This window comes from Apodemus sylvaticus, chromosome 2 (assembly GCF_947179515.1).
Source record: "Apodemus sylvaticus chromosome 2, mApoSyl1.1, whole genome shotgun sequence".
In the NCBI taxonomy this organism is placed as follows: Eukaryota; Metazoa; Chordata; class Mammalia; order Rodentia; family Muridae; genus Apodemus; species Apodemus sylvaticus.
Window position 1 is genome coordinate 22,320,363 of NC_067473.1, and position 72,089 is coordinate 22,392,451.

Below are 72,089 nucleotides of genomic sequence, written 5' to 3' on the forward strand. Positions count from 1 at the left end.
CGTTCTGGTTTTGCTGAATACTGCTTCACTGAGTCTTTCCAGAACAAGGGGCCACTCTTCCTTTCTTCTTGTACCTTATTTGATGTGTAGATTATGTTTTGGGTATTCCAGTTTTCTAGGTTAATATCCACTTATTAGTGAGTGCATACCATGCTAGAGAACATCATACTAAGTGAGGTAACCCAGACTCAAAAGGCATTATCTTAACTGAGGTTCCTTCTGTTCTGTTGTCTTTAGCTGGGTTAAAGTTGATGTAAAACCAGCCAGTACACAAACCAAACCTTCAGTACACCGGGATCAGTTGTGCAGTTCCCACAGGAGAAAAGGGAAGGAGGCAGTACAGAGCCCAGCATTCCATAGGACTGAGACCACGTACCTCAAGCCAGGTCATGAGATTGCGCCTGAATACCCACGTTCATTATTTTGTGGCAGTTAATGTGGCCACCGCCAGACTAAATTAGCAAATTGTGAACCATTGCACCCAGGAGATGCCTGGGAACCTCCGGTTACATTTTAATCAATTGGTCAGTCATAGCTATTTTGTGTGTGCTTCTGCTTAAGGATAAATTATTTATGAGGATATGTTGTCTTACTAACGACTCATGCCTGGCAGTATTATGATTCAATAAGAAAGAAATATTAGCTAATGCATTCATTTTCCTGCAGGCACAGCGTGCTCTTCTGCTTGTGAACACAGCATAGCAACCCCAAATTATCCTTAGAGGAGGGGACTTTCAGCAAAATCTCTCTCTCCTCTCTCTGTCCCCCCCTGTCTCTCTCTGTTTCTCTTTGTCTCTGTCTCCTCTCCTCTCCTCTCTCTCCTCTTTCTCCTCTCTCTCTCTCTCTCTCTCTCTCTCTCTCTCTCTCTCTCTCTCTCACACACACACACACACACACACACAGAGTGAAAGAACATGGAAATACAGCCATAAGCAGATGTCAGAAAGGATGCTTGTTCTCAGTATGAGAGCTGAAACAATAAGTCAGAGTTTCCTTCTTACTCCCCGACTCCACCTGTGGAAATGTTTCTGAGCTCTGCAGATATCTTAGCATGGCCACGAAAGCAAAGTGAGTGCTAACTCGAGTCACAAATGGATTTTTGTAAGAAGGTTAATTCATAGATACTGCATGGATGATCAAGTGTGAACAGAAGTCAAGAGGCAGCATTTTTTAAGGCCTTTGGTGGACTCAAACAGAAAATGAACCCAGTGACCTTTAAGATGCACACAAATTGGATGTGGTAACACATTATTTCTGTAAGCCCAACATTTGAGATCCTGAGGCAGGAGGATTGCTAGTTGGAATATATAAGAACATCTTATCTTTTTTATGGGAAGCAAGGCCCTCTAAATCAACAGGATCAATGCACATGGGATAATATAGGAACATCTTATCACAAAAATAAACACATATCTATACAGACTGGACCATATCTCTTGTATTTTGAAGAAGACACAGCAGGGAGCATGTGAAGTGGAACCCTCTTGTGTCAGCCGTCATCCTGTGGGCAGGGTGGCTTTGGGTTGGCATCCGGAACGCCCTGTTGGTGCGTCTTGGCTTTCTCTTCTGTAAGTTGAGACTGGTAATGGTCATCTTTCTTCTCCTAGTGCAGTTCCCAGGGGGCAGTGGATATTTAGAAGTTTTCTTTGTTATTTCATGTTGGGGTTGAGATTGAAAGGATAAACACATTCAAATTTTCCTTTGTACCTGGTTCGCTCCTCCCAGAGAGAACACACCAAATCTGTGCTAACATGTATGGAGCCACATATAATTGAAAAATTTTCTAGCCAAACTTGCTAAAGAATGTAAAGTAACTCAGTCAGTGGGTTTTAGGGTCTAACTCCATTCATACTAGGGATTTTTAAAAAAAGATTTATTTATTTTAAATACGTGAGTACATTGTGGTTCTCCTCAGACACACCAGAGGAGGGCATCAGATCCCATTACAGATGGCTATGAGCCACCACGTGGTTGCTGGGAATTGAACTCAGGACCTCTGGAAGAAGAGCCAGTGCTCTTCACCACTAAACCATCTCTCCAGCCCCATACCAATATTTTTATAATGTTTTTGAGGCAGAGTCTTGCTATGTAGGCCAAGATAGACTCTACTTTCAATCCTCTGGTGTCAGCCACTATATCGCTGGGTGTTACAGGTATGCACCACCACACCCAGGGTCAGCTAGACTTCTAAAAGGAAAAAGGAGACATGAGATCTAACACCCAGTGTGCAGAAGCCACGGTTTAGAGGCAGGGGCAGTGAAGAGTAAGTTCCTGTAATGGAGGGGTTCTGATAGGTAGCAGCAGAGACTCCTGAGAAAGACCTCCGGGCAGCCTACAGCCATTGCAGTGTTCTTCCACCCAGTCTATTCATGATGCAGCCCTAACTCTCTAGTTCTCCGGCAGGAAGTATATCCACCGTGTGCATGCTAGCCATGTTCCTGGAGGAAGCATTCATATTCCAGCAGTTGCTGGTCGTGCACACACTAACGATAGACTCACAGAACAAAATGTTCTACTCTGGAGCCAGAAGGGGTCGGGGGAAGACAGGGTGCTGACTGGGCCAGCTGCGGTCTCTCCAGGTAGACTGTGATGCTTTTAATAGGCTTGGCCCAGGGAGTGGCACTATTAGGTGTTGTGGCCCTGTTGGAGTAGGTGTGTCACTGTGGGCGTAGGCTTAACACCCTCATCCTTGTTGCCTGGAAGCTAGTATTCTGCTAGAAGCTTTCAGATGAAGATGTAGAACTCTCAGCTCCTCCTGCACCTGCCTGGATGCTGCCATGTTCCTGCCTTGATGATAATGGACTGAACCTGTAAGCCAGCCCCAATTAAATGTTGTTCTTATAGGAGTTGCCTTGGTCATGGTGTCTGTTCACAGCAGTAAAACCCTAAGTGAGACACAGACATTTGTCGTGTTTCTCCAGTTGTCTCCATTATGTCTCTACCATTAAAGAATATTTAACTCAGTGAACCCGTGTATAGAGAGATTCGGTAACAAGCTGTCGGTATATTTTGTATCAAGGCAGAAAAGTAATTCACTGGGATAAAATAAAATAATGTATGGCAACTTGACTTGAAAGTTGTATAACCGTCTATTGACAGAACACATTGGACCAATGAGATGACTCAGTGGTAAAGGTGCTTGCAGCCAAGTGATCCCCAGAATTCACTGTGGAAAGAGAAAACTGATCCCTGAGAGTCAACCTTTGACCTCCACACATCACACATGGAGAAAAAAATCTGAATAATAGTAGTAGTAGTAATAATAATAATGACGACGACGACGACGACGATGATGATGATAGCCCTGGCCCTAGAGGCACTGCAGGTATAGCGGCTGTGTTTTCACACATAGGTGGCAGAGAGGAGGGAGGCTATGTCTGCACGCAGTGTTCTGATCTATGAACATCTGAATGACTAGTGGCCTACCATTCCCTGAGTCTGCGATGATCAGTTCAGTTCTGGGCAGGCCTGGATGGGCTCGCAGGACACGGACCAGGCCTGAGGCTAGACCACCACCACCTAGGACTACGGGCTCCTGGTCGGCGTGAGCCCGAGTCAGACAACGCTCACATGGGGCAACTCAGGCAGGCCCAGGAGCAGAGCAAGCCAGAGCCCACCACCAGACTGGGAGCTAGCCTGTGACAGCGACCACCCTGCACCAAGGAGGCCTGGGAGGGAGCAGAACATGCCTGAGATAGCCCTTGCCCGGATGACGTAATGCATGGGCAGGGCATAGCTCCTGAGATGACCCCACACACCCAGAGATGATGGGTGCTTCTAAGAGAAGCAAGTGTGTGGTGGAGAAATGCGAGAGAAAGGGAAACAGAGAGATGTGGGCACAACGAAGAGAAGCAGAACTGGAGACTGCAGGGTCGTGAGGAGCAGACTGATAAGAGTACCCGGTGATGCCATCTGGGACCATGGTGGGGTCCTGTCCTGTGCTGCCTCCAGGAGCCACGTCTGGGTCCGTGGATCTAATCACTAAGGCCACACCTTCCACCAGTGCCACTTCCCATGGGCCAAACATATTCCACAACCATGTATCTGTGTTTTGGAGTTGCACAGGATAAGCACCACTGACATAATCCTGTTTAACCTCCTGTTCGTGCCCTTAAAGAAGTTTTATTTTACACTGACTGCCTCATGTGTACAAGAAACTCTTCGATTTGGAACTCCTTAATCAGAAGCCAAATGTGGGTTGGGTTTCAGTATTTGCTTTAGTGATCAGTTTATTAGCACAGAAACAAGTGTCACTTAGCCGCTAGCACATTTGTGCTTAACCATTTTAGATCAGCATGAAGTGTGCATGTCTACTCAGAAGGGAGCATTGGATATGCCTGACAGCATGGATCTTGGTAAGGTCAGTACCACCCAGGGCCCGGGGTTTCCTTGGATACCGGTGAGAGCACAGTGAATGAGTGCGGGTATAATGCATTCGACTTAGATGGCAGCGGCACGGACACGGTAAGCCCAGGCGAAGAGCCCAGTCCTCCTGTGCCCTCACCTCAGCTGTCCTGCGTTTCGGACTTTTCTTGTTTCAACTCCAATGAATCATACAAACTCGCCAAATTAATACATCCCTTTACATGGAGATACTCGTAAAGAATAATTTGAAGATCAGCTTATGAAATGTAGCTTTTCATAGCAGTGTGTGACATAGCCACACACCCCCAGTTTTCACTTGCCTTCACTGGCTTGGAAGAGAGCCACGTGCCTGCTGCTCTCTTTGTGTGGAACAACCCTGACATCTAGTGGAGACTTCAAGTAATTACAAGGAATTTTTCACGTGAGGTTTTGCACCTTACTTCCAGAAGATCCTGCTATACCACTCCTGGGCATATACCCAGAAGACTCCCCACCATGTAATAAGGATACATGTTCTACTATGTTCATAGCAGCCCTATTTGTAATTGCCAGATGCTGGAAAGAACCCAGGTATCCCTCAACAGAAGAGTGGATGCAAAAAATGTGGTATATCTACACAATGGAGTACTATTCAGCCATTAGAAACAACGAATTCATGAAATTCTTAGGCAAATGGATGGAGCTAGAGAATATCATACTAAGTGAGGTAACCCAGACTCAAAAGGTGAATCATGGTATGCACTCACTAATAAGTGGATATTAACCTAGAAAACTGGAATACCCAAAACATAATCCACACATCAAATGAGGTACAAGAAGAAAGGAGGAGTGGCCCCTGGTTCTGGAAAGACTCAGTGAAACAGTATTCAGCAAAACCAGAACGGGGAAGTGGGAAGGGGTGGGTGGGAGGACAGGGGAAGAGAAGGGGGTTTGCGGGACTTTCGGGGAGTGGGGGGGCTAGAAAAGGGGAAATCATTTGAAATGTAAATAAATTATATCGAATAAAAAAATAAAGAATATAACTAATAAAAAAAGAAAAAAAAGAAAAAAAATTCATTTAAAGGGACATTTATGCAGCTTAAAGGGAAATCAGAGTATGCTAAACTTAGGACGTTGCTCCTGACGTTTCGCCTTATTGTGCACACCAATTTATTCCATACTCTTAGAATAGTTCATCCAACAATAGGTTCATCTTAGTATTAATCTCCATTTCGTATCTTAAAGAGATTTACCTAGCCTTTAATCCCAGCACTCAAGAGTCAGAAGCAGGTGGGTCTTTGTGTTTGAGGCCATCCTGGTCTCAGAGCAAGCTCCCTGACAGCCAGGGCTACACACAAAAAACCTGTCTGGAAAAACCAATAGAAGAGGAGGAGGAGGAGAAGGCAGAAGAGGGATTGAGGGGAGGAGGAGAAGGAGGAGGAGGAGAAGGAGGAGGAAGAGGAGGAGGAGGAGAAGAAGAGAAGAAGAAGAAGAAGAAGAAGAAGAAGAAGAAGAAGAAGAAGAAGAAGAAGAAGAAGAAGAAGAAGAAGAATTTTATTTAAATTCTGTGTATATGTCTGTGTATGGGAATTTGCACGTGCACCACCACTGCCCAGCTCAGGATGTTCTTTCTTTTGACGGGGGAGAGTGGGATTTTTGTTTGAGACAAGACCTCTAGCCCAGGCCAATCTCAGATAACTTTGGCCTCATAGTCTTTCTTCCTTCACCTGAGCTCCAGAACTATAAAGGTGCATTATGCCTAGTTTATGCTGCGCTTAAGGCTGAATCTGGAGCTTTATGCATACATTTTGCTTTAAAAGTATGCTTAGTTGTAATTCTTCATGTAATGAGGTAACGCAACATTTTCCTTTATAATTGCACTTTAATCTCATGCACTATATAGTTGCCTCTTCTCTCAGAGGATAAGAATAAAATACCATATACATTTACATAGATTACTATATATATATATATATATATATATATATATATATATATATATATAATGCACACACACCACACACTCAGGTAATTTTATTTCATTTAAACCTTTCATCACCTGAAATTTTAATAATAATAGAGATAGAACATTAGTTTTCCTTATCAATGTAAAGATGATTGACAAATCTAAATATAGCTATGAAGAAGGATGGTGGTGTGGACCCATATATTCTGATGGGAAAAGATGACTGTATATATGAGAGCAATATTAACAATATAATTCCATTCATGCAGAAAAATTAGGTACCAGCAAAGACACAAAATGTCTGAAGGTTAGTCAATGGTACATGCACATAAGACTATCATTCCTGTGGGGCCGCAAGGCAGAGCACAGGGGGCGTGGCTTAGCGGATAAACATACCAGCTGCTCTTCCAACATCTGTACAGCACCTCACTACCATTTCCAGCTCTGGTTCCAGGGTATCTGCCACCCTCTTCTGGCCTCTGTGGGCACTGCACACAGGCGGTGCACAGACCTTCCTGCAGGCAATATGCGCTCCTTCTAAGGAGCGCACACTGGACACCGGCAAGATGAGCAGAGATTTTGCCTTTGTATCTGTGTAGTTCTCTACTATTGAACATATTGTCGTGAGCATGAATTGCTTATGTTACTAAAAGTGTTGTTTAAAGGTCATCTTGAAGCATGGGAAGATGTGGTGGTTTGTGTTTTTGTGTCCCCCAAAGGTCCAGATATTAAAGGAAGGCACAGTCCCCTATGGCGCACTATGAGGAGGAGGTGGAATATTTAAGAAGTGGGGTACAGTAGGTGGTCTTGGGGCACTGTAGGCATGCCTTATATAGCTAGAGTGGTCCCCTAACTCCATTCTGTGTCTTCTCTTCATTTCCTTCTGGCTGTGAGGAAGACTCCCCCCAGCATGTGCTCTGCCTTGCAGCCGACCGTAGAGCTGTTGCCACTTCCCCAGAACGGCAGCCCGGCCCAAGGCTGTGAGTCAAGCCTTGCATCACTGAACCTTTCTTATCTCAGATATTTTGTTACCCTAACAAAAACTTAACATGGGAAATAGTGAGGATCTTAACTGCACGACAAGCCACAAAGCTATGAATAAACCACCCTGCCCTAGAAAACGAAAGAACGTCTATGTAAGTAAAAAATGCTGAGTGGGTCTGCACCAGAAATGTCCTCAGGGACTTTGGAGAGGAAGGCTCTGAATGATTTCTGTTTCCTATTGTATTGCTCTCTATTTCCTAAGCACTTTACAGTGAATATGTCTGACGCATGAGACCAGAAAAGGGGGAAGAATCACTATTTACTAATCTGTATGTATAGATATCTATAGAATGCTTTAATTACAAATATTCTGTTCCCAAATATGGCACACTGCTATTTTCTCTCTTTCCTACTTAACTATTTTATCCATAAAAAGAGGGCTTCCATGAGTGTGGTGGCCACACCTGTAGTTCTAACACTCTGGAGTTGAAAGGGAAGGCACAAGTTTTAGGTCCATTTGAACTTTGAAGATGGCAAGGCCTTAAAAAAAAGACAGAAGCAATGAAACTGAAAATTGTTAATTCAAAGATATTTTTTAATTGATTAGATTTGGAGGTTTAGTTAGCACAGTCCTCCCCAGCAAGCCCAAAGCCCTGGGTTCTGACCTCAGCACAACACAAATATGAGCTTGGTGGTACATGCCCACAATTATAGCACTTAAGAGAGAAGATGCAGCTGATCCTGTGCCAAAGCACTCTATACCAAAATACCTACAGGAGAGAGCTGGTCTCCCAGGAGTGCAGACACACCTGTGAACACGGGTAAGACTACCACTTCTACTCACATTCCTGGCCCAAGAGAGACCTTCCCAGAGCCATCAAGACACAGGAAACAAGAAACAGTCCGGGACAGTATCCTTCTGATTTCTGTCTGCACCCTGGAGCTGACTCTGTGACATAGCTCCTCACACTCAAATTCCTCCCAGAGAGAACTGGTCTCCCAGAAGTGCTGATACAGAGGCTTGCAGGAGGGCCAGTCCACAGTCAGGGACAGCAAAACCAGCTAACAGCAGAGATAACCAGATGGCAAGAGGCAAGGGCAAGAACATAAGCAACAGAAACCAAGGCTGCTTGGCATCATCAGAACCCAGTTCTCCCACCACAGTTAGGCCTGGATAACTCAACAAACCAGAAAAGCAAGACTTTGTTTTAAAATCACATCTCTTGATGATGATAGAGGATTTATGAAGAACATAAATAACTCCCTTAAAGACGTACAGGAGAACACAGGTAAACAGGTAGAAGCCCTTAAGAAGGAAACACAAAAATCCCTTAAAGAATTACAGGAAAACACAACCAAACAGGTGAAGGAATTGAACAAAACCATCCAGGATCTAAAAATGGAAATAGAAACAATAAAGAAATCACAAAGGGAGACAATCCTGGAGATAGAAAACCTAGGAAAGAATTCAGGAGTCATAGATGCAAGTATCAACAACAGAATAAAAGAGATGGAAGAGAAAATCTCAGGTGCAGAAGATATTATAGAAAACATTGACACAACAGTCAAAGAAAATGCAGAATGCAAAATGCTCCTAACTCAAAAGATCCAGGAATTGCAGGACACAATAAGAAGACCAAACCTAGGGATAATAGGTATAGAAGAAAGTGAAAATTCCAAATTTAAAGGGCCAGTAAATATTTTCCACAAAATTATAGAAGTAAGCTTCCCTACTGTAAAGAAATAGATGCACATAAACATACACGAAGTCTACAGAACTCCAAATAGATTGGGCCAGGAAAGAAATTCCCCCTGACACATAATAATCAAAACACGAAGTGCACAAAACAAAGAAAGAATACTACCTCAGAATAAAGGGATGGAAAATAATTTTCCAAGCAAATGGTCCCAAGAAACAAGCTGGAGTAGCCATTCTAATATCAGATAAAATCGACTGTCATCCAAAAGTTATCAGAAAAGATAAGGAAGGACACTTCATACCTAACAAAGATAAAATCTTCCAAGAAAAACTCTCAATTCAGAACATATATTTCTCAAATTCAAGGGCACCCACATTCGTAAAAGAAACTTTACTAAAGATTGAAGCCCACATTGCTCACAGAATAATAGCACCCCACTCTCACCAATGGACAGATCATGGAAACACAAGATAAACAGAGACACAGTGAAACCAACAGAAGTTCTGGACCAAATGGATTTAACAAATAGCTATGGAACATTTCATCCTAAATAAAAAGAATATACATTCTTCTCAGCACCTCATGATATCTTCTCCAATATTGACTACATAATGGGTCACAAAACAGGCCTCAACAGATACAAAAAGATTGAAATAATCTCATGCATCCTATCAGATCACCATAGACTAAGGCTGGTCTTCAATAGCAACAAAACCAACAGAAAGCCCACATACACATGGAAGCTGAACAACATCCTACTCAATGATAACTTGGTCAAAAAAGAAATAAACAAAGAAATTAAATATTATTTAAAATTAAATGAGAATGAAGTTATAACATACCCAAATTTATGGAACACAATGAAAGTAGTGCTAAGAGGAAAATTCATAGCTCTGAGTGCCTCCAAAAAGAAATTGGAGAGAGCTTACACTAGCAGCTTAACAGCACACCTGAAAGCTCTAGAACAAAAAGAAGCAAATATTCCCAAGAGGAGTAGACGGCAGGAAATCATGAAACTCAGGGCTGAAATCAACCACTTTGAAACAAAGTGAACTATACAAATAATCAACAAAACCAGGGGCTGGTTCTTTGAGAAAATCAACAAGATAGACAAACCCTTATCCAGATTAACCAGAGGGCACAGAGACATTATCCAAATTAACAAAATCAGAAAAAGGGGAGATATAACAATAGAAACTGAGGAAATTTTAAAAAATCATCAGATCCTACTATAAAAGCCTATACCCAACACAACTGGAAAATCTGGATGAAATGGACAATTTTCTAGACAGATACCAAATATCAAAGTTAAACCAGGATCAGATAAATCATCTAAACAGACTCATAATCCCTAAAGAAAGAGAATCGGTCATTGAAAGTCTCCCAACCAAAAAAAAGCCCAGGACCAGATGAGTTTAGTGCAGAATTCTGTTAGAGATTCAAAGAAGAGCTAATATCAAAACTCTTCAAACAATTTCACAAACTAGAAATATAAGGAACACTACCCAATTTGTTCTATGAAGCCACAGTTATGCTGATACTAAAATCTCACAAAGATCCAACAAAGAAAGAGAACTTCAGACCAATTTCCCTTATGAATATCAATGCAAAAATATTCCCTAAAATTCTTCCAAACAGAATCCAAGAACACATCAAAATGATCATTCACCACGATTAAGTAGGATTCATTCCAGGGATTCAGGGATGGTTCAATATATGGAAATCAATCAATGTAATCCACTATATGAACAAACGCAAAGAAAAAACCCACATGGTCATTTCATTAGATGCTGAGAAGCATTTGACAAAATTCAACATCCCTTCATGTTAAAAGTCTTAGAAAGAGCAGGAATTGAAGGCCCATAGTAAAAGAAATATATAGCAAACCAGTAGCCAACATCAAACTAAATGGAGAGAAACTTGAAGTAATCCTACTAAATTCAGGAACTAGACAAGGCTGCCTTCTCTTTTCCTGTCTATTCAGTATAGTACTTGAAGTTCTAGCTAGAGCAATTAGTTAAGAAAAGGAGGAAATTGGAAAGGAAGAAGTCAAAATATCACTATTTGCAGATGATATGCTAGTATACTTAAATGACCCCAAAAATCCCAGCAGAGAACTCCTACAGCTGATAAACAACTTCAGCAAAGTGTCTGGATATAAATTTAACTCAGACAAATTAGTGTCCTTCCTGTACTCAAAGGATAAACAGGCTGGGAAAGAAATTAGGGAAACAACACAATTCACAATAGTCACAAACAATATAAAGTATCTTGGTGTGACTAACCAAGTGAAAGGTCTGTATGACAAGAACTTCAAGTCTCTGAAGAAAGAAATTGAAGATCTCAGAAGATGGAAAGATGCCCTATCCTTTGGCAGGAATAAATAAAGCAAAAATGGCTATCTTGCCAAAAGCAATCTACAGATTCAGTGCAATCCCCATCAAAATTCCAACTCAATTCCTCATAGACTTAGAAAGAGCCATTCTTAAATTCATTTGGAACATTAAAATACCCAGGATAGAGAAAACTATTCTCAACAATAAAAGGACATCTAGAGGAATCACCATCCCTGACCCCAAACTGTACTACAGAGTAATAGTGATAAATACTGCATGGGATTGGTACAGTGACAGGTAGGTAGATCAATAGAATGGAACCCAAGACCCATAAATGAATCCACTCATCTCTGGGTTCTTGGTACACATATGGTACCCACACATGATCTTTGACAAAGGCGCTAAAATCATCCAGTGGAAAAAAGACAACATTTTCAACAAATGGTGCTGGTTCAACTGGCAGTCAACGTGTAGAAGAATGAAAATTGATCCAATCTTATTTCCTTGTACAAATCTCAAGTCCAACTGGATCAAGGACCCCACATAAAGCCAGATACCCTGAATTTAATAGAAGAGACAGTGGCAAAACTCTTGAACACATGGGCACAGGGGAAAAATTCCTGAACAGAACACCAATGGCTTATGCTCTAAGATCAAGAATAGAAAATTGGGACCTCATAAAATTGCAAAGCTTCTGTAATGAAAGGAAACCATTAATAGGACAAAATGGCAGCCAACAAATTTGGAAAAGATTTTTACTAACCCTTCATCTGACAGAGGGCTAATATCCAATATATACAAAGAACTCAAGAAGTTAGACTCCAGAGAACCAAATAACCCTATTAAAAATGGGGTACAGAGCTAAGCAAGGAATTCTTTTTTTTTTTTAAATATTTTTATTTTCTATATTCTTTGTTTACATTCCAAATGATTTCCCCTTTCCCGGGTCCCCCCTCCCCTTATGTCCCATAAACCTTCTTCACTCCATCCCTTCTCCAATTACCTCCCTCCTTTTTCTCTGTCCTTATATTCCCTTCCCATGCTAGATCAATCCTTTCCAGGATCAGGACCCTCTCCATACTTCTTCATGGGAGTCATTTGTTATGCAATTTGTGCCTTGGGTATTCAGGAAAGCAAGGAATTCTTATCTAAAGAATACTGAATGACTGAGAAACACCTAAAGAAATGTTCAACATCCTTAGTCATCAGGGAAATGAAAATCAAAACAACCCCGATATTCCACCTCACATCAGTCAGAATGGCTAAGATCTAAAACTCAGGTGACAGCAGATGCTGGTTAGGATGTAGAGAAATAGGAACACTCCCCCATTTCTGGTGGGTTTGCAAGCTGGTACAACCCCTAAGGAAATCAGTCTGGTGGTTCCTCAGAAAATTGGACATAGTACTAACTGAGGACCCAGCTATACCACTCCTGGGCATATACCCAGAAGATTCTCCAACATGTAATAAGGACACATGCTCCACTATGTTCATAGCAGCCATATTTATAATAGCCATAAGCTGGAAAGAACCCAGATGTCCCTCAAGGGGACATGAATACAGAGGAATGGATACAGAAAATGTTTTACATTTACAATGGAATACTACTCAGCTATTAAAAATAATGACTTCATGAAATTCACAGGCAAATGGATGGAACTAGAAAATATCATCCTGAGTGAGTTATCTCAGTCACAAAAGAATACACATGGTATGTACTCACTGATAAGTGGATATTATCCCCAAAGTTCAGGATAGCCAACATTCAATTCACAAACCATATGAAGCCCAAGAAGAAGGAAGACCAAAGTGTGGATGCTTCATTGCTTTTTAGAAGGTGAACAAAATACTCACAGGAGGAAATATGGAGACAAAGTGTGGATTAGAGACTGAAGGAAAGGCCATTCAGAGACTGTCCCACCTGGGTATCCATCCCATATTCAGTCACCAAACTCGGACATTATGATGGATGCCAGGAAGTGCTTGTTGACAGGAGCCTGATATGACTGTCTCCTGAGAGGTTCTTCTAGAGCCTGACAAATACAGAAGCGGAAGCTCACAGCCAACCATTGGACTGAGCGCAGGGTCCTTGATGGAAGAGTTGGAGAAGGGACTGAAGGAGCTGAGGGGGTTTGCAGACCAGTAGGCAACCAACAATGTCAACCGGCCAGACCACCCTGAGCTCCCAGGACTGGACCACCAACCAAAGAGTACACATGGAAGAACTGATGGCGTTGGCTGCATTTGTGGCAGAGGACGACCTTTTTGGACATCAATGGGAGAAGAGGCCCTTGGGCCTTAGGGTGTTCAATGACCCAGTGTAGGGGAATGCCAGGGCAGGAAGACAGGAGTGGGTTGGTTGGTGGAGGAGCACCCTCATAGAGTCAGGGGGAGGAGGGTGGGATAAAGGGTTTTTGAAGGGGAAACCTGGAAAGGGGAGACATTTGAAATGTAAATAAAGAAAATACCCAATAAAACAAAAACAAAAACAACAAAAAGATGCATGAATGCTAGCGTCTATTTTGTCTACACCTACAAATCTTCGTGTCTGCTAAGGGGGAAAAGAATGAAAACAAGATCAGAAATTTAAGCTTATCCTACATAGCAAGATTTGCTATAGTTGTTTGGTTTGGTTTGGTTTGGTTTGGTTTGTTTGTTTGTTTGTTTGTTTTGAGACTGGGTCTTTTCATATTGCTCTAGCTGTCCTAGAACTCAGTATGTAGACCGGGCTGGTCTGGAACTCAGAACTCACAGACTTCCTCCTTCTTCTGCCTCACAAGTGCTGGAATAAAAAGTGGGTCACTCCCCCTGAACCACACAGTGAGCTTTAATAGACAATTTCCCCCTCTTGTTTCTTCTTTAATTGCACATTTGGCTATCTTTTCCTTTTGTTTGGTTTATGGCAATATCTCCCTATATAATTCAAACTCACGATTCTCCTGCCTCTATTTTCCAGGAGCCTAACTGCCTGTTTTAGTGCCTGATTTCTCTGTCAACTTGAACTTGAGGCTCCTTGAACCCTGAGAAAAAGGGTCATCTTCTTGGAAACTCTGATGTTCAAAAGGTGAGTGCTAGCACCGTCACCAGTCCATTACGTACAAGTGGCTCAGAGCCAGCGTGACTGCGTTTGAGCTTCTAGCTTCTGCCTTTCTGCATCTGAGATCAGATTCAGAAAACAGCTGATACTCTCAACGTGAAGAAAATCTGGAGGATATGCTTGGGCCTAGTAAAATTTCCCAAAGAATTATAATTTCTATTGAGTCTTTCGGCTTGCCTTTCAAATAAAATCCTGTGGTAAGTGAAGAAAAGATTACTGTCTATCCTTTGGGAGAGAGGCTCCAGGGGGCTAAATCCTATCCATATGACCTGCTTTGGAGCCTTCATTATTTGTTACACAGATGCTTCTACCACATTTCTTTTGTCTTTTCTCATCTTCTAACACCTAAATCGTGATTGACTTTTCCTGAAATTCAACCTGGAAATCAATGAAAACTGTAGCGAAGAATCCTGGAACATTGCTACGGTAGCTATGTGACAATCGTGCCAGGACAGGAGGGTAAGTTCTGTAGAGTGGTAAGGAGCTGGCAAAGTCTTTCTCCTGAGCCCACAGTCACCACAACAGTCTCTGCCGAACAGAAACCTGAACAACAAGTTTCTCCATCAGAGGAAGTATTTCCACAAATGGCACCAACTCTACATGTGTGGCCAGGGCTTGTTTCAATCGTGACTTAAGCTCTGGCAAAAGTGCTGATGAGGTTTCCAGAAAAACAACAAAAGCAGGCGCTTGTTCTCACCTTATTTCTCATCATTCTCTGACTAAAGAAGATAATGGGGACATTTTCTTCCTGCTCCTTGGATATACAACAAGACTCAAAAGACATTTTGTTGTGAAATATAAATAGAACTATAGAGAATAAGGAAAAGGATAACAACGATTCCACCTCGCTGTTATATAATACACTTAACATTTTCTATTTATTTTTATTTAAATCTTTTCTAAGCAATAGCATTCTTACAACTGTTTTCAAATCCCACTCTCTCATTGCATTCGCCAAAGATAGCCAGTAATCTGCATTCGGTGTGTTAATCCATTAATGTTTACATAATACCTTTAAATTTGGCATTTTGTTTTTTAAAAAATGATGGATCACAGGTAAAAGCATTTGCCACCAAGCCGGGCAGCCTCTGTTTGATCCCTGTAAATGAATATAGGAGGAGAGAACTAAGTCCAGTAAGTTGCCTTCTCATCTCCATGCATGGGCTATAAACACACACACACACACACACACACACACACACACACACACAAACACACACACACAAACACACAGCACATGTGCACATAAAAAGACTTTGCCTGGAGTCAGCGGGCAGCGGCAGCAGCAACAACAGCAGCAGCTGGTCCAGAAGAAGGGCTATCAGCAGTGGAACCAAGGTGACAGGGTCCAGGCAGGCCCTGCACCCACTACCACTGACCATCGCTGGCCAGCCGGGCTACAAGCGGCGGATTTACAGTGCCTTTCACCCCACAGAAGCCATGTCAGAACTCTGCCTCCCTCCAGTCAGTTACGAGAGACTCACCTCCATCTTGGTTCTTGGACACCAGAGAGTACCGACAGCCTGAGATACGCAGACTTAGCCTGAGGCCAACATCACGGGGGGGGGGGGTGTCTAAGTCCTACAGGCATTGGCCTGCACCCAGGCCCGGGCTGTTGTGGGGGGCATCAGTGTGCCAACCCGGCCAGGAGGTTGATTGCCTGGCCGGCCGCCATTTTGGCTACTGGACACCAAAGCAGGCAAAGTCAGCTAACAGTCATAGCCCGAGGCTAACATAGCGGGGGGGGGGGGTGTCCTAGGCCTGACAGGCCCTGGACTACCCCCAGGCCCTGGGCTGCTCGGTGGGCCATCTGTGTGCCAACCTGGCCAGGAGGTTGTTAGCCCAGCAGACTCTCCCGGCACTTTCAGGAAGCACACCACCATCCTGGCCACCTGACAGAACCAGTTAACACTCATAGCCTGAGGGGAACTTTGCTTAGAACTTGGACTGCCAGGCTTTTGCCTAGACTCAGGGCCTCAGCAGCTAGGCTAGCCTTGTGGGCACCAACCCGGTTGGGAGACCAGCAGAGTGATTGTCACTCAGAAAAGGTCCTGCAGCATACACCATCAGTACTCCTGAAGGAGCAAACGGGCACCATCTGGTTCACAGACACAATCTGGGGCAAGGCACACTAGGGCTCCAAGGGCATCCAAAAGGAGGGCATTCCCAGTCTGTGACAGGGGAAACCCAGCCATCCAGTGTTGTGGAAATAGCCCTAGAGCCTCACAGGATTCAAACACCAGTCAGAGACAAGACCAACTAACTCCAGAGAACAAGATGGCAAAGGGCAAACGCAAGAATGCTACTAAAAGAAATCTAGGCAATATGGCAGCGTCTGAACCAAACTCTCCAATATCAGCAACTCCTGGTTATGCCAACACACCAGAAAAACAAGATTTGGATTTAAAATCACTGGTCATGATGCTGCTAGAAGAACACAAAAAGGACATAAATGAATCTCTTAAAAAAATACAGGGGAACATGAATAAGCTAGAAACCCGTATAATGGAAACACAGAAATCGCTTAAAGAAATGCAGGAGAATAAGGCTCAAGAGATAGAAGGCAATAAAGAAGAAACGCAAAAAAACAAAAAACAAAAACCAAAAAACAAACAAACAAAAAAACTTAAAGAAATGCAGGAGAACTTGAGTCAACAGGCAGAAGTCATGAAAGAGGAAACTCAAAAATCTCTTAAAGAATTAAAGGAAAACACCAACAAACAAATGAAGGAAATGAGCAAAACCATCCTGGATCTAAAAACAAAAGTAGAAACAACTAAGAAATCACAAAGGGAGACAACTTTGGAGATAGAAAAGCTTGAGAAGAAATCAGGGGCCATAGATGCAAATATAAACAACAGAATACAAGAGATGGAAGAAAGAATCTCAGATGCTGAAGATACCATAGAAACCATTGACTCAACAGTCAAAGAAAATGCAAAATGCAAAAAGCTTGTATCCCAGAACATCCAGGAAATCCAGGACACAATGAGAAGACCAAACCTAAGGATTATAGATATAGATGAGAGTGAAGATATACAATTGAAAGGGCCAGAAAATATCTTCAACAAAATTATGGAAGAAAACTTTCCCACTTAAAGAGAGAGATGCCCATGAATATACAAGAAGCCCATAGAACTCCAAACAGACTGGAACTGAGCAGAAATACCTCCCATCACATAATAATCAAAACCCCAAATGCACTAAACAAAGAAAGAATATTAAAGGCAGTAAGAGAAAAAGGGCAAGTAACATATAAAGGAAGACCTATCAGAATCACACCAGACTTCTCACCAGAGACCATGAAAGCTAGAAGATCCTGGGAAGATCTCATGCAGACTCTAAGAGAACACAAATGTCAGCCAAGACTACTATACCCAAAAAAACCTCTCAATCACCATAGATGGAGAAACCAAGATATTCTATGACAAAACCAAATTTACAAAATATCTTTCTACAAACCCAGCTCTACAAAGAATAATATGAGGAAAACTCCAATACAAGAAGGGAAACGACACCCTGGAAAAAGCAAGATAGTTACCTTCTTTCATCAAACCCAAAAGAAGATAATCACTTAAATATAAAAATAACATAAAAAATGACAGGAAGTAATAATCACTATTCCTTAATGGGCTCATCAATGGGCTCAAATCCCCAATAAAAAGACATAGATTAACAGACTGGATAAGGAAACAGGACCCTACATTTTGCTGCATACAGGAAACACACCTCAGTGTCAAAGACAAAAACTACCTTAGAGTAAAAGGCTAGAAGACAATTTTACAAGCCAATGGTCTTGGGAAACGAGCCGGAGTAGCCATTCTAATATCAGATAAAACTAACTTTCAACCTAAAGTAGTCAAAAGAGACACAGAAGGACACTTCTTGCTGGTCAAAGGAAAAATCCACCAAGAAGATCCTGAACATCTATGCTCTAAATGCAAGGGCACCCTCATTCATAAAAGAAACTTTACTAAAGCTCAAAGCACACATTGCACCTAACACAATAATCGTGGGTGACTTCAATGCTGCACTTTCCTCAATGGACAGATCAAGAAAACAGAAACTAAACAGGGACACAGTAAAACTAATTGAAGCTTTGGACCAATTGGATTTGATTGATATTTATAGAACATTTCACCTTAAAGCAAAAGAATATACCTTTTTCTCAGCACCTCATGGTACCTTCTCCAAAATTGATCATATAATTGGTCATAAGACAGACCTCAACAAATATATGAAGATCAAACTAATCCCATGCCTCCTATCAGATCACTATGGAGTAAGAGTGGTTTTCAATAGCAACAAAAACAACAGAAAGCCCACATACTCATGAAGGCTGAACAATACTCTACTCAATGACACCTTGGCCAAAGAAGAAATAAAGAAAGAAATCAGAGACTTTTTAGAATTTAATGAAAATGAAGGCACAATATACCCAAATCTTTGGGACACAATGAAAGCAGTGCTAAGAGGAAAACTCATAGCCCTGAGTGCCTCCAAAAAGAAAATGGAGAGAGCATGCACTAACAGCATAATGACACACCTGAAAGCTCTAGAACAAAAAGAAGCCAATTCACGCAGGAGGAGGAGAAGACAGGAAATCATCAAACTCAGGGCTGAAATCAATCAAGTGGAAACAAAGAGAACCATACAAAGAATCAACAAATCCAGGAGCTGGTTCTTTGAGAAAATCAACAAGATAGATAAACCCTTAGCCAGACTGACCAAAGGGCACAGAGAAAGTATCCAAATTAACAAACTTAGAAATGAAAAGGGAGATATAACAACGGAAACTGAGGAAATCCAAAAAATCATCAGATCCTACTACAAGAGCCTATACTCAACGCAACTGGAGAATCTGGAGGAAATGGACAATTTCCTTGACAGATACCAAATACCAAAATTAAATCAGGACCAACTAGACCATCTAAACAGTCCCATAACCCCTAAAGAAATAAAAGGGGTCATAGAAAGTCTTCAGATCAAAAAAAGCACAGGACCAGATGGTTTCAGTGCAGAATTCTATCAGACCTTCAAAGAAGACCTAACACCAATACTTTTCAAACTATTCCACAAAATAGAAACAGAAGGAACACTACGAAGCCACAATTATGCTGATACCAAAACCACACAAAGACCCAACAAAGAAAGAGAACTTCAGACCAATTTCCCTTATGAACATCAATGCAAAAATACTCAATAAAATTCTTGCCAACCGAATCCAAGAACACATAAACATGATCATCCACCATGATCAAGTAGGCTTTATCCCAGGGATACAGGGTTGGTTCAATATACAGAAATCCATCAATGCAATCCACTACATAAACAAACTCAAAGAAGAAAAACCACATGGTCATTTCATTAGATGCTGAAAAAGCATTTGATAAAATTCAGCATCCTTTCATGCTAAAAGTCTTGGAAAGAACAGGAATTCAAGGCCCATACCTAAACATAGTAAAAGCTATATACAGCAAACCAGTAGCCAGCATCAAACTAAATGAAGAGAAACTTGAAGCAATCACACTAAAATCAGGGCCTAGACAGGGCTGCCCCCTTTCTCTTTATCTTTTCAATATTGTACTTGAGGTACTAGCTCGGGCAATTAGACAACATAAGGAGGTCAAAGGGATACAAATTGGAAAGGAAAAAGTCAAACTATCATTATTTGCAGATGATAGTCTACCTAAGTGGCCCAAAAAACTCCACTAGAGAACTCCTACAGCTGATAAACAACTTCAGTAAAGTGGCAGGTTATAAAATCAACTCAAGCAAATCAGTAGCCTTCCTATACTCAAAGGATAAGCAGGCTGAGAAAGAAACTAGGGAAATGACACCCTTCACAATAGCCACAAACGGTATAAAGTACCTTGGGGTGACTCTTACCAAATATGTGAAAGATCTGTATGACAAGAACTTCAAGACTCTGAAGAAGGAAATGGAAGAAGACCTCAAAAAATGGAAAAACCTCCCATGCTTATGGATCAGCAGGATTAATATAGTTAAGATGGCCATTTTCCCAAAAGTAATATACAGATTCAATGCAATACCCATCAAAATTCCAACTCAATTCTTCATAGAGTTAGAAAGAGCAATTATCAAATTCATCTGGAATAACAAAAAACCCAGAATAACTAAAACTATTCTCGGCAACAAAAGAAATTCTGGGGGAATCAGTATCCCTGACCTCAAGCAATACTACAGAGCAGTAGTGTTAAAACCTGCATGGTATTGGTACAGTGACAGGCAGGCGGATCAATGGAACAGGATTGAAGATCCAGAAATGAACCCACACACCTATAGCCACTTGATCCTTGACAAAGGGGCTAAAAACATCCCATGGAAAAAAGATAGCCTCTTCAACAAATGGTGCTGGTTCAACTGGAGGTCAGCGTGCAGAAGAATGTGAATTGATCCATCCTTGTCTCCTTGTACTAAGCTCAACTCCAAATGGATCAAGGACCTCCACATAAAGCCAGACACTCTGAAGCTAATAGAAAAGAAACTGGGGAAGACCCTTGAGAACATCAGTACAGGGGGAAAGTTTCCGAACAGATCACCAACAGCGTATACTCTAAGATCAAGAATTTACAAATGGGACCTCATAAAATTACAAAGTTTCTGTAAGGCAAAGGACACCATCAAAAGGACAAATCGGCAACTAACAAATTGGGAAAAGATTTTCACCAACCCTACATCAGATAGAGGGCTAATATCCAATATATACAAAGAACTCAAGAAGTTAGACCCCAGAAAACCGAGTAACCCTATTAAAAATGGGGTACAAAGTTAAACAAAGAATTCTCACCTTAAGAACTTCGGATGGCAGAGAAACATCTTAAAAATGCTCAATTTCACTAGTCATCAGGGAAATGCAAATCAAAACAACCCTGAGATTTCACCTCACACCAGTCAGATTGGCTAAGATTAAAAATTCAGGAGACAGCAGGTGTTGGCTAGGATGTGGAGAAAGAGGAACACTCCTCCACTGCTGGTGGGGTTGCAAATTGGTACAACCACTCTGGAAATCAGTCTGGCGGTTCCTCAGAAAACTGGGCATGTCACTTCTGAAAGATCCTGCTATACCACTCCTGGGCATATACCCAGAGGATTCCCCAGCATGTAATAAGGATACATGCTCTACTATGTTCATAGCAGCCCTATTTATAATTGCCAGAAGCTGGAAAGAACCCAGGTATCCCTCAACAGAAGAATGGATGCAAAAAATGTGCTATATATACACAATGGAGTACTATTCAGCCATTAGAAACAATCAATTCATGAAATTCTTAGGCAAATGGATGGAGCTGGAGAACATCATACTAAGTGAGGTAACCCAGTCTGAAAAGATCAATCTTGGTATGCACTCACTTCAAATGAAGTACAAGAAGAATGGAGGAGTGGCCCCTAGTTCTGGAAAGATTCAGTGTAGCAGTATAGGGCAAAACCAGAACAGGAAAGTAGGAAGGGGTGGGTGGGAGAACAGGGGGAGGGAAGCGGGCTTATGGGACTTTGGGGGAGTGGGGGATCAGAAAAGGGGAAATCATTTGAAATGTAAATAAAAAATATTTCAAATAAAAAAGACTTTGCCTTATTTTAAATTACAAATTTATCATTTGTATCTCACGTGTACTGTTCCACAACATATATTTTCCATTCAATATTGTTTTGAGATTTATGTTTTTACTTAGAGCCAGTAGCTGCATACCGTTATCTTCCATTTTACTGCAAATAGGATTTTGTTCCAAGCACATTTTCTGATTATCATGACTAGTACACAGAATTTCCTGTTGGCTGGTCCTCAAGGAACCTTTCTGAACTCACTTATCAGTCTGAGCCATTTGCAGGGTTTTTGTTGTTGTTGTTGTTTTGGTCTTGGTTTTTTTCTTTTTGATTTGCAATGTGGGTAATCGTCTGGAAATGGAAGACGAATGTTTTTAGAATGGCCACATTTCTCATCATGACTTATACTTTACAGGACAAAAAGCTCACAGGATATCTGATTTTTAAGGTAAAACTACTCTCTGGTATCTACCTTTCAATGCAGATCCATTCTTTTCTCCATCCCTATCTTTTTTTTCTCAAGGGATACAATTGTAATTGTGTCTCTCCCTACCTGTCATTCAAAGATCATTTCACAAGAAGTGCTTAGTACATCTTCAAACGATACACTATAAAGCCATGTAACTGGAAGCGCAGGCCTGACATTATTTTAAGAAACACATGTTACCTCACTTGGGAATAACTGTAATTTCATATACCAGTGAACTTCTGGAGAGACACTTTTCAGATGAAGGCTTTTATTTAGATTTCTGCACAAACAGATGGAAATAGAGATGTCTTCTTTTGCACATCTATAGCATGAGCTGGATCAGTACCATGTGTTCAACTGCTTCTGCTCCATTGAAAAGAGTGACATTATAAAGACAAAGGCCAAAGACCCGCTCTCTGCAGCATTTGCGCTACCACCTCTCAGTGCTATAGGAAAACCTCACAATCGCCATACAGCGATGTCATCCCATTTCCCTAACTACTGGAAAGCCACAGTTTCCAGTATGTCCTTTCTCATGTTAAATTAATATTGTTAAAGGACATTGTCCCCCAAACTCCAAGAAATAGAAAACATTCCCAAATAAATCTGTGTCACATAGGGTTCTTTGGATGCAAACAAACAAGACTGACTAACTTGCTGGAAATATTCTGAGAAGCTGAAAGGACTCAGGGGAAAAACAAAAACCTCTGAACAATCAGACCTCAAGAAAGCAAGCTTGGGGCTGGAAAGACAGCTTGGAGATGAAGAGCACTGTCTGTTCTTCCAGAGGTCCTGAGTTCCATTTCAACAACCACCTATAATGTGATCTGGTGCCCTCTTCTGGCATGCAGGTGTACATGCAGACAGAGTACTCATACACATAAATAAATCTCAAAAAAAAAAGAGCAACGCTTCTGTAGACAGTTAGAAAGAGATGTCCTCTTTCGTGCATTGTATGACCGATGTAGACAGATGAAAAGAGATGTCCTCTTTTGTGCATTGATAAAATAATGTACTGTGTGTTCAACTGCTTCTGCTCCCAATGAAAAGAGTGACATGATAACGATGAAGGCCAAAGACCTCTTTATACTCTCTTTGCAGCGTTTGTTCTGACCACCTCTCAGTGCCATAGTTCTGTAGACATTTTTTTTTTTTTTAAAAAGCTCTGGGGAATCTTGGTAAAAGGAATAGACAGTCAGCTCAGAGAACAGCCTTCTGTCAACTCTAACATCCTTCTCTCTCACTGTATACCAGGATCTGGGTAGAGAAACACCGTTTTCCAAGGCTGTGTGTGTGTGTGTGTGTGTGTGTGTGTGTGTGTGTGCGTGATGTTGTATTGAGACAAAGTCTCTTGTAGCACAGGGGGTCTTGAACTACTTAGTCTGAAGCTACAAGAGGTTGAACTCCTGATCCTCTTGTCCCTACCTCTCCAGTACTGGTATAGTAGGCACATGACACCACATCCCAATGCGCATAATGATTGGTGCCAAGAGGCCCCTCCTTTATATTTATGTTGATGGCTTGGCTTAAGGGAGACAGCTTCACTGTCACTTCCTTCCAGGACTGTGTGTAGTAAGGAAAGGCAAGCTAACCCAGGAGAAGCCAGGACATTTTTGTTCAAGATCAGAAAGATCTGCTGTTGAGATCACAGCCTGAGCTCACCTCTCCTACTGTGTGTTTCCATCAAGAGTTAATGCAGCCATCTCCTGACAGAACCTCCCCACGCAATACTAAAATGATCTAGGAGCCCTGAAAAGACCAAAGTAAAAACAAACTCCAACGAGGCATCAGGCTAGCATCATGAATGTGAGCTCTGTCTCACGCATGCGTCACAGAGGGTCAAGACTTTGCCCTATGGGATTCTGTTTGCTGAGCTCCTCCTTCCGTCCTTTGACTGTGAAACCGAGGCATCTCAGAACATTTTTCTTACTAGGTTTTGCTTCTTCTTTGCTGCTTCTGTTGGCAGTGTCTGAAAACAAGATAAATGTGCAAGCTATCGCTAGGCACCCAGTTCAAATCACGATTCTACCACCTTTTTTCTGGTTGGCGTTATCTGTCTTCTTCCAGCTAGTAAGAGTTACTGCTGATTACCATTTACAGTGTCAGATACTCCCTAGTCCCCCTTCTAGATAAGATTAACTCCACTCTGCGTTAGAAACCAATTCAGGAGAAAAATCCTTACGATTAGATTTCTTTCAAATTTCTAACACAAGTCTAGATTCTGGGATGCAGCTTCCTAACACCTTTTTACTAAGATAACTCACATTTCTGCATGCTCTGAATTCTTTTCCCTCTGTAACAAGGAACAAACCTCACTGTTCAAGTACAGAGGAGACCCTGGTGGTCTTTAGCCCAAGAGTATTGGTAAAAATTTGGACTGTAAGCTCACTGTTCCCACCACATACCAAAAATAAGACCTGAGTCAGATTTTTGCAGTGTATTGCTTGATCTACTGTTCATTTCATGGAGCTGGGGCCAGTTCTGTGGGTTCAGTCCTGCTCAACACCTTCCAGGCATTGCTGCTCTATCCTTTAAGGAATGCTTTGCAACTAGTCTTGCATGGCAGAAATTCCCCAATGGATTTTGATTTTAAGGAATAACACAAACATATATATTATTCTACATGTTCCCTTTAAAAGTACATCTGTGTGAAACCCAACACCTGCATGCAAATGTGTTCATGTATTTAATGAGGGGGAGAGCCTAGCATTTACTAAATGTATGAGAGTTGACTTCGGTTGTCAAGGAGATGAGATCCAGAGTCATTTGGGAGATAGATCTCTGGGCATGCACATGGTAGATTATCTTTACCACGTCAGTTGAGATGGAAAGACACACCCACTGTGGATGGTGCCATCCCCAGGGGCCTGGACTAGATAACAAGGATAAAATGAGCTAGCACAAGCTCGAATCCTTCACTGTTTCTCAAGGACAGATGGCCAGCACTGGCCACACCCCTGCCGCTCTGCCTTCCCCAGAACGATGGGCTGTAACCTCAAAAACTGTGAGCCAAATTCACCTTTTCTGCTGAGGTTGCTTTTGTAGGCAGGGCATCTTTGTCAGCTGCAGGTAAAGAAAGGCAATTGCATACCAGGCTGTTCAATGGCATTATGTGATTTTGGTATGTGTGTATGTAGACAAAATTTGAAAGGAATTACTTTTCAAAACATTTTAAAGTTAGAGAAGAAATTGTGCAGCAGACATACAAAGTAATCTTGATGAAAGAAGATGCCGTTCTCTTGTGGAATTTGAGCCAGATTTAAGACTGAAGCAAGACTTAGATTTGATTTAAAAATTCTCTGCCAAAGGCATGACCTTCATTTCCCCCTCCCCATGAGAAGTCTTTTAGAGCCTGCCTGCAAAACAAATTCAACCCCCATGAGAATGTAAATCAAGTTAGGGTATGAAATAACGTATGTAACTTACTGGCTTCATTCAAGTCAGAGAGTGGAGTTTAGATCGCAACAAACTTCAGGATACCCAAGAAGACCTTTTATTTCAAAGCCTGAGATGATTAAATGATGAAAATTGCTCTTTAATAATTAAACATGCCATCTGTACAAGGCAGTGTGACCTTTCACCCACCATCTCTCATGCTGTTCTAGAATTTCCGCAGTTGGCACACATGCTATCAGAAATCCGTTGATACTCTTCCTTTGAAATATGAGAGGAGTGGACTTAAGGCAGCTGTTTTCGTGCTGCCGGGTTTCATTGAAACGTGGGCTTTAAATGCTCTTGCTTGTCCTTTTGAGTTAGCATACCTTAATCGCAAATCTCACCATCACATAATTCAGTCATGCCTGAAACTCAATATAGCGGAACATTTGCTGAATCGTGCACTTAGCAACGCTCGCCAGACAGAATGTATGTGCTTTCCATTGAAATGCCTCCTCATGCTATACATGCGCCCCCAGAAATGCCTTGTAGATTATAAACATTCCTAATTCTCCAACAACAGAATACCAACAATTTCCATTATGCCCCCACCCTTATTAGGAATGTACAAGGACTGTGACATTTGGAGAACTGCTCCAGGGTTTAGGGACTGATAGAACTACTAAAATATTGATGCGACCCTGTCATTCGGTCGACATGGTAATTAGACAGCCATGACGAGAATCCTTGTCTGATTGTCTTAAATGTCCGATCAGGCACCTTCTACAGGTGTGAGCACTTTACAATCAATGGTCAGAGCAAAGGGAAGGGAAGGACAGCAGCCACTCTAGGTATAGTATTTCTGTGTATTTAGGAGAAGAGATGTAGGTACTGACTATGACAATACCCACTGATTAACCTGTAAGCAGATGGGGCACTTTTTATCTGCTGTCCTTCCAAAGGCTATTTATTTAAACATTCAGCTACATTTGAATGCGTTTGGGGTTGGTCTTACTTAATTTCACTTCCATTTAAAGCCTTTGTGTGAATGTTTAGCCAGATTAGAGATGACTACAGTAGACTATTTTAAAAATATGCTATATATTTTATGTTAAAAAAACACACTGTGGGGGAAGAGTCATAGAAAATACTATTCAAATTTGTTCCTCACAGAAACCAACAACCAGCATCCAAGAAAATTTATCTTGTTTCTTTCACTGATACATGTATCATTCAAAATTGGGATGTTGACATGTTGACCTCAAGACACAAAGTCACTGAGCAGTAAAACGTAACACAAAGCAGGCTGCATTAAGCCTTTCCCTCCAGCAAGATATTAAACTGAAGACAGAAAATGAGAATCCATTCATTCTTTTATTTAAAAACACTATAATTTCCTCTTTAATGGGGTACAGGAGTGTTACCATCACAGATAAGATATTTGATAACTTAATCTTAGGTTCATGTAGGTATCAGACATGTAAAGTACAAGATGATTTTTATATGTATTTATGGGATTGGGATGGGTCTGGCTATGCTGGTAAATCACTTGTTAACTCTCCATATCCATTCCCCCATCCTTCTCTGCCATGCTTTACCCTTTGCAGAGGTGCTGCCCGAGTTTCTTTGCCTCTCTGGCCTGAGTTAAAGATTGGAGGAGAGAGAGAGGGGGGGGGAAATTGTGATATAAAACCCATACCGCCCCCCACTCTATCAGACAAACTAATTTCTGCAGCCTCAGACCACAGCTCTCGTTCAGCAGAGCAGCAGCTGCTTCTGACCCGGCGTTCTGTGGGGAACGCTGCTCATGATATCTGGTGGCATCGTGCGTGCTTTCACCCTCAACCCCGAAGCTCATCCCTGCCCTTTGTTCTTGAAACTCCAGCCATACCTCTGTATTTTGCCTTTTCACTTAAATATTATAATGAATTCTCCAACTTGGCTACACACTGAGACAGAGAGGTAAGGAACAGCAAAGAGATACTACATCACCCTTACCCTCCCATTCTCTCCAATGTCCAGAATGAACTATTTGAACTAAAAATGTGCCATTACTGTTGCTACCAACAGGTGGCGGTAGTCGTCACACTTAGACATTTATGGACAGCATTTCTTCAGTTTGTTGGCTATTTCCACCTTTTGGAAATATTGACTCTGTACATGATCAATGCAAAAATCTAAAAGAGTGCTTGGAAACTACTTTAATGAGCACACATTTGCTTCTGACTACGGCAAGAAGAGGGATTACTTCAGAAGCAGGGAAAAAGAGAAGAAGCAGGATTTGGATAAACAGAGGGAATGATTTCATGGGGCAGGGACCAGGAATAATTTTGAAAGACAACGAATGTACTGAAAAAAGGACCCAGTAAGCTGAATGACAACAGAGAAATCCTTCCAACTGTGGCAAACTATGAGGGTGTGACTATTTCCTCCATAGTCATGTGCCGAATTCCTATCCCTTTGTATTATAGCTTAGACACAGGACTTTGAGGGTCTAATTATGGCTAAATGTGGTCATAAAAGTGGTGTCCAAATCTATGAATACTTCTGTCCCTATGGGAAGGAAAGCTGCCAGGGGGTTGCATGCAGAGAGAAAAGCACCCATGAGCTGTGAGAACCAGAAGGTGCTGTTCACAGAACTTAGAAGAGAAGCCCAGTAGAGGCCATCTTTGCCGCTGTCTTCATATAGAGGTAAAACCTCCAGAACTCTTACAATTCTGTGTTCAAGTCAACCAGTCTGTGGCATACTCCTTAAAGAACCCCTTGCAGATGGCGGTTACCAGTTAACCTTCACTCAGAGAGAGGCTAAACAGTGCTGGCTAGCCCCGCACCACTTCCCAGAACTCTTCCCTCCGTGTCTGTGTTAGTTTGGGTTCTTGAAGAATCGTCTGCCAAAATAGGATTATACATGCAGGGTGTCCATTAGGGCACTGTTGGAAAAGATGAAAGGGGAAGAGGCAGAGAAGGCGAGGAGAACCTTTAAACACTCACACAGCGCTAACACCTGTGACGGGGAGAAGACAGAAGCGTGGTTGGCAGGGGTTCAGAACGCCTCACGGCGTTCCAAGAAAGTCTCAAATAGATGTATGCATCGTCTGTAAGCCAAAATGTCCCACTGAAGGCAGTCCATATTAGTATCCCTACCGAGTCTGGTCTTGACTGAGCCGTTTGCAGGAAGCATAGCATTGGCGTGAATACAGTGCAGGAGTCTGAGCCTCACCAGCTGAGGTCATCAGGCACGAACGCTTTGATCTGGGCATTTCGAGGTCCACTCCATGCCACGGTGGCTTTTAGCAGCCACGGTGATCAAATCCTTCCAAGTCTGAAACCAGAGGAGACATGCATGCTTACTCCAACCTTCTGTCAAAGCTCTAAGCGTGTCTTGGGTTGGATATACTTAGATCATTCGCCCAGCCCCGAGCTAGGAAGAACTCCATGTCTTGAGTCTCTGAGGTCTCATATTTCAGGCTCCACTTCCATGTCAGGAGTCAATGAGCAGCAAGAAGCACACTTACTGAGGTGATGGAGGTGTGTGTGCTTCTGTGTGTCTGTATATATACATATATGTATATATACATATATACATATACATATATATGCATATGTGTACACACACACACACACACACAGTAGTTTACCCCAGGTAGCGTTCCAAAGGCACTAGCAATTCACAACAGCCGAAGGTCACTTCCCCACACCTCCAGCAGCAGGGGTTGTTTCCTTTGTAACTGGCTGCCCACCTGATTATCACAGCTCATTTCTACTTGACTTTTTTTTTTTTTACTAGTGACAACTTTTTCTCCCTCGGGACTTATTTCCTACTTGGACTTTCCTTTTCTATAAATGGGCTCTTGATATCCCTGCTCATTTTCTCATTTTGCTTTTGTGCCTCCCTTGCCTGTGAAAGCACATTTCCTATGACAACAAACAGTCCTCTGTTTGGTGTACGCCTAACAAATAGACAAGGAAAAACCTGAATTCTTGGTCATGTCTTTCTTCCTTAGTTATGGTCAGATACTTCATTTAAGTCACAGTATAGGTCAATATGTGAGGAATGTGGGAAACCATTCCATCATCCATTTTTTTCATATTTTTTATTAGATATATTCTTTATTTACATTTCAAATGATTTCCCCTTTCCTGGATCTCCCCTACCGAAAAGTCCCATAAGCCCTCTTTCCTCCTCCTGTTCCCCCATCCACCTCTTCCTGCTTCCCTGTCCTGGTATTCCCCTACACTGCTGCACTGAGCCTTTCCGGGGGCCTCTCCTTCCTTCTTCTTGGGCATCATTTGATGTGGTCACTGCTTGAGGGCGCATTTCCATCTGTCTCCCATCACTTACCATTCGTTCTCCGTGCTCCAAGTCCAGTCGTTCTAGACCAATCTCCTCCAATTCCTACCATGTCCTTTAATTGTGTACAATTATTACATGTCTGAAAGTTCTTTTTTAAAAAAAAAACCATAGGTTTACTTTAAAGGGAAAGTTTATATTATTGTCGTTGTATATTTTAACTACTAAAAGATTATAAAAATAAGTAGACTACCTGAAACACACCATCTGTTAATCAGCTGCAGAACACACCAACTGTCCCAGCCAAGGCAAGAGCAGCACTGGGAGTTTTCAGACAGTGAGTTTCACTGCATTCTGTGTAACACCCCGAACAGGGTGAGACCGTAGAGATTCATTAGTCTGAGGTATGCTATCCTGAATGGCCAACCAACTACTTTATATACTATGGACGCTGGAAATTAGAACTTGGTCTTTTCGTCAAAAATCATCAAAATATACCAGAAAAACAAAACAAAACAAAACAAAAAAGTAGGCTTTGAGGGCAGAGAAAGAGACTCAATCAAGTCCTGCGGGCAAACTGCACGAGCCTTTCAAGGCTTGAGACTAGTGCGCACCCAGAGTGTGGTCTGAAAGTTCTCATTCTAGCCAGAACATTCTAAGATTCTGCTAATTGTGCTGGCACGAAAGGGTCAGAACAGGAGGGCCTAGTGCCCAGGGCTGGGCAGGGTCCTCGAGCAGGCTCATCCTGTCCCGTCCAGCGCCCAGAGGGATAGAGGCGTCATGTGCTGGCTGAGGGCATGGAGCCAGATCCTCCTGCCCGTTTTCCTCTCCATAGCTCTCATCCAGTTGATTATCAGTTTCTCTGACCATAAGACTAAAACCCACCATCACTGGAAGCGGAAAATCGAAGCAAAATACGTTGAACAGGGTGAGCTATTTGTGAAATCAGGGCGAGTCCTAAGGCTGGCTGTACCCCACTGGCTTTTTGGTAGGGGCATCCCGGCTGGCTCAATTGTCCGTTTTAAAATTTGCCTTTTGGTGGTGGTGGTTAAGACAATTTTAAAGGCTCTTGATGTATTGGGAGAAATCTAGTTAATATTGGACTCTTTCTTCCTTTCTACTACCTAAACTGTATTGATGAGATCTGGAGACATAAACTGGCTTCCCGGTTTAATATAACAAGACCTCCAAAGAAAAATCACTAGTCTCTGCATCTCGACAACCCCCTCTTTGCCAGAGACCAGAGACGTCATAAGTGTTTGGGGGACATCTCATACTTTGTCTAGTTCTTAAATGATTTTAGGGTTATTTCTTTGGAGGGAGACAGGTTAAGATAAAAGTTGCAGGAAAGACAGGTTAAGATAAAAATTACTTCTGGCCAAGAGATCAGACTTTATGGCTTGGGTGGAGACCCAGGATTCCATTTGAGGGGGTCATCCATCAGGCCAAGGGGCTATCCCCAGGAAGAAGAGCTAGAGAGATAGAAAAATACTTAGTCCCTTCCTGAGATGATGTAATTTGTTTTCCCAGAATTCCTGCCCCAGGGACTGGAGCTCACTCAGCTGCAAGCATGCATCTCTGGTCTGACCACTTCTACTGAACTTTCTTCCCGTCTCTTTTTTATAAGCATGCTTTCCCCAGTACTTTGGACTCCCGGCACTTTCTCTAAAGCATTCCCCTGTTTCTACCGTGAGGCTGTTTGTCAGCCATGGATCTGACCTCCATGCTGATGGGACAGCATGTCTTTCTTTTCTTCTTTCCTCCATTGGCCTTCTTTGGCCAACTACTGAGATTTGTAGCTTCCCTACCTTGGGGTTTGTTTTGTTCTTTTCCCTTTTAAAGATTTATTAATTTATTTTTATATTTGTGAGTACACTGTGAGTGTCTTCAGACACACCAGAAGAGGGCACTGGATCCCATTACAGATGGTTGCGAGCCACCATGTGGTTGCTGGGAATTGAACTCAGGACCTCTGGAAGAGCAGTCAGTGCTCTTAACCACCTAAACATCTCTCCAGCCCCCGTTCTTTTCCTTTTAAGCATAAATAAAATTGGTCTTGAGCTCAAACAAAAAGCACATCAGTATCAAAATTGAACAGAGAGATTTCAAGCTAAAAATCAAGTAATAGAGCCTGTGGCATTTTATATGGGCACGCAGTACAGCAAACCTTGATGACACACTAACGAACTCTTATTTACCTAAAATAGGTTTTTATAACTGATAGAGCAAAAGCACTATTTACGAAAGGACATCTGACAAATTACACATTTATGTGAGAAGTCAACAGATCAAGGACAGTGTTGGGGCAGAGAGAATGTTTTGCAACACAAGCAGGGACAGTTAGTTCATTAAGAAAAGATGTCCTTAAAGCTGAGAAGAGTTGGGGTGTTTGCATCAACTAGTGCATGCGTTGGGAGATGTCATCTGTGTAGTGTGGATTTTCCACCGATGCTCTTCTGTTGCACACCTTGTTCATGTCTCCTTAGCTCCTCAACCCCATCCAGGGGACTGTTCTGGAATTGTAATAACTTCCACTATCTAGAGGGCCTCTCCACCTATGCTAATCTAGTCGGCCTTGGCCTCCTGGTCTCTAGGGGTTGGGGTAAAGGGAAGGATTAGGAGAGGCTGTTCTGGCCTTCACTTTGGCCAACTTGTTCTTTTTATATGCTAATTTTGTAGCCTTTGCAAAGCCTTCTGGATTTCATTGTCTGCCCCATTCCCTTGCCTCAAATCCTCCCCTGGGAACTCTGGTCTCAAAAATCTTTTTTTTTTTAGGCAGTGAAAAATGATGAGTTGCCTTCTGTACCTACTCCTATATTCTATATATCATCTCTGCCTATGAGGGCCATAACTGTTAGTCTCAAAGATGACATAACTCATAACTCATGATGGTCCATATAATTAAAGCAAGCAAGTCAATAAAGCAAGCTTTCTTATTCATGTACATGGGCTGCCTCTCCTTAAGGTGGGGTTTAAGAGGTCAATATTGGACATGAGGAAAATAAGGTTTTTCTTTCTTTCTTTCTTTCTTTCTTTCTTTCTTTCTTTCTTTCTTTCTTTCTTTCTTTCTCTCTCTCTCTCTCTTTCTTTTATTAATCAATTAATTAATTTTACACTCCATATTTTATTTCCCATACCCCTGTCTACCTTCCTACTGTTTGACATCCATACCTCCTCCCTACCCTTCTGTCTCCATGTGGATGTCTCCACCTCCCTACCACACCTGACCTCTAAACTCCCTGGGGCCTCCAGTCTCTTGAGGGTTAGGTGCATCATCTCTGATTGAACACAGACCCGGAAATCCTCTACTGTGTGTGTGTTGGGGGCCTCATATCAGCTGGTGTATGCTGCCTGTTTGGTGGTCCAGTGTTTGAGAGATCCCAGGGGTCCAGATTAATTGGTACTGCTGTCCTCCTACAGGGTCTCCCTTCTCCTCAGCTTCTTTCAGCCTTCCCTAGTTCAACAACAGGGGTCAGCTGCTTCTGTCATTGGTTGAGTGCAAATATCTGCATCTGATTCCTTCGCTGCTCATTGGGTCTTCTGGAGTGAGGTCATGCTGGGTCCCTTTTTGTGAGTGCTCCATAGTCTCAGTAATAGTGTCAGGCCTTGGGACCTCCCCTTGAGCTGCATTTGAGCTGAATTCCACTTGGGCCTGTGGATGGAACTTCTTTTCCTCAGGCTCCTCTCTATTTCCATCCCTGCAGTTCTTTCAGACAGGAACAATTATGGGTCAGAGTTGTGATTGTAGGATGCCCCCCTCTCCCTCATTTGATGCCCTGTCTTCCTGCTGGAGGTGGGGTCTATAAGTTCCCTCTCCTACTGTCAGGCATTTCATCTAAGGTCCCTCCCTTTGAATCCTGAGAGTCTCTCACCTCCCAGATTTCTGGTGCATTCTTTATTTTTTTTAAATTATTTTTAATTTTTATTCATTCTTTGAGAATTTCTTTTTTTTAATTTTCTATATTCTTTGTTTACATTCCAAAAGCTTTCCTCTTTCCCAGTTCTGCCCCCCTCCCTTTTGTCCCATAAGTCCTCTTCTCTCCATCCATTCTCCTGTCTTTCCCCCTCCCTTTTCTCTGTCCTGGTATTCTCCTACAATGCTGATCAAGCCTTTCCAGGATTAGGGCCCCCTTCTTCCTCTGTCATAGGAATCATTTGATATGCTAATTGTATCCTCAGTATTCAGAGCTTCAGGGCTAATTAATATCCACTTATCAATGATTGCATTCCACGTGTATTCTTTTGTCATTGGGTTACCTTGCTTAGGATGATATTTTCCAGTTCCAGACATTTGCCTAAAAAAATTCATGAATTCATTGTTTTTAATTGCTGAATAGTACTCCATTGTGTATATATACCACATTATCTGTATCCATTCCTCCATTGAGGGATATCTGGGTTCTTTCCAGCTTCTAGCTATTATAAATAAGGCTGCTATAAACATAGTGGAGCATGTGTCCTTATTGCATGCTGGGGAATCCTCTGGGTATATGCCCAGGAGAGGTATAGCATGGTCCTCCGGAAGTGTCATGTCCAGTTAGAAAGGCTAAAGTTAAAAAATCAGGAGACAGCAGGTGTTGGCGAGGATGTGGAGAAAGAGGAACACTCCTTCACTGCTGGTGGGATTGTAAGATGGTACAGCCACTATGGAAATCAGTCTGGCGGTTCCTAAGAAAACTGGACATGACACTTCTGTGCATTCTTGAGGGTCCCACCAACCTCCTACCTCCTGAGGTTGCACGTTTCCATGCTTTCTGCTGGCCCTCAAGGCGTCAGTCCTTTTCGCTCACCTAATACCAGATCAGGTTCCCTCTCCCCTCCACTCCCTCCTACTCCCCTTCTACTCCACTTTCCCTCCTAGGCTCCTCCCACTCCCCACTTGGGATTGCTTTGTTCTCCCTCCCAGGAGGACTGAGAAGTCCTCCTTTGGACACTTCAGCTTGTTGGCCTTTTTTTTGTTGACCTTTCTGAGTTCTGTGGACTGTATCTTGGGTACCATGCATGTCCTTTGGGGTCTGAGTTCCCTCACTCAGGATGATATTTTCTAGTTCATATCTCAGAGGTAGGGGGGTTCTAACTGGTGTATTTGGTAGGGAAATGGGTAGGGTTTTAGAAGCAGATCGTAGGCGGAGCAACTTAGTCAGAATGCTCTGAAACCAACATGGTTGCAAGGTGGTCATAATAATCCTTTGAAACAAAGGTATAGTTGTTATTTCCTGGAGCAGGCAGTACAGAACCATTTATAGTTAAGTTGATAGATCGGGCACAGCCCAATCCTTGAAAACCAGAGTTTAATCATAAACACGGATGAGTCCAGTTTGTCTCTACTAAAAGATGACTTCTAAGTTTAAGAAGGAGGCAGGGTGGTTACTCAGTAACACCTTCTCAGCATAGCTCTGTATATGCTGTGGTGGGAGTTTCCTGGAATCCCCATATCGCAAAAACCTTAGTCTGGAACTGCTGTGTCTTAGAAAACACAAAAACATTTTCTGTGAGCATTTGGCAGGATGTTTGGGCTGCTGCTAGCATGTCTGGTGCTATCAGGTGTTATAATATAGTTGTTCTCAATTTTGCTTCAGAGTTTAAGAGTAAGAATCCCTCATAGTGTTGTAAAAAATACTAGAGAGGAAAACATAAAAGATTTCTTTGAAGGAATTCACTCTTGGAATACACTAAATGAAAAACATGAGGTTGTAAATTGTAACCTTTTTTTTCCTTTGAAGAAAATTTTAAGTTTTAGTAGTTCACAAATCTAAGCAACCTTATCTTCAAGATCTCAGGAGAGAGGGTAGGGGGAATTATTAAGTAAATAGCTACTTGAGTCCTTTCAGTCTGGGTGGGAAAGGTCTTTATCCTGAGAAAATATCAACAAACAATAGAAGATATTTATATCCTCGACAAGGCTATCAGCATCGTGACAGCCACTGTAGCCCATAAGCATTCTAGGTGGCCACATTTTCCAGAGTAGCTGCACAGGTAAGCTATATATCTAGGAATGTCCCCTAACTTTTAAGTGGCAATATCAGAGTTTCAGGTTCTCGGTATCTAGGAATTTAGGAAATAGAAGATTGTTTGTCTTTTCTAACTCGTAGCTGTTCTTGAAAAAAAAATCTTTCCTAAGTAACTTTGTTGAATAATTTATTTATTGCAATGGCACTAAAATGGAAGTTTTGATTTGGTACATAGTTAATTAGTTAATTAGACAGGAATACTGAGGTCAGGTGTTTCTGGACATTTGCATTGTATCCCTTGTGTAAGAAGATGAGATGTGCAGGATCAGCAACATTATGGAGTAGAAGACACTGGCCCAGGACTTAAGAGTGGCCAGCAAGATTCCACAAAGTCTAGGATAAAGCGATGCTCTAGAAATCAGGAACAATGCGATTTCACGGAAGGAAACAATCAGAAGAAATAAACACAGAACCCAGGCTGGGGCTTGGAAGAGAGTGGGTGGGTAAAGCACCTGACCTGCAAGCATGGGGACTAGGATCAATAACCCGTGTAAAGCCGGATGTGGTGGCATGCATCCGTAATCCCCTCCTGTGGCAAGATGGAAGGCAGATGGCAAATGACGTGGTAAAGAAAACAAGGCGGAAGGTGAGGACCAACGGTAGAGGCTGTTCTCAGAGATCCACACAGGTCCTTGGTGAAGAGCTTAAAAAGGAGAGAATTGGTTAAGGGAGTGTGGCACGGCGGTGTGGGGGAAGGGGGTGCCCAGGCAGGCCCCTGTCCAGGCACCTCTTCTCCCTGAGGGACCACACACACACACACAGGCATGGTATAGAGTAGAGTTTATTCAGGGTAGAGAAAGGCAGAGAGAGAGAGAGAGAGAGAGAGAGAGAGAGAGAGAGAGAGAGAGTAGAGAAGTGGAGTGGAGACTGGCCATGACCACGTGGAGGCAGGGAGGAGAGCCCAAGGGGCAGAGAGGTGAGAGTATGTGGGAGAACAGGAGAGCAAAAAGAGAGAGGAGGGGCAAGTAGCCCCTTTTATAGTGGGCCAGATCTATGGGGCCGGGCATACCTGGCTATTGCCAGGTAGGTGTGGGGTGGAGCTTAGACAGAATACCAACACTTGGTGTGTGGGAACCTTACACACACACACAGATTGGGAGGGGTTGTCCCATAAAATGCCGATCAGCCTTCATCAAAAACGCTAAGGTCATGATAAACAAGGACAGACACTAAGCCCTGTTGCAGATTAAAGCTACAAGGCAAGAACCCACAAGTTCTTGGAACACAAACAAGACACTCGTGTAAAAATCTAGGTAAATACTGAGAAAATCCGGAGTTTAGTTCAAAGCAATACATTAATTTTGGTTTCTTAGGTTTAGAAGTTTACCTAATTTAATGTATCATTGTTGTGAGTATGAGGTGTATCTACAGGTCTACGCCTAATTTAATGTATCATTGCTGTGAGTATGAGGTGTAGCTACAGGTCTATGCCTAATTTAATGTATCATTGCTGTGAGTATGAGGAGTATCTACAGGTCTATGCCTAATTTAATGTATCATTGCTGTGAGTATGAGGTGTAGCTATAGGTCTATGCCTAATTTAATGTATCATTGCTGTGAGTATGAGGAGTATCTACAGGTCTATGCCTAATTTAATGTATCATTGCTGTGAGTATGAGGAGTATCTACAGGTCTATGCCTAATTTAATGTATCATTGCTGTGAGTATGAGGAGTATCTACAGGTCTATGCCTAATTTAATGTATCATTGCTGTGACTATGAGCTGTATCTACAGGTCTATGCCTAATTTAATGTATCATTGCTGTGAGTATGAGCTGTATCTACAGGTCTATGCCTAATTTAATATATCATTGCTGTGAGTATGAGGTGTAGCTACAGGTCTATGTCTAATTTAATGTATCATTGCTGTGAGTATGAGCTGTATCTACAGGTCTATGCATGCCATGGTGTAAGTCAAAGAATGACTTTATTTATAGTCAACTCTCCTTCCACACGTGTATGTCCTTGAACTCACATCTCCAGGCTATCACGGTACATCATACCTTTATTCATTGAGCCAGCCCAATTTGCTGGCCCTAGTTTCTTTGAATGGTTTGTAGTAGATGCTAGCAATGGAGCACGTGACTCCAGAGTACAAATGAATGCCCATATTATCTTCAAACTGTCCCTGGAATATGAAATTATTCCACAGCATGACGTTGGTTAACAGAACAAGCTTAAGAAGTGATTGGAGTTTGGATAATAGTTATTTCCCCTGAGATAAGCCGGGAGCAGCATCTTGGATGTACTTGAAGTCATATAATCTTCTCTATTTACTTTACCTTTCCATTGACTTACTGCTCCTCCAGGAATTTTAACATACTCTGAGGGTAGAAAGGAAGGGATGGTTAACAGGATTTAATTTGAAAACTAAACTGTAAGGTTTCCCCTACCCCCACCCACCCCCACCCTCCACCCCCAGGTAAGCTCTGCAGCCAATTAAACAATCTCAAGTTAAACAGACTTTTCTTAAAAAGCCCGTGAATTCTGCCAAAAAACAATAGGTAGAATGACATCATTCTTCCCTCCCCATAAAACAAGGGTATCAGATAACAACTTCCTTTCAGAAGACATCAGAGTAATACAATAAGCCACCAGACGAGTTTTGAAATTTGAACTCACAGTTTTTATTTTAGAACTTTCAAATATAAGTAGTATTGTTATTTTCTCTTTTCTACAAAATAGAAAGAAAAAATTCTTCACCTGAGACAAGTTTTTAAGTTTTGAGACAAAACAGAATGGAACATTGAATTTTTTAAAATAATTAAATGGCTAATTAGCCAGGAATGTGTTTGCAAAACTGTTTTTTGACAACAAAGGTATTACTAAATTGCTTTTAAAGTATGCTGTATTAAATCGCTGATAACACTGGCAAGGTGCTTATTTTGATTATTTTGGGGAAGTTGTTTTTAGGCAGTTGCTGATCAAATGAGACAAGGATTAAATTGAACTGGTGGGGGGTTGTAGTTACTTTTCTGTTGCTGTGAAGAGAGAGCACTTGGCCAAGGCAACTTATAAAAGAAAGCATTTAGTTGGGGGATGTGCTTACAGTTTCGGAGGGAGAGTCGGAGATGGTCCCACCATGGCCATCATGGAGGGAATCACAGCAAAAGGCAGGCAGGTGTGGTGCACTGCAGCAGTAGCTAAGAGCTTACATCAGATCTACAAGCAGGAGGCAGAGAGAAACACTGGGTCTGGGGTGGGCTTTTAACCTCAAAGCCCGCACCCATTAACAATCCTCCTTTAAGAAGACCATGCCTACTCCAGCAACACCACCCCTTTTAATTCTTCCCAAAATATTTCCATCAACGAGAGACAAAGCATTCAAGTACACGTGTCTATGGAGGTTGTTATTTAAATTATCACATGTAGAAAGTATCAAGGTATATGAAAGCAGAAACAACTAATCTTGGAATACCAATGAATATGACTTGAAGGAAGAATGACGAAATGAAATGTACTTGCACATAAAACTGACTGATAGATTGGCTTTGGTTTTAATATTTATGCTTTTTTCCCTTGTAGAATGTGCTCAAAAGCAAACGTGTCCACTGTGTACTCGGGATAAGAGAGTAAGTTAATTTTCTTATGAAGAAACTTTCCTGGGAATATTATAAACCCACTCATTTACAGCTGTCATCTCAAAGATATGCTAAGTTTTGTTTTCTACACTTTTTATAGCAAGAATGAATGACAGCTATGAAGATAAATTCCTTTATTTTAAACTGTTCCTTGTGGGTCTAGAATAAATAATAGACCCAAGTTCAGTTCTCAGCACCCACATGGTTCTGGGTGGTTCGTGGCTCACAACCATCTCTAATTCGTTACAGGGCGTCAGATGCATCTTCTGGCTTAATCAGGCATAGCACAGGCATAGTGCACACGCAGGTCAGCTCACACACATACAATGAAAGAAAAACTATGGGGGGGGGGAGGGAAAGAACACTTCAAGGCAGGACTGGGAGAGGCCAACATTTGGGCTGTACATAAAGAAAATAATTAGTTAATAAAAAGGGAAATCACACCAAAATGTTGGATAGATTTTTGCAAGCAAAGGAAAGACAAAGCTGTTGAAATATGGCAACACCTTCCTTTGCTGTTTCTAATATCTAAAGACTAGAAGGGATGACACACCGACCCTTAACCTCAGTGTAACTAAGGCCGCTCTCTCTGATGATTAACTGTCTCTTCTTATTGTTTTCTCACAACGTTGAAGAAAGTAACAAACATAGAAAAACAAAACAAAACAAAAGAAGAAACAAAAACCCCAAACCAACAGCGACAAAGCAAATGGTATCAATTTACAGACAACTTCATGGCAACACTTGAAAACTCATTCTCGGAGGATGGTTTCTCCGACCTCTGGAGGAGACCTGAGCACACAAGTGGGAATGACTGAGAAGAAAGGGATGCAGTCTGGGTTCCTGTTGTAGTAAACCAGACAAGTTATCATCTGCCTCCCCTCCTTTCCCATGCCACTTTTCTGCTCTAATGAGGACCTGGGCTTCTGGCTCCTGGAATTCTCTACCATGTTGCAGGCTTCCCACAGACAGCACTGGCTCGCTGTCCTCACTTCTGTAACTATGACGTGAGGATAGCACAGCTCATTGGGAGCCCTGAATCACCTATGAGGGCTGTTGTTTCCTTCTCTCTAGACACTGTACCTATTCTGACGCCTCAACAAAACTATCTACCTGCCCTCCCCCCCACCCAGAGCTTCAATCCTCCCACGTTCCCGGCAGGTGCTTGTCCCTAAGGTTCTCTTCTTTCTTGTGACTTCTCATGGGTATTCACCTGAACTCACTCCCCCACTTTTTTGCTGCTAATTGCTTTGAAGTGTAAAATTTCAAATGTATAAAAGTAGAGGAAATATACCTGGGGACTAAGTCATGAGTTCCTTGTCTGTCCTCTTGAGGAAGGTGAGGTGGGAGGATCCCTGGAGTCCAGGATTTGAAGGCCAGCCTAGACAAGTAAAAAGAACCCCATCTTAAATAGCTAATGCATGAGATAGATAAAATAAAATTTTATACCACTAAAGATCATCTTGGACAACTTTGCCTCATGAATGTTCCCTCCTTCCAAGTAGACTATTGTGAAGTCAAAAGTTATATGGATACCATATTTTATTTGTAAATATTGACCCTCTATGTATGTCTTAAATAAAAAAAGACTTTGAAGTATTACATCTATAATCCCATCTAAAAATTAACTAATTGCCCAGTTAATCTGTTTCATATTTACACTGATTTAAGCAATTAAATCAGATCCATATGCTGTAATTTGTTGACACGTAGCTTAAATCTCTTTGTGTCTCTGTACTCTTTTGCTCTCTCTTTTTTATTTATTGAAATGTATTTGATACAGACTAGATTATGATCCTGTTGAGCTTCCTATAGGCAGAATTTTTCTGGTCACATCCTCAATATGAAGAGGGCTTCATCATGTTGTTTCCCCACTCTTTTGTCATTAGCTTACAACTAGATAGAAGGGATTGATCAGATTCTTTAGGGATTTTTGGCAGCAATATTTCATGATTAAGATTTAGTAGAGGGCTGAGAGTATGGCCTAGACTTTGGTGATGTCACCAGGAAATAATATTCTCTTTAGCGGTATCCACTGTATCCTTGGGGGCTGCAAAAACTCTAACGACATTAACATACTTGCTCACATGTTTGATGCTGCTTACACTGCCTGACTCTGATTGGTCCTCTGGTCTTTCTATGCATCAGTGCTATGCATTATGGGCTGACTACTGCACAAGCACACTACATCAAAGTCCTCATTAATACAGCTCCACACTTAAATTTTCCGAAGTGCACCTGATGCCAAACACTACCTATTATTTTCTCTTTTGGTTGGCAGCATTTCCTAAGAATGGCTGTAGTAGTAATTTCAGAACTTTGAACTCACCCTTAAAGTACTAATATTATCAAGCACCCCTTCAATCTTAATAAGTGACTCTATCTTTTATTTTATAGATTAAAAAAGGCTTTGGGGATTAACTTCACTCACCAAATTATAGGAAGGCTGTCAGTTTTATTTAGAATTACATATCCTTATCATTTATCCTTGAAGGGTTAATGTCTCCTGCACTTCTGCCATACTGCATTTAGACTTGTATCTATGTATTTTTAAATTTTCTTCCATACAATATACATTGTTTTTTTTAACTGTCATATTTCTTCTGTTCTCGGTTCCCCATGGACAAAGTAGGTGTTTTATTCACCTTAGTGTCAATACACTTCACACATTTTCAGTCACTGAGTAGAAAGAAGCATTCAATAACTATTGAATTAACTCTTGAGCTATTAGAAGAAGCTTAAATTACATTCAATACACTCTCTAATGTAACAAGTAGAGAATTTTATCCTGAAACATTTCCATACATAAACCACTATGACATGTCTGGAGAGAAGCACATTAGGGACAATGTGAAAACGATTCCCAGAAACCCATAGGAAGTGATGAAAAGATAATTGTGCATGATCAATGCAGGATTAGTTATTGTCTTCTAGAAAGGAGATTCTCTCTCCTCCAAGAAACCAGAAGCACAGTGGCTGGCCCTCATAGTTTTTATCACTCACCACACAAAAGTCCAAGGAAGTGTCACCCCCTCCCCAGTCATTTCCTGATACTGCGTGCATCTTCCCTGTGGTGGGACAGGATGGCATCAGTTATCTGTGCCCAGGATGAAATGACCCCACGGTGGAGGTCAGGGACCTTGTGCGGTGTAGTTCTAAGTTCTCCATGAACTCACACAGGATGAAAGGTGCTTGGCACATCGTGGACTGTCCTACTTTATTATGTTCATTCTTCCACTTACCTCAAGAAAATCTTCACACCAGCCCCCACTTTTCCATGAACACTACAGTTGGGGGTTGGTCAAGTCCATGCTTGTTCTTTTTTAGGTGAAAGAGAAGTTTTAGCTTCTGACTGCATATTTTTCTTGTGGTCTATCTAATAGCAGAGGGCCAGCCTTCCTACAATTAGAAAATAGTCTTCCCCAAAAGAAATCCATAAAATCCTTACCACTAACTCTCTACTCACAAACACAGCATATAGAAAACAAAATGTGGGGCTGGGCTGCTGGGTAAGTGACTGAAGTGCTTGCTGTGACACATGAGGAGCTGAGTTACGATCCTTAGGACCCATGGGAAAAACATGGTGGCATGACTGATAATCCCAAGACTCCGGAAGTGGAGACAGGCAAATCCCTGGGAATTTCTGGCCAGCTAGCCTTGCTTAATTGGCTGTCCTGGAGCCATGAGAGATCCTGTGTCAAAGCTAAGGTAGATGCTTCCTAAAGAATTACACCTAAGGTTGACTCTTGGCCTTTACATGCATACACACTTAGTCATATCCACACTCATACTTGAACATATATGTGCACATATTTATGCACCAAACATTAATGTATTTGTTCCATTAAAAGTAAAACTTCAACAACCATGCCAACTAAAACAGGTTAAACATTCTTTGTTGGTCTTTGGTTGCCATTTAGCATTTTGCATATCACTGTTGTGTCTTTGAAATGATAGTTCTCACAAATTATGTCAGAGGGTGTTAGTAAGTTTTGTCCTTGACTATTGAAAGTTATAAGGCAGAACTTTGTAATGCATTAGAAAACAACTCAGAGTACATTATAGAGTCTCTGTAAAGTCAAATCTTTCTCATTCATTGCATCCTGATATGGATTATTGTTCAGTACAGAAAGAAATGAAATTACAGAAGGCTAAAGGGAACTTGTAATCTACCTTATTTGTTGAGTAGTTCACATGAAAGTTTCATTATCATACGACTGTCAAACATGCTTACAAATGCTGTAACTCACACTGCACCAAGAGATGCATTTTTAATCCTCATTTTTTCTGATAGTGAACTCATAGACATGTGTGTAGAGCATATGTTATAGGCAAAGGTAGACATGATTGTGGGTTCAAATCTACATATGGCATTGAGAATATATATGTGTGTCACTTGTCAAAACTCCCCCAGTTATAAACAAACAAGAGTCAGTATTATGGATCGATTTCTATGACAAGCATTCCTGACACTTGGCACTCTCTTGACCCTTTTTGTGGATGATGCCTTTACTTGAGATCTTTAAGGCCATCCATTTGACGTAAATGTTCTCTTTTCTTCTGAGCCGTATTGCTGTCTTTTTTCATAAACTTTCTTTTAGAAACCTATCTTGATTTCAAGGTGCATCCATAGGTCAAACTCTGAAACAGGGCCGTTGAGATGGCTCGGTGGGTAACAGTGCTTCCCACAAAGCCTAATGACATGAGGTTGAACCCTGCGTCTCACAACTGATTCCTGAAAGCTGTCTGTCCTCTGTCCTCCACAGGAACACCATAGCATGTGTACCCATGGGCATACACACATGATAATAAAATAAATGAACATTTTCAAACATTTAAAGGTCCAGAGCTGCAGTGTGTTTCTCTGCATTGCTTTCTTCCTTTGTAGTTCAGAGACAATGAAGAAAAATCTAAAACCTTCTCTCTTTTTCTGTCTAGTGTATGTATTTTACTACTGCTTGTCACATGGTCCCATGTCAAAATGACTTGAAGGTTACAAAAGCCTGCCCATAACCAAACGTCATGACCTTCCCAACCAAGCATGCGCTCTTCAGGACACTTGCTCTTTGGTGATCATGTTCTTCTCCAGGGCCTCTTCCTTCATGCACCTCTGCTTTCTTTACCAGTTCTTCATTTTTATATTCCTAAATGGGAGCATTCTAAAAAGTTAATAGATTTTTCTTTGTTTTCATAATATGGAGTATTTAAATTTTTTTCATTAAAAACTTTCATACAACACATTTTGATCATATTCTTTCTCCTCTCTCAATTTCTCAAAGATCCTTTTCCCTTCCTACCAAAGTGTATTTTCTCTTTTAAAAGATCAAACAACAACCAAAGAACTCCAACAAAGTATAGCAAAACAAAAAGCAGACATTAAAAAAAAAACAAAACAAACAAAACAAAAAAACAATCCTGCCAGGCGGTGGTGGTACACACCTTTAATCCCAGCACTGGGGAGGCAGAAGCAGTTGGATCTCTGTGAATTCAAGGCTAGCCTGCTCTATAGAGCACGTTCCAGAATAGCCAGGGCTACACAGAGAAACCTTGTCTGGAAAAAAAAAGCAAAAACAAAAAACACCCCAAAGAAGAAAAACAAAACATGCAGGCCATTGTCTGTTGGCCATTATTCCTGAGCCCATCAGGCCTAAAGAATACTCTTCATTGAAGGGACCTGATTCCCGCCCCCCCTGTTATGTCAGTTGCAAATAGCTTCTTGGCTAGGGGGGGTCAGACTTTGTGGCTATGTCATCTTTGTGCTAGAATTGTGTCTGGTTTGAGCTTGTGCAGGTCTATGCTTGCTGTCACAGTCTCTGCGTTCATACGGATATCAGCCGTGTTGTATCTGGAAAACACTGTGTTGTTGGAGTCCCCCATTACCTCCAGACCTTACAATATTTCTGCTTGCTCTTCTGCATAGACTTCTGAGCCTCGAGGGGATGGATATGGGTACATCCCATTTAGGACAGAGCACTCCAAGGTCTTTCAGCCTCTGCACACTGTCCAGTTGTGGGTCCCGGTGTTTATTACCATCGTCTGCAAGAAGAACATTTTTATGCTGCATGGCCATCCTGTGCTCTCTTATCAGCAGTCATGGATTCTCCCAGAAACTGTCACACCTACCAGAACTCTACTAATCAAGCTCTCTGTTGCTTGACTGACATTTCCTTCTTGGTATCTGTTTTAATCACCTCAACTTTTAAAATATCTCTAAATTTATCATTTTGTCTTCCCAAAGAAGCTATTTTTAAAATGTCCTTATTTATTCTTGGCATTATTCCTCAAGAATTCTAATTTAAAAGTGTTTTTGGTTCCTGTGCCTTCTATAAAACATCTGTCCATTCTTTTCTTTCAAATGAAGTAATCCTAGACCTCTCAAATTGCTACTCTATCTTCCCCCGACTCCTGCCCCGTCAGTCTCGTCTCATGCCTTATCATTATAATTATGTTTTTTTAATGAAGTCACCTTTGAATTCCAAGTAACACAATTCAGTTTCTGTTCTTAAATAAAACAAAATATATAAACTTCTTAGTCTGACAGTCACAAGACATCATCTTTCTGAATGGCACTATGAAAACCTACCAGGATAGAGTTTCACTTTTCCATCATGATCTTTGTCTTAGTGTTCTGCTGTGTCCTTTGCATTTCTTCCTCCTCTCTATGCATTTGTTCCTCAGGACCTGTTTCCCATATTGTTTGAAAAAAATCTTATCCAGTCATTCTGAATCAAAGTGAATAATACTTTCTCTTGTTAACTATCACATTTTAAATATTGCTCTTCTGAAATTAGGGCATTCATCCATTCAGAGATAAATCGCTAAGAGATTCCCAGATAAATGGTAAATTTGCACACACTGTGCATTCCTGGAAGCTGAAGGAATGCTTTTCTGTGTTGATCTGTGTAATCTCTGCCACATCTGGCATCGTCTTGGAAACCTTCTTTTGTTCTTTGCCTCCTCACAGCCATTTTTTTCTTTTTTCTTTTTTTTTTTTTAATAAAAAAATTGTATTTACTAGGAAGCATTCAGAATGTCAACAAAACAGCCGCATTTTTTTTTTTTGGCAATTACAGAGTGGTATTCAGTTAACAGAACAACAATTATCTTCATATAAGCTGCATCAGAGACAACTGAAGATGAAAAAAAATAAAACCCCAGAATAAAACCAAAAGAAACAAAAAACAAAACAAAATCCAAACGACTATCCCCCTATATAACTAATTTGTGCTATGTACCAACAAGAACCTGCTTTAAATTTCCATGCCAATTTACATCCCCCAGACTGTACCAGGCAAGGTTAGTGGCTATTGAAAATACCCCCAGGACAGGGCTATCTAAAGACACATTTGTTAGTGTGTTAACTATACAAAAAAAGGATACTCTACAGTTTAAAAACAAATCTTACACAGCCTTACATTTCAATTTTTTTCTTTAAAAGGAGTGAGTTGTGTACAGGGGGGTTAAATGCTTTATAGACAAAAAATAACTGCGCTAGAACTAACTTATTCATCATCTTCATCTTCCTCTTCATCTTCCTCTCTTCCTCCTCTTCCTCATCCTCTCCATCCTCCTCCTCGTCTTCCTCTTCCTTCTTTTTCTTGCTCTTCTCAGCCCTGACCACCCCCTCTTTGGCTGCGTCAGGTTTTCCTTTAGCTCTGTAGGCAGCAATCTCCTTCTCATACTTCTTCAGCTTGGCGGCCTTCCTCTCATAGGGCTGCTTGTTATCCGCTGCAGTGCTGTTCCACATCTCTCCTCGTTTCTTTGCAACATCACCAATGGATAAGCCAGGATGCTCGCCTTTGATTTTGGGGTGATGCTCAGAACAGAACAAGAAAAAGGCCGAAGGAGGCCTCTTGGCAGCACTGGGGTCCTTGAACTTCTTTTTGGTCTCCCCTTTGGGGGGATGTAGGTTTTCATTTCTCTTTCAGAACGAGCCTTGTCAGCCTTTGCCATATCTTCAAATTTCCCCTTTCCTTTAACGGCCATGGTCTTCCACCTCTCTGAGCACTTCTTGGAGAACTCTGAGACATTGACAGAAGCATCTGGGTGCTTCTTCTTGGGCCCCTCCCGGCAGGTTTGCACAAAGAAAGCATATGAGGACATGCTGCCTCTCAGCTTCTTAGGATCGCCTTTGCCCATGTTTAGTTGATTTTCCTCTGCGAGGCACAGAGTCACCCACTGCCGGTCTGGCTCTTGCTTGCCCCGACGCTGTCTCTTTGGAGCTCAATCAATATACTGCAGTGACTGTCACAGCCATTTTCTATGTCTGGTAGCATAATATTAGGCCCCTTTAAATACAATGTTACCACCTCACTGATCATCCTGTACCTCTCCTAACTGTATTTTTTCATTTTAATGACATTTCATGCAAAATAGCAATTTCTATATCTACAGAGAGTTAGTAAAAATAGGCTTCTACTTCAAAAACAAAGATTTCAGTTTTCTTGTGGAGTGATATGCATCACCTAGAGCCTTACCTGGATCCTCAGTTGTCACATACTTAAGAGGTTGAGGTTGGAAAGGTCTCATAGTTACATGATTCACCCTCTTTAGCTACAAGGGAAATCCTATGTAATTTGTCTTAAATTATACATTACCAACTTAGGGATGTCAGTACATTATTCTGTTCCTCTGGGCAATGAATGTGAAGTTCTGTGCTTTGAAGACATTTTAGACATAGTTACAGGGCTTAAGGTATCATACCTTTTTTTGTGGGAAATGGTAGAAACTCAATGCAAAGTAATTTAATAGAAGCAGGGATTCACTCCCTCACAAAATTGGGTGTGCATGGTTTCATGCTCAGCCGAATCTCAAAGGAAGTCACACTCCAGTTTCTCTCCTTGCTTTTAGTCCCAGCCACAACAATCAGGATGTTGACCTCATTTTCTTCCACAGTAATGGGCATTCTCTAAACAACCAAGGGAGATGCTCGCTCCCTGCTAGCCCATCTCTCAAATGTCTGTAGCTCCGAAGGAAGTTCTAATTGATCTTATTTAGGTCTGTTTGTTTGTTTGTTTTATTACTTTTATTTTTTTATGGTCTAGTCATTAATCCCCTCCCAGTCTGCCCTCCCATAGTTCCTCACCCCATTCCTCCTCCCCCTGTCTCCAAGAGGATGTTCCCCCCCATACCCAGGCCTCCCCACCCCTGGGGCCCCAAGTCTCTCCAGGGTTAGACACTTCTCTCACTGAGACCAGCAGTATAGCCCGGACAGGGGATGAACTACCTTGAGTGCCACTATAGTTGTCAGAAAGGAGCAAAGAAGAACTGTTGACAGCTTTACAGCCACATAGCATTGATTGAAGATGCTTACAAGTACAGATTATCAGAAATGGAAACACAAGATGGCATACATTTAAAACAAAACAAAAAATTCTGCTTCCCTCTGATGCATTTTAGACTCTGCCTGCTTGGGACATGCATTTCATTTTATCTTCCTTCCATATTATTAAAAAATATCCCTGGCAAGATAATGTTACCAGTCCTCACCAAAAACTATATTTCACAGTCACTGTGAGCTCTTCTCCCAGCCCCAAATCTAGACCCTCATAGAGACGTGAACAAATCCTGGGTTTGGGTGTGGCTCTTCGTGTTCCGTACTCCATCAAGTCAGCTACACAATCAACAAAACTAACTCCCCACAACCCACTAATCAACATGGAAGCAAAATCAAGATGTCAATAGTGAAAACTCCTGTTCAGGGAGGAAGGTAGTGGGTATGCAGTGTGCTCTTATCTTGAGTGTCCCAAGTCAAGCCATGAGTTCTTTGGTCACAAAATATGTGGATACCCAGGGGCTAGGCTTCCTAAAGATCTCCATTTTCCAGAGAGAGAGAGAGAGAGAGAGAGAGACAGACAGACAGACAGACAGACAGACAGAAGAGAAGAGGGGATATCTCATTTGAAGAGTGAGTTACTTTAGGAGTTCACTTGTGGACAGCTGTGGCTACTGGGTCCGGTCAATCATCTTAGCACTTGAATAACAAGTTGGTTCACATTTACTCTGTCCTTTTCTTTCTCTTCAAACTCTGTTATATTCTGCGAGCTTGACTCTTAGGAGCTCTGAGAACTAACAGCTGAGCTAGCTGTAGGCCCTTTTCATGGAGCTGGACCTGGCTTTTGTAGTTCCTGTCTTTAAACCATAGCCTAAGGTAATAGGCTCCGTGTCCTGAGTGGCGTCAGTCTTAGGTTTGCTTTACCAGCTTGAACGAGACCTTTGATCTCAGCAAAGATGGAACAAAAGCTGGTCTGGGATACAACTGCTCTCGGGCAGTGCCTAAGGTGATTTTCTTTACACGGGCGCAACATTACCTTTGCTAGTTTGGGGATTCTGCAGCCAGGGATGATGCAACTGTATGTAGGGTCAGCCCCCACAATGATTTACTGGTTCCGAACTGGGCTGCCATCTTACCTAGCTGTGAGATCCTAATGTGCAAGTCACTACCCTGTTCTGTGCCTCATTGATCTGACCTATATAGGGGCCAGCTTACAGGATTTCCATGAGTACAAAATGAATTAATGCATATGAAAAACTTAGAACACTGCCCATCACAGACTAAGCCCTGTGTGCGAGATAGCCAGTTTATCAGTCTTGACCTTTAAAAAAATATCTTTATGTGTTGGGTGTTTGATTGCAAATATGTACGTGTCCCGCATGCTTGCCTGGATCCCGCATAGCCCAGAAGAGGGAGTTAGATCTCCTAGACCTGGGGTTACAGGTGGTTGGTTGTAAGGCCCCTGATTTGGTACTGGGAGTTGAAATCCAGATCTTCTGGAAGAGTAACAGTTTCTCTTGATGGCTGAACAATCTCTCCAGCTCCACTCTTGACATTTTGTCCCCCTCTCCCAGGCTCTGGTCTTGTCTCACAGAGTGGTTGTCCTCACTGGGCTTTTCTACCTTATGCTGACACAGGGTTTGAGCTCAATCTTCCTGGTACTCAGTGAGCAGGTGTAGGAAACTGGCATAGGACTGATTGACAGCACCACCAGAACCGCATGTCACATAGGAAGGCTCCCTCAGAAGACAGAGCAGATGCTTCAGAGAAGGGACTTGAGAAAGACATTGGAGACATTTTCAATCCTATCTCAAGCAGTTCTCAACACTACTTCCTGATGTTGGTTTTGGGTTAAGTCCTCCAAATGCAACATCGGAGAAAGGAATTTCAGTGTGGGGGACATCTGTGTGACTGAGGTATAGCAAAAAGCCCACAGAAAAAAGTGGATTCCAAGAAGAGAAGGGACAAAAGCCAGGAAAAGATGAATTCTCTGCATCTACATTTCCTTGACCAGTCACCTGTTGGGAGAAAAATCACAGATCAAAATTGTCCTTAACTAAAAGCAAAGATGTTCACTGGGTCTCTGGAACTCCATACTAGTCAGTTACTGGGCCACGGGTATAGCAACCTTAGGAGCAAGCTGGCCACCCCAGGATAAACATCCCCATGGGGAATTTGTGAGCCTTTGCAGCAAGCATTCACTGCTGCTGTGGTTTGAGAACACCAGTCTGAAAAGGCTATCCACAGGCCACCAATGGCATCTACTATTACCAAAACAGTGTTGACAATGGTTGGTATTTATTGATATTGATATTATACTAGTTCAAAAAGTTTACCGTAGGTGTTATTTTGACAGAGCTTTTATTTTTATTTTCCACATACAGTGTATTTGGTGCCGAGAAGAAAAGGTTTGCAAAAAGTACTGTTTTCCATATTCTGACTGTAAATTCAATTCTATATTTTGGGCAAACTGTAATGGTGAGTTCTCCTTTAAATTTTTGTGACTTCATTTCAATGGACTTGCAAATAGCAGTACTTTGTTACACTTAAGGGATTTTAAAGGAGTAGATCTGCTAGAGAATTTGATAAAATCCTCTAGTCCAGGGCTCTAGTTCACTGTTGCCCTCTGTTCTAAGCTCACTAGTTATGCCAGGTGGTGTTGATATAAGTTGAGTCAGGTAGACTTCTTGCCGTAATACTTGATAGTTTAGATTTATTTGTAAAAATCTCTGTTGCATGATACTCATAACCTCGTTAAGGGATGTGTGTGTTCTAATGTTTTAGGAATTCTGACAGAGTGTATGTGTGTATGTGCACACAAGTGTGTGTCTAAGTGTGTATCTAAGTGTGTGTTTGTGTGTGTACATGCTAGTTCTGAAATGCACATGTAGTGAGCCCAGTGACATTACTGTAACATATTTCCTCAGCGAATGTAGTCTATATTGAGAGTCATCACTAAAAATAGTGACTCCTTAAGACAGAAAATATCATTTACCACAAAGACTCTTTATATTTGTAATATCGTTTGGACATAATATGGAGTAGTTACCAAAGCAGAAAAAAAAGTTCTAATATTTTTTAATGAAATTTCCAGAGAACCTAAAACAGGTGATTTTTCAAGAGAATGTTACTCTTATGAGAAAATCCCACCTATCAACCAGTTGCCTAGTACTTTTTTCTCAATTGAAGTGAAAACATATAATTTTGCCTGGAATTGCTGTTTGCTTCAGGTTCTACAGATCTGTTTAAGTCATCTGTATTTGCAGCTTGTAAAGAAAAACTTTGCATTCAGTCTGAACAGAAACTCTGGTTTTCCATTTGATGTTTTCCCTTCTAGTTCGTTTCACTGTACACTACTAGGCTAATTAACTATCTAGTTTGAAAGGGGCGGGGTTCACCAGACTTAGAAATCTGCTTTCTCAGCAAGTTTGGTCTGTTTCTGATAATTAAAAGGCTGGCACTCATACAGTGCGCCACCCCCGTGTTGACTACACACACTTCCACAGCAATCTGAGGCACCTGCTGCCTCACCTGTTGAGAAAGTACCAAAAATCAAATAGAAGGCAAAATGAGGAGAGAAAAAATGAAACAAAAATGTGTTTACCTCTTCTAAAATCTAGATGAATTTCACAGCAGCGATCGCTGTATTAATGGTCGCCTTATTAGAACGTACTGTATGTGTTATTGTGGTCTTATGTTCAACAATGATCTGAGAATGTGTAGCCAAGAATCAAGACTGCACAAAACTAGAAGAGTTAAGAAAAAAACATAAGAAAAATTTTGATCTGCCATTAAAATATGTCTCTTTTCTTCAATTTCAGTTGACCTCTTTGGACTCGTGATGCTGATACTGCTTGTAATAATAGCAATAGCATTTGTGTGGTATTGCCTTGCCTATTACTTTTACATGCAAGAGTACGTCATTTTATTCTTCCTAAGAATTCACTTATGGATAATAGCATTACAAAATACTAATATAGTTCTCAGGAAGTGTCTAAGAGGGTCATAGAAGGCTTCTGTAATAACCTCTACCACCCCTCACTCCATCCCCCCAAAAGTAGCAACCTAGACAGGAATCCATCAAAGAGAAGTCTTAAAAATTGTGCTAAGGATGCTAAAGTGTAGCTCTCCACAAGTAATGGCTTCTGTTGGGGGAGCAGATGGGGAAGGACTTGGTTTTCTTTAAAGGGCTGGCCACTGGGAGTTTGAACTTAATCAAGTGCGTATATGGGCAACACAAATTGAATTTGTTTTTCTCCTACTCTCCTATTCCTCCTTTCCCTCCTCTAATCTTCCTTCCCCTCCTCCTCTCCCTCCTCCTCCCATCTTATTTCCCTCCTCCTACCCCTTCTCTTCTACCCTTCCTCCTCCTCCCCCTCCTCTTCCCCCTTCTCCTTCTTCTGGGGAGGATGGGAGGCCTCAAAGCTGGGGAGTTAGAACTGGGAGGACTGGGAAGTCAGTGGGATGCGGTGCATGATGTGAATGAAATTCCCAAATAATCAGTAAAAATATTATATTGGAGAAAAGAGCAGTGTTGAAAGGCACATACAACATTATGAGATGGAAAGATAGAATAGCTTACTTTCCTGACCCATCTCCACCTCTAGCTTGTCCTTTGCAGAAGCTGTCCTTCAGAGGCTGTCTGTGGCTCTGCTGGTTCTCTCCATACAGCTCAACAGCTCAACAAGATGACTGAAAACTTCCTATCATACTGATGTCACGTGTTACCCCTAGGTCCTCATCAGAAAGACTGGAAATTTTACCCTGTGATGTTCTTATAATCTTTTTGTGTTTTATTGTTCTGCTATTTTACATTTATTTATTTATTACATTTATTCATTTCTGCTATTTATTTTGCAATGTTTATTTTTCATGTGTCATCAGTAACCTTAAGGTTACTGATACCTGTAACGTGCTCATTTTTTTTTTTTTAATTTACTTAGTTCTTTGGATCCTCTGGTTTTCTATCGGACTCTTTCTCTTCTTATTTAATATACAAATTTTGATTGCCAGGGGTGGTAGTGTTTTTCTTTAATCTTAGCATTCAAAGACAGAGACAGGGGCATCTCTGAATACAAGTCCAATCTGGTCTACACAGAGAGACCATGCCTCCACTTTTTTGATTCCCTATATTTATTGTCATTTCTCCTCTTTTTCCTTGAGATGCCCCCCCCCCCCGCCGAATTCTGTAAGCTTTCTCACTCATTTGACTTTATGTAGTTGTCATTTTCAACGTTGTCTTCAATTACATCCCAGAATACTCACTTCTTAAGTCTGAAACTTTTAACAATTCAAGAGACTAAAACACAAGTGTGTAAATAGTCTATAAAAACTCAAAGTGAAAGTAGAAAGTATAATTCTATGCCATCAATCCATGCTTCTTGAAGGAGAATTACCGACCACCAAGGGAATGGAATCCTCTTTCTTTGCATCCACTTCTTAAATGCACAGCATTATTAGCTTGCTTCACACACACACCGTGTCTTTCTCAGTCTACCCTTGTAGTTCTAGGAGTGTAACTTCCCACCCCCTCACAGGATTTTTAAAATAGCTTCATTATTTCTTGTTATTAAAACTTGTACCAAAGCACAGTGACATACACTTTTGATCCCAGCACTTGGGAGGCGTAGGTGGATCTCTGTGTTTTCGAGGCCCAGCCTGATCTACAGAGCAAGTTCCAGGCTAGCCAGAACTACACAGAGAGACTCTGTCTTAAGAAACCAAAAAAAGTATTTTTATTCTAACCATTTAACTTTGCGTTTCATAAAATATTTTTCCTACAGTCACTCTTCTGCAACTTTGCTGACATCCTATTCTGAATTTTTAATTAAGTTGGCGTACACGTAATTCTTCACTATTATGTTTTTATAAATTTGTTCTTACTCTCCCGCCCCTCTCCCTGCCTCCCTCCCCCTGCCTCCCTCCCCCTGCCTCCCTTCCCTCTGCCTCCCTCCCCCTGCCTCCCTTCCCCCTGCCTCCCTTCCCCCTCCCTCCCTCCCCCTGCCTCCACCCCTGCTTCCCTTCCCCCTGCCTCCATCCCCCTGCCTCCCTCCTCCTGCCTCCATCCCCCTGCCTCCCTCCTCCTGCCTCCCTATCCCTGCCTCCCTTCCCCTGCCTCCCTATCCCTGCCTCCCTCCCCCTGCCTCCCTTCCCCCTGCCTCCCTTCCCCCTGCCTCCCTTCCCCTGCCTCCCTTCCCCTGCCTGCCTCCCTTCCCCTGCCTCCCTTCCCCTGCCTCCCTTCCCCTGCCTCCCTTCCCCTGCTTCCCTTCCCCTGCCTCCCTTCCTCTTGCCTCCCTTCCCCTGCCTCCCTTCCTCTTGCCTCCCTTCCCCTGCCTGCCTCCCTCCCCCTGCCTCCCTTCCCCTGCCTCCCTTCCCCTGCTTCCCTTTTCCCTTCCCCTGCCTCCCTTCCTCTTGCCTCCCTTCCCCTGCCTCCCTCCCCCTGCCTCCCTCCCCCTGCCTCCTTCCCCCCCTGCCTCCCTTCCCCCTGCCTCCCTCCCCCTGCCTCCCTCCCCCTGCCTCCCTCCCCCTGCCTCCCTCCCCCTGCCTCCCTCCCCCTGCCTTCCTCCCCCTGCCTCCCTTCCCCCTGCCTCCCTCCCCCTGCCTCCCTCCCCCTGCCTCCCTTCCCCCTGCCTCCCTTCCCCCTGCCCCCACCCCCTGCCTCCCTTCCCCCTGCCTCCCTTCCCCTGTCTCCCTCCCCCTGCCTCCCTCCCCCTGCCTCCCTCCCCTGCCTCCCTTCCCCCTGCCCCCCTTCCCCTGCCTCCCTCCCCCTGCTTTCCTCCCCCTGCCTCCCTCCCCCTGCCTCCCTCCCCCTGCCTCCATCCCCCTGCCTCCCTCCCCTGCCTCCCTCCCCCTGCCTCCCTCCCCCTGCCCCCACCCCCATTCTTCCATGTATCCAATAGGCCTCAGTTGTGTTTCCACCAACACCCTACCAAAGTTCACAAAAAGTTTCTTTTCATAGATTAAGCAGAATATTTTAGTTTCCTGTCTTCTTTTCAGAGTCCCCCCTTTTTTTCCTTTCCTGTAGAATAAAGTGTCTTTTTCCAAAGGGGCTTTGCAGAGTTTGAAAAATAATCATGTAGTTCATAGTTGCTTACCAATTTATCTTTTCCCTCTCTTTTAGAACCTGGCGTTTCCTTTGCCAGATTGTATGCCTTTTTTAAGAACAACCTTTAAATAAGATAGGTAGATTCGAATATAAATAGATGCACACAGATAGGCTTACCTGCATGTATATATATATATATATATATATATATATATATGCATATATATATATACATACATACACATATATATAACTGTTAGAGCATGTTTACAAAACTTTTAAAATATTTAGTATATATTTTAATATGTATAATATTAAATCTACATATATTTTTAAATATATGTAATATATACATATATTACAGTTTTCTTGTTTAGCATCTTTGCTTTGTTTAGAAAATTGTATTTTTTCTGGTGTCAGGGGTTTATGTCCTTTCCTTACTAACCTATCAGTACAGGACGGAGTAAGATGTTCATATTCCTTTCCTCTCAAACAACAACAAAACAATTAAGAGAGGAGAACACATGGGGTACAGTACTTGCATGGCAAGAGACTATTTTTTATATTTTTAAAAAGATTATGGCGTATTATGTCAGTATATTTTGTGTAGTTACTATGAATGAAATAGCTAATGACACTCATTAGAGCAGAGGCCTTAGAAAAAGCCATTGCTGAAGCTTCCTTCATTGATAGTTCAAAAGAAAGATTTGTAAACATGCTCTAACGATTGTTTTTAGTTCTGATTTAACTTAGTTGTCTATCTTCATTTTAAATTTCCTGTGTGGACTTTCTCTACCTTTGTTTAACTGAGTGGGCACAGGACTTACAAGAGGATTTTATTCTATCAAGGAGGCGTTCTTAATAATGTAATCATCCGGCTTAGGCTCTAGTGCATCGCTGGGTACGTGGCACAGTGGATAAGCACCTGTCTAGTATGCCGAAGGCCATGGGTTCAAGTCACAGCACTGAAAAGAAATTCTTATAGAAACGTCAGTCTTCATTTTAAAAATGCTTATTATTTAATTTGATATAATCATGTTAGCATTTAAAAATTAAAGGACTTTAAATATCCTAAATATTAATAAAATATGGATATTTGATATACTTGATGTTTTCTTGAACACATCTATTCATTGTCAGAATGATTATTAGTTGTCGTGCACTATAGTCTCTGTCACCAGAGATGTAATATGAAAAGGCCAATACTCTACCTTTATGTGGGGCAGAGATGAGGAAAGAAGCAGCTGTTGGTTTTATTGTTCATTGATTTTCAGATGGCATTCCATTTATTTCAGTTGTATTTTTCTTAATGAAATGTACTAACTCTCCTGAGTAGATGAAAGAATTCAAGTTACTAAAGCGAAGATGCTAACATGTAACTATACTTTATATAATGAATTAACATAATTTCAACTATAACCATTCTTAGACTTACTTTATATTCTTTTGAACAGGAGGATGGCTTTTTATTATGCAAGAAATGGACACATTCCTGGTTACAACTTGAATCCTGTTGGCAAGTGCTTTCTTCCTGTTCGACAGGCTCCTCTAGGCTTGTCCATCCACCAACAGCCGGAAGTCATGCTCTTCCTGTAGACCACAGGGTTAAAGTTCATTTGGGAAGCATGACAGCAGATTTAGTCCGCATTTTGAAATACACTTCTATATCCTCAATAGTTAGACTGGGATTTGCAAAATAGTAATTGTAATAATAATTGGGAATACTAGAGTAGATTATTAAAATTTTTCAGTTCACTTGGGGATTTAATCACTTCCCTTTTTCCTTCCTTCCTACTTAACGGAGGGAACTCAGGGAGACCTTTGTCTCAAGGAATCCTGTGGTCATTTCCCTTCACCTCACCAAGTGCTCTAGGCCACCCAGTGTCCAAATCTTCCCCAGGTTCTTCAAGTTTTCTCTCAGTTGCTGCCTTACAGAGGATGCAAAGAATGGCTTCCCTGGTTGGAGACCTTTGTTCATATAAGGCAGAGAATAAACATGCTTCTGGTGGGGAGTAGGAAAATGTGGAGCTTATCCAATGTGGTTTAAGCACAGTGCTCCTCACAAAGGGAGTGGGAGAGGGATTACGCCTTCTAGAGCACGCTGTTTTCCTGGAAAGTGTGTCTGGATCATTTCTTGGCTTAGAGAGTCACTCAGCATCCATGGATTTTCTGTCACTGAGGACAACTAGCCTTGTGGTTTCAACATTCATTTAGCCCTTTTCTCTTTGTCATATTTCCACCCAGGCTAATAACATCTTATATTCCTTGACCCCTGAATATTAAAATAGCAGCAACATTAAAATCACAGCACACCAATCCTTAGTGTATTTATGATATCTGTGTACATTTTATGGTCAACATTTTAAAGGTTAAACATGTAATGTTTTTATTGAATTTTGTGAAAAATATTTTAAAAAGTGAACTTATTTTCTTTTTCCGTAGCACATTAGTTTTAAACGGCTGACAAGACAAATCTTCCAGAGGGAGAAGGAGAATGTCCTTCCAAGGTAAGGTTCTCAGTAACACCGCAGGAAATTTCGGTACCAGGCTTTTTGTACCCAATAGCTTTCCAGGGATATATAATTAAAATTATTGAGAAAGAAACATAGAACCTGCACATTGTATGGATAGATCTCAACCTCTGAACACAGAATGCACCAGAAGATAGAGGTGTGGGAGTTTCTGAGTCAGGCTTCTGTTTCAGTCTGTGCCTAGACTATGTAAAGGGATGCTGCTAAGGGATGCTGCTAAGGGCGTCTTTTCACAAAACCAGCTGCTTTGTGGATCTTCTCTTTTCCCTGGCTTGTATTTAATTCACTTCCATCTCCATCTTTATTATGTCCAGCTAACTCCATGCGTAATTCATTCGTTTTCCTCGTGAATAACCTCAGTGGCTTACTCTTGATGCCTCCTTTGTACAGCAATGGTCACTCGTCGCTATTAACTTCTCTCTTAGAACTACCTTTGCTAAACCTACACATTTCTGTATTTTCCTCTCTCAATAAATGTTCTGATTTCCCTTTGACTTCTTCCGTCTGCTACTGTTCGGAACAACTGTGTTGCTTAATTTTCTCGTACTTATGAATTTTCTTTTTTGATTTTTAGTTTCAGAATGTTGTGATCGGAAGAGATAATTGATATGATATTTTTAATTTGGTAAGTTTTGTTTAGTGCCTAAACATAATTATCCTGGCAAATGTTTCCTGGGTTCTTGACTATGTCTTTTCTGTTGCTACTGTTCTATATATGTCTGCATAGTTTAAAATATTACTCAAACCCCACATTTTCTTATTGATTTTCTGTATACATACTCTACACACTGTTGAAACTGGGATATTGAAATGCCTTCTTATTTTCTTTAACTTTACATTCATTTAATATTTGTTTGCATTTTCAGGTGTGCTAATGACGGATGTGCATGCATTTACAATTCCTGTATTTTCCTGGTGAATTACCTTTTTTTGTCGTTAGATAGTTACCATAAAATGACACTAATAAAGATAACATCAATTATCATGAAATAAATACAACACCTTCTACAATCAAAAGGCATTGAATAGATTTAAAAACAACTTCAGCTATCACTGTTCACAAGAAACCCATTTCCTCTCTTAAGAGCTACAAGAACATGTGATGAAAGACATTCCGTGCATATGGAAGTGGAAAGAACAAAGCTAACCACACTTAAACCATACGAAATAGAAGGTAGTGAAAGCAAACAAACCAACAAAAGCCTCTAGCATTGGAGGTCTTGGAGCTCTTTGGCTCATTCTCAATTAGCACAAAGCCCTGAGGTTGGTCCTGGATTGATAAGCCGGGCCTGGGGGAGACACGTCTGTAACGCCAGTTCTTGGGAAACGGAGGTGGACTCACAAGTTCATCTTTAGCTACATAGTCAGCTTAAGGCCAATATCCAACCCAGGACACCTGGGACCCCAGAAAAATAAAGCACTGTAAGAAAAGACAAAGATGTTCTTTGTGTAATAATAAAGATGTTAGCATGATTTGATTTCAAAAGTCTATTTTATATCAGTTATATGAGAGAGAATCTTTTTCATAAAATAATTTCCATTCACATTTTAGTACAAATACACATAACAAACACTTATAGTGTTCATGTATGGTGTATGTGTATGTGTGTATGTGTGTACATGTATGTGTGTGTGTTCCTGTGTGCTCCCTGAAAAAGCCAGAGGTGAATAATACTGTTTTCTGCCATAATTTCCACTTTATCATTTGGTGCTTGGTCCCTCACTTAATCAGGCACTTGTGGTTTTAGCTAGACTGGCTGGCCGGTGAGTTCCTGGGGTTGTCCTGTCTCTGCCAGCCCTGTGTCCTTCTCAGTCCAGGAGTTACAGTTGAGCATTGACACACCTGTTGGAGCTGAGCACACAAGATAAAGTCCCATGCTCGTGCGGCCAGCATTTTCCTACGGAGCCGTCTCCACAGCCTGTAGAATCTCTTAACACATCTATTCAACGCCATTCGTTTATGTTTGATCATTTCCTAATACCATGATAGTCACACTGTGAGTCCCCATGGGTAATTTCGATATATTGATGGAATTAAACTATCCCACACATTATATTACTCTTCTTGTTTCTACTTTTTGTTAACTTTAATTTCAAGTATAATATTTATATTCTTCCAATGCTAGTTCACAGAATTAAACATATAGTCTCTGGAAACCACTGTTGAGTAGCTCTCAGAGCTATTGACATATAAAGCAAATCATGAATTAACAGTATCTTTTGTAGATTTGTTTCACTTTGGTTTCTTTCTTGCTTTCATTCTTTTTATTTTCTGCTTTCTTTCCTTTTGCCACCCCCATTTTCTTCCATCCCCCTCTCTTTTCCACAATATTCTCCCCAAAAGTTTGCTAAATAATTTAATTTTAACATAGTTTTACAAACTTAGTTTAAAATATCTCTCATCCTTCCTGTTTGTGCAGAGAATTTTGTTTTGAATCAAATGGTCTTGGATGACAGAATATTGATAATTATACTATCTATAATTAGTTATAATTATATAACTAAAATACAACCAACTAAATACCAAAAAGCACCCACCCACTCTAATGCATGCACTTACGAAATAGACAGTTCTCAAAAGATGAACTACAAATGTCCAACAAAAATATGGAGAAGTGTTCATCCTCACCAGCCATCTAGGAAATACAAATTAAAATGAATGGGACTGAAGCAGAGGGGCTGGAAATGCCTAAAACAACTTCCGGTAGCTGCTGGGAGGATGACTGTGGGACTGTAAACTGGACCAACCATTATGGAAGCCAGGATGGTGATCCCTAAAAAAACTAAAAATAGGATTACTCTATGATCCAGCTGTACCATCCTGAAAAGACAGAGAGTAAACCTCCCTCCTCCATGACCTCTGCTTCAGTTCCTGCCTCCAGTTTTCTGACCTGACTGAGTTCCTGTCCAGACTTCCTTTGATGATAAACAGTGCTGTGGAGGTTTAAGCCAAGGAAATGCTTTCCTCTGAGGTCGCTTTGGTCATGGTGCTTCATCATAGCAGTAGAAACCTTAGCCAGGGCATGAAGCAAAGCATTCTTTGAAGAAAATTCGAGGAAAATACATTTCTTCCAATTACCTTTTTATCATTATTGAGTTGATTTTTAAAATCAATCTCGTGCATAAACTGGGCCACATTTGACCTTTATAATATTCAAGTTTAATAAAGTTTAGAATGGGATTAATTGTGCTAGTTACTAAAGATGTAAATATACACCAATAGGAATGGGAGGTTTACCAGGAAGCAAAAATGTTTAAATGGAGTATTTTGGGTAAAGTAGATTGAAAACAGACTAGTGAATCAGAATAGAGAACAGAAGTGCATGTCCAGAATGCATGGGTGAAACCTTGAGGCAAAACTGACTGTTTCTATTAAAGGGCCAGTGAGTATTTTAGGCTTTGGGAGATTTCTAATCCCTGACACAACTGAGTTGCTGTTGTAGTGAGAAGACACCCATACACAATTCAAAAATGCATGTGTGTCTGTGTGCCAATCAAGATTTCTGTTTCCTTGTTTGTTTTGTTTTTACAAACACGTGCAAGGTATTTTTTTTGTTGTTGTTGTTGTATGAGCCATGATCAGTGGGCGCCTTGTTTAGATGATCAAAAATGATCATTTAAGTGTGATCTTATAACTTAATATTTTTTTTTTACTTCGAAGTAGAATTAAAGAGAAACATTTCCATTCCTTGGCTGTCTTTTGATAAACAAATCCCATGAAATTATATGCGGAGCATGCCAGAGCCCTAATGAACAAATTGTGATTGAAAATCATGAAGAAAGACCTAACCTATTGTTTTCTCTGGTAGACGGTGCCAGTTAAAGACATGGGGTGAGTGGCAGAATAACAATAGCCTTGTTAATGGGGCGCAGTAGATTAGATTATTATTGTCTGAAATGGTTGCTTTATGGTTAGCTGTAATAAAATGACTTTCCCTTACTTCACTCCATGTGAATGTTAATTACTGATTTATAATGCATTGCAGGCTAGCTCTGCTTACTCTGGGAGCTCTAGAAATGTTCTCTGGTATAACCAGCATTACGATTTAGGGTTATTTTATTTGGAAATAATTTGTTCCATTTTTTCATAAATATATATATTTATATATAATATATATGTTTCATATATATATAAAACATATCTTTAAAAACAATAGGGATTTTCTGATCAAGTAAATGGTCATTGACAAAAGTGAATAGCAATGTTCAAATCATATCAGATTAAATGATATGTATATTTTAAGGACTTTTTCATTGCCTTCATAGTTCCTTATATGTCAAAACACAGCCAACCATGCTAATTCCCATTAAACCTCTCCCCATTTTTTTCTTTACTAAAATTATATTCTTATACTAAATTAAACCTTCTGATTACTTCTGATTCTACGCCTTTTTTCCCCCTTTGCTCTCTGTGAATGCATTTACTTTAATATTTCTTTGGGGGATCAGACAGGCACCTACTTATTTCTGTGGGTTGCATTTTATCCTGACTTTTCCAAGTCACTCGAATACAAATAAAGTATAAAATAAAATGCAATGGTTTTAGTGAAGTTAATAATGGAAAGTAGTAATTATAAATCTCTTATGTCCTTGGTCAATTGTTTATATGTTAACATATTTACATAATCAATTTTATCCTGTTAATGAAGGAGCATTCAAGAATCAGGTTTATAAATTACTCATGGAAGTTACTAATTCTGAGACATCTAAAGCAGTCGTTCAATATCTCCAGACCTTGATTTCTTATCTGTGATGGAGGTACAATAAGAACTGTTTTGCTAGAAAAGTGAGCAATAACATAAGAAAATCCCCTGGATTATGACATACACTCAGTAAGGGGGAGGAGCCAGGCCTGGTGCAAGGGCAGGGGAGGAGCCAGGCATGATACTGCCACAGAATAGGAAAAACTCTGTCTGAACTAGGAAGATCTCAGATGACCTTTGCTTCTGTTGTTTGTTTGTTTTTGTTTGCTATTTAAGAGAATTACTTAAACTATTGAGTTCTCCCTGAATGAAAGGAGAAAATATTTAAAAGTGGTCTGAGAAATGAATACTATATGTAAAATGCTGTTTTAGAACTGATGCATAAAATCAAAACAACCCTGAGATTTTGACCTCACACCAGTCAGAATGGCTAAGGTCAAAAACTCAGGAGAAAACAGGTGCTGGTGAGGATGTGGGGAAAGAGGAACACTCCTCCACTGCTGGTGGGTTGCAAGCTGGTACAGCCACTCTGGAAATCAGTCTGGCGGTTCCTCAGAAAACTGGGCGTGATACTTCCAGAGGACCCTACTATACCACTCCTGGGCATATACCCAGAGGATTCTCCAGCATGTAATAAGGATACATGTTCCACTATGTTCATAGCATCCCTATTTATAATAGCCAGAAGCTGGAAACAACCCAGATATCCCTCAACAGAGGAATGGATACAAAAAATGTGGTTTATATACACAATGGAGTACTATTCAGCCACTAGAAACAATGAATTAATGAAATTCTTAGACAAATGGATGGAGCTGGAGAACATCATACTAAGTGAGGCAACTCAGTCTCAAAAGAACACTCATGGTATGCACTCACTGATAAGTGGATATTAGCCTAGAAGCTTGGAATACCCAAGACACAATTCACATATCAAATCAAGAAGAAGGAAGGAGTGGCCCCTGGTCCCGGAAAGGCTTAGTGCAGCAGTGTAGGTGAATACGTGGACAGGGGAGTGAGAAGGGGTGTATTGGGGAACAGGGGGAGGGAAGAGGGCTTATGGGACTTTCGGGGAGGGGGGATTCAGGAAAGGGAAACTCACTTGAAATGTAAATAAATAATATATCGAATAATAAAAGAACTGATGCATAGTAGGCTCTTTATAAATGACCCCATTTAAGCTCTCCAAACCTATTATGCCACTGTAATTCTGGGGGAACTTGCAAACATTAAGACATTTAAAATCCTTCAAGGAAAATGAAATTTGAGGACAAGTTTGTATAGTACCAGATGTCCCGTGACTGAGATTTGTAGGTGTTCAAGGGACAAGTCAAAGGGTAGGGAATACATACACCTGCGATCAGGTAGACTTAGAGCAGGTAATGGTGGCATCCTGACTAAGCAAGGAAGGGCATAGTGTATTAACAGGAAGAAATTCCGTCTGTGACCAGAGTCAGGGTTTGTACAAAGAAGCAGAATGAGCGCTGAAAAACAATGGAAAAGATACAGATTACACAAAAACAATTATAAGTCAGTTCTAGTACTCGCTTAAATTATAGGCGCACACCCATTCTGGATTCATGTTTTGGGCACTGTTTGAAGGGCTACATGCATATTAATTCATTGGATCTTCACAGCAGTCCCATTAAGTATACCAAGTACCATCTACACTGTACATATAGGGAAACTAAGCCCTTATCTATGTTGTCTTTCTGTGAAAGAGAAACTGGTATCATTTCTGGGTCTGTGGTGCTCTCCTGAGGCACACGGCATAGTTATGGCTCAGGGACCTGCTTTCATATGCTGTGTCTCAGCCTGATGCCAAGATAGGATACCTCAGTCAACATCCACGGCACAGAGGTGTTCTCAGTGTCACACCGCTGGCCACTCTGCCCCAGAGACCTGCGCTGTCATTCACGGCACTGCTCATTGAGAAAGGCACTCGGTCCTTTATCTGCAGTAAACCTCAAAATCTACACTTTGGGGCTTAGGCATTATTTTAAAGGTGATGGCAGTATACTGTTTCGGGAAATATTAAAATGAAACGAACTAACACATTCTTGTGGTGGCGAACTACGGTCATGGCGCTCCTGCCGTTCCTGCTAACTCTCTGGAGCTAGCCCCTGTAGCATCTGGCTCACTTCTCCCATGAGCCTCTAGTTCTTCCTCAGCCATAAACCCATGTAGTCAGTAATCTTGCATTCTAGTAACTAAATGGAACCGCCACCTCATGGTTGCACAACACAGTACACAGGAACCTGGTAGAATCATTACTCTTAAACCTTAATTCACCAATCAGATTTATTTATGTATCGATACTATCACAATTTGCAAGAAGCCAATACAATAATTTCAGAGCCAATTCATAATGATAAAAGCTTTATCCCAATATTTCTAACCTTGTGAAATCATAGCTACTCGTGGATGGAAAACGCCATACAGGTACAGTCAGCAGCCTTTTCAGATCCTGCTGCTCCCTGTCCTTGCTACTCTAAGCTCCACCTCCCTTTTCCTGTCCAATCACAGGCCTCCCCCTGCTCTAATCCTACCACAGTATACAATCTTTAATTTGAAAGAATGTGACAGTTCAAATGTGTAAAGGATAAAGTAATCACAGTTGTAAGAGAGTTCTTTGATGTTGTTGCTGAAGGGTGAGGGGAGGCAGGAAAGTTTTAGACAGTGTGTAAAGAGGAGAGATTGAGGCTGGAGCCTTCCAGACATTAAACTGAGCACTGGGAAGGCCCAAATAAGGATGTTAGAAATTTAGTGGTGAGGAAAGATGCAAATACTCTTTGAGGTTAGAATAGGCAAGGAGCAGTGACCAATCATGGAGTAGCAGGGGGTGGAGAGAGAGAGATGGTAGAGAAAAACCCACTGTTTCCAACTTGCCTAGATAGAAACTGAAGATAGTGATGCAATTAATATGAAGAAAAGATGGGGGAGAGAGAAGTTTCTATGAAAAGGGTGGGTAGGCTTAGGTTTTTCAAAGCCTACTTTAGTAAAAGTTTTTAAATACTTTGACCCCCTTCTAGCCCACTTTTCAAAAGTAGGGGAGAAAAAATGGTAAATAGAACAAGGGAATGTGGAAGAAGTAGTTTAGAAGTAGTTCTTAGGGACGATTTTAATCTCTGTCAGGATAACAGCAGTCCAGTTCTGCAGGGTCAGGATACCAATAGTCCAGTTCAAAAGTGTCACCAAACATAAATCAGCAACAGAACAGATCCAGCAGAAACCACCAGGCCTCCACTGAACTGACAGGAGTGGCCAGGACCAGCAAGAGTGCCATGAGTTCTGTGCTGTGTCTCTCTCAGTGATGTGAAGATCAGAGAAGGTGAGAGACCAATCAAGAGCAGCACAGCTAGCTATGCAAGTGCATTGTCACTGCCCGCTGAGTCCGTTCATACTCCCTCCAAGCATCATGTGTCCTCCCATGGGTCTTGCCACAGCAATGCATCACACGGGTCTGCATCACATGACACAACTAGAAACTTCCACTTCAAGGATGGATTTAACAACAACAACAAAAAATTGTCCCAGGTTTCTGGAAAATATTACAGAATGGATATAAATGGCTCCCTGTGATGTCTGGAAATCCATACCAGCTATAGGCTAAGCCGCATGCAGATTGGAGAGACTGCCAAAGTCCAGAAACTTAGTTTCAGTTTTTTCCGCATCTACCTCAGTGATGTGATCTCGGGCTGAAATTTCAGGAACATAATTACCTCTCCTCTTTCTACTTTCTGTAACTCAATAGAGAAAACATAACTCACAGGATTTCCCCGATCTGTTTCTTCCTGTTGCAGACCTTCTTGCTGGGGATAATGCTCTCTTCACACTTATGAGTGTGGAAGCCATTTCCTGGCCACATGTAGTGCTACTTGCTGTTGCCACAGGCCACATTCTTCCCATTCCTGAGGCCCACGCTGGAGAGTCCTGGTGAAAAAGACAAAAGGATGAAATTCTGACATTGAAATTGTAGTAATAGAAAGATGTACAAATCGAAGCTCCAATCAGGACTTGTGGTGGTTGGGTTGGATGTTTAGGCTGTGGACCTACATGAAAAAATAATGCATGCTGTCCTCCATGTGTGTGAGAATGCGTGTGGACCATGCAGGGACATAAAGGATGGGAGTGTGTCCTTCAAGGCCCCTAATCTATAAATGCAGAAAGAGGCTGAAGAGTCTGCTGATGGACTGGGAACAGGGACGGGGGACTCCTGGAGTCCGTGAGCCAGAGCACGGTACTAAAGAACGCACAGGACAGGCAAGAGCTGTTTATAAGTCTATTCTATAAGCCACAGTAATGCTTTTTAAGCTATTAGCGTTTCAAGCTACTAAGAAGCACTGTGCCAAATAGGTTCTACGGCAGCTGAAAATAGACTAGGGCTTCCCAGAGGGCCTCGAGTCACAGGGTGCATTCTGTGACTAAGAGAAAGGTGGGCCAAGCACAGTGCATGTTTTATCTTAAAACACAGTGGCCTCCTGGAGCATCTGGCAGTGAAGGAATCTGAGCCGTGCCTACAGTCTGTGCTCTGGCAGAATGTGCCTAGGAATGGTAGAATGGAGAACAGGCCACCAGGTCACACTCCGTCCCCCTTTGATGCTTCCTAAGGTACAGTTTGCACTCCACAGTTGTGTGATTATTAGTAGCATCTTCATACATTTTGTGACTTGTGTGTTTGTGTGTGTGAGAGAGAGTGGGGGAGGGGAGAGAGGAGACAGAGCAGAGTCTCTATGGTTTTGCAGCTGTGAAGTTCTCCAGGGTTAACATCCCAAAACAAGGGAATATCAAGCTTCCTAGAGTACAGGAGTGAAAATCATTGTCTTTGGTCATAAACAGCAGAATTATGAACACTGATTTCTCCTCTATCTATCTATCTATGTATCTATGTATCTATGTATCTATGTATCTATGTATCTATGTATCTATGTATCTATCTATCTATCTATCTATCTATCTATCTATCTATCTATCTCTCCCCCCTCTCTCCTCTCTCTCTCTCTCTGTGTATATGTGGGTGTTTACTTATTTAGGAAATCAGGGAAATACTCTTAAGGGGAGCTGCTAGGGTGTGTAAGGAGAATTAAAGTAATTGCTCTCTACTGAAAGAGGGGAAAGTTAAGTTTCTTCAACTCAAGAAATTTCATCACAGAAGACCACAGGCATGGACCAGGAAAAATGAACACAGAGTTGGATTATTCACCAAGGGGATTCTCGCAGCCACATTAATAAGTTCAAATGCCCTTCTCCCTGCTCTTCTATAAATATGCACGGGTTTTATTTTCTATTTTATTTTAATTTGTCATAGCAAATACTTGTTTTAGTATTGAAAATTTTGCATAAATACATTTGAAAATATGATCACCTTAGATAATTATTGGATCTAATTTTCGCATTTTAGGTTGTGAGCCTAGCCTTGCATGCTGAATCATTCTCTAGCTGTGGAATTAATTTTTATTTTAATTGTTATGTATGTCTACTTGTATGGGTGTGTGTATGGGTGTGTCTGTGTGTGTGTGTATGGTTGTGTGTGTGTGTGTGTGTGTGTGAGCATGTGTGTTCAGGTGTTCATGGGTACATTTGTCTCAGCATGCATATGTAAAGGCTAGAGGTCAATGTCAGGTGTCTTTGTCTATCACGTTGGTTTTTGAGACAGCATCTCCCCCTGAACCTGGAGCTCAGTTTCAGCCAGACTAGCTGGCCTTTGGAGTCTCAAGGATCTGTCTATCTCCCAGCCCCTTCCAAACACCAGTACTGGGCTTAGGTGTGTGCCACTGTTTCTGTGAGCCCTGGGAATCTTAAACCGTAGGCATGCTCACACACTGAGCAGTATATCCAGCCAACCCATCTTTCTAGCCCCAGTATTCATTTTTAAATAATTTAGTTTTGCAGAATTTTAGAGCTGTGACCTTTTGTATTTACTCTGCTGCAGGAATGTTTAGCAGGACTCAGGTCTGTGTCGGAATAAAAGGACCTTAGAGGCAAGGGCTCTCTGCACCATTGTCACTGACTGGACCTGAGCCTGGCCTCTCTCCAGTCTCCCTGGCTTTTCTTTTTGTCACCTGCTGACTTTGTCGGAGTTTTCTTCCATTGCCCTGCTTATGATTGTATGAATTTTTGGTAGTACCTGGCATCAAAAATCTTTTATAGTAACTGGCAGTAGTGACCAGAAGCAGACAGAAAACCAAACAAGCGGTATTACTAGAAAACAGCTCAACCTTAGCTATCACAGGAATCTGCAAACCTTAACTCATTTTCACTCTTTTTTTCTTGGTTTACATTTCTCATGTTCTTCTACTATCTTTTCCTGTGTAGGTGTGTTCTCAATATTTACGTTCTGATAAGGGCCCTTAAAGCAGGTCCTAGGGGTTCACTCATTAAAACCCTAATCTTGTTCCCCCCAAAGCTCAACTCAACTTTTATCTTCATACAAATGACCCTAGCCTCCCTGACCCATGCATTTTTTATATCTTGAATGCCCAGCTCATGTTATCCCCCCCCTTGGTACTCATGATGGGAGAGATACTACATTTCTCTCTGTTCGTGATGTCTTGAGCACATTATTAACCTTTCTAGATCTTCATTTCCTTGCCTCTGAAATCGGGATTAAGACAGTTGCATGCCCACATGCTTGAAGTGGTAGTCTGCTAACATGCAAAGCATGATAAATACTTTCTACACCAGAGACTCTGAGCATACAATAGCTTTGACAGCTGTACCTCCCAGACCCTGGCTTATATCTCTGCATATTGATTTGGCTGTCAGTGATGAAACTGAGTAGATAGTGAGTTTGTTTTTGCTGTGCAATTGATAAGAATAAAGGAAGCGGGCATGGGCTAGATCAGAGTGGAATGGAATTGATTAACTATTGATTTCTTTTCTGTATGTCAAGCATTAAGAATACAACTTAGAATTGCTTCTGTCTAAAGGAAATATAGGGACAAAGAGGGGAACAGAGACTGAAGGAAAGGCCATTTGCAGAATGCCCCACCTGGGGATCCATCCCACATGCAGACACCAAACCCAGGCACTATTGCTGATGCCAAGAAGTGCTTGCTGACAAGAGCCTGGTATGGCTGTCTCCCGAGAGGCTCTGCCTGATCCTTACTAATACAGATGGGGATGCTCACAGACAGACTGAGCACAGGGACCCAGTGGAGGAGTTAGTGGAAAGGCTGAAGGAGCTGAAGGGGCCTTATGTAGCATCAGTGGGAGGGGAGGGCCTTGGTCCTGTGAAGGATTGATGCCCCAGTGTAGAGGAATGCTAGGGCAGTGAGGGGAAAATTGGTAGGGGAGGGTGCCCTCATAGAAGCAGGGTAAGGGGGAATGGGATAGGAAGTTATCAAAAGGGGATAACATTTGAAATGTAAACAAATAAAATATCCAATAGAAAAAGAATGCAACTTAGACAAGACAGAAAAAACCTCTTTATAATTGGGGAGCAGATATTTTCTGGTGTGGATAAAAAAGAGTAAGGTACAAAGAAAAATGTCTGAAAGCTGTGGCAGCACTGGAAGAACAGAAGGGACAGAAATCAGAGGCCCCGATAAGCTGGTCTACCTGAGATCAGCAAGACGGTATTCCTGAAGGAGCAGGGCTTAATCAATGCCCAGAACACTGCACACCTTGTATCTTCTCACATGTGCAAAGTCTAGCTTTTCAAAAAGATATCAAAGTAGAAATAAGACTGCTTGGGAAACTGTGGGAGAGAAGAGGATAAAATAAAAGGTAAATGTGAACAGACATTTTTGTATATATGTATGAAAATACATAATAATTAAAGCGATTGCTATACATAAATAATATGCAATAATGAAAACACCCCTAACTATGATATAGGGTCAACCAGAAGAGTTGGGAAGGGAATAGCAGGCAGTGTGGTTCAGCAGTGAAGGTTTCCCACACATACTAGGTGAGTGATTTTTTTCATCTGGACTTGCACTGAGAGCTATTTGGAAGCAGACATTTCAGGTGGAAAAGCAAAGCCGTGGGGTCGTGGTTTAGAACAGTTTTCAGAGAGACGAGAAATCAGTTAATGAGGCAGGGCAGTTGCCCTGGGAATGGGAGACATCGTGCTCAGGAGCCGCCACAGCTGTTTTGCTGCCGTGTGCCCATTCCTGAATTTTCTCATTGCATCCACTTAAACAGAGAGCGTCTCTTTTACCTTGTCGATTTTTTTCTGGCGGTCTTTATACCGAGTGCGCACTCAAACTTCCGGGTGCGCTGGGTAAATCCTTCACAGTCCCTTAACCTGCTCCCTTTCATGTTGCCAGAGGGGAAAGAAATTATTCACGTTCGCTTGGGTAGTTGAAGAACCTTCACATTCTCAATGTACTCCAGGGTGCATGACTAATTTGAGTTCATAACCACTGTCACCATGTGCCGGCTTTCCAAGTGATAAACTCTGGCTTGGGAAATACTACATTTCTACAAGCAAGCAAGCAAACAAACAAACAAACAAGTAAATGCTGTACTGCCTTGAACTTTTTTTTTTACTCGATATATTTTTTATTTACATTTCAAATGATTTCCCCTTTTCTAGCCCCCCCACTCCCCGAAAGTCCCGCAAGCCCCCTTCTCTCCCCCTGTCCTCCCACCCACCCCTTCCCACTTCCCCGGTCTGGTTTTGCCGAATACTGCTTCACTGAGTCTTTCCAGAACAAGGGACCACTCCTCCATTCTTCTTGTACCTCATTTGATGTGTGGGTTATGTTTTGGGTATTCCAGTTTTCTAGGTTAATATCCACTTATCAGTGAGTACATACCATGATTCACCTTTTGAGTCTGGGTTACCTCACTTAGTATGATGTTCTCCA

The 72,089-nt window shown here is 41.6% G+C and overlaps 1 protein-coding gene, 1 non-coding gene and 1 pseudogene across 2 annotated transcripts; 2 read left to right on the forward strand and 1 right to left on the reverse strand.

The window, feature by feature from the left end:
• Window positions 1–3,303: 3,303 nt before the first annotated feature.
• Window positions 3,304–3,430, forward strand: LOC127679566 (small nucleolar RNA SNORA17). The gene has a single exon (XR_007976860.1). It is a non-coding gene; the product is annotated as a small nucleolar RNA SNORA17 (small nucleolar RNA).
• Window positions 3,431–30,908: 27,478 nt separating this feature from the next.
• Window positions 30,909–57,635, forward strand: Pttg1ip2 (PTTG1IP family member 2). Its single transcript, XM_052172375.1, has 5 exons — window positions 30,909–31,056; window positions 39,665–39,711; window positions 51,379–51,472; window positions 52,816–52,909; window positions 57,494–57,635. The coding sequence occupies exons 1-5, from the start codon at window positions 30,909–30,911 to the stop codon at window positions 57,633–57,635; spliced, it is 525 nt and encodes a 174-aa protein (XP_052028335.1).
• On the reverse strand, window positions 47,223–47,859 carry LOC127677313 (high mobility group protein B1-like; annotated as a pseudogene).
• Window positions 57,636–72,089: the final 14,454 nt, after the last annotated feature.

Excerpts from the sequence above, each read along its gene's own strand:
- Pttg1ip2 (XM_052172375.1), top strand. The coding sequence starts at position 30,909 with ATGTGCTGGCTGAGGGCATGGAGCCAGATCCTCCTGCCCGTTTTCCTC. Across the intron at positions 39,712-51,378 it reads TGTGTACTCGGGATAAGAGA|TGTATTTGGTGCCGAGAAGA; the intron begins GTAAGTTAATTT and ends TTCCACATACAG. Across the intron at positions 51,473-52,815 it reads ATTTTGGGCAAACTGTAATG|TTGACCTCTTTGGACTCGTG; the intron begins GTGAGTTCTCCT and ends CTTCAATTTCAG.